Below are 72,089 nucleotides of genomic sequence, written 5' to 3'. Positions count from 1 at the left end.
TCAACCCACTTTGATACATAATCAACCGTGACCAGAATATATTGATGACCTTCTGAAGGTGAAAATGGGCCCATAAAGTCGATTCCTCATACATCAAACAATTCAATTTCCAAGATCGAAGTCAGAGGCATTTCATCCCTTCTGGACATGTTCCCTATTCTCTGGCATCTGTCGCATTGCACAATATGGGCATGGGCGTCCTTAGATAGTGTTGGCCAAAAATAGCCACTCTGAAGGACTTTTGCGGCAGTCCGCTGCCCCCCAAAATGTCCTCCATAAGGGGACTCATGACAAAGTTCCAAGATATGTTTAGTTTCATGCTCAGGAACGCATCGATGCAAAATATGATCAAGTCCAAGCCGATAAAAGAAGGGATCATCCCAGAAATAAAATTTGACTTCGTGTCTCAGCTTCTTCTTCTGCTGGTATGAGTAGTCTTCTGGTACTTGGCCGCAAACTATGAAGTTTACAATGTCCGCATACCATGGAACATTAACGTATACCGATATAAGTTGCTCGTCAGGGAACCTTTCTTCAATTTCTTTCTCTTTCTTCTGAACCTCGCAATTTTTTAACCGTGATAAATGATCTGCGACTTGGTTCTCAGTGCACTTCCAATCTTTAATCTCTAGGTCAAATTCTTGCAGGAATAGTACCCACCTTATCAATCTTGGTTTCGCATCCTTCTTCGTCATAAGGTATTTGATCGCAGAATGATCAGTATACACCACTACATTTGATCCAATTAAGTACTGTCGAAATTTCTCCAGCACAAACACCACTACGAGCATTTCTTTTGCTGTGGTTGTATAATTTTCCTGTGAATCATTCAACGTCTTGCTGGCATAATATATAGGATCCAAAATCTTGTCTTTGGGCTAACTCAAGACTGCGCCCACTGCATATCCACTGGCATCACACATCAACGCAAACGGTTGCGTCCAATCTGGCATAATCAGAATAGGTGCGGTGATGAGCGCATTTTTTAGCGTGTGGAATGCTTCAGCGCATGCGTCATTTAAATCATATTCGTGATCAATCTCGAGGAGCGCGCTTAGGGGTCTTACGATCTGAGAAAATTTGCAGATGAATCTTCGATAGAACCCCACATGTCCCAGAAAACTCCTAAGTGTTTTCACATTGACTGGTGGTGGTAACTTGGATATTGCATCAATTTTTGCTTGATCAACTTCCAATCCTGCCTTTGATATCTTGTGACCTCGCACGATTCCTTCTTCAACCATAAAATGGCATTTCTCCCAAGTCAAAACAAGATTTGTTTCAACGCATCTATTCAAGACTTTTTCCAGATTTGATAAACAGGAGTCATAGGTGTTGCCAAAAACTGAAAAGTCATCCATAAACATCTCGACTGACTCCTCCAAGAAATCTGAAAATATGGCCATCATACACCTTTGGAAGGTACCTAGTGTATTACAGAGTCCAAATGGCATGCGACAAAATGCAAATGTGCCGAATGGGCACTTGAATGTTGTTTTATATTGATCTTCCGGCGCAATCGTAATTTAGTTATACCCTGAATAGCTGTCAAGAAAGCAAAAGAATTCATTCCTCGCAAGCCGATCTAACATTTAATCAATAAACGGTAGTGGAAAGTGGTCCTTTTTTATGGCCAGATTTAACTTGCGGTAATCCATACATATTCTCCACCCCGTGGTTGTCCTTGTAGGAATTAACTCATTTTTACGGTTGGTGACGACTATCATACCTCCTTTCTTTGGAACATATTGCACTGGGCTTACCCAGCTGCTATCAGATATGAGGTAAATGACGCCTACATCAAGCCATTTCACTATCTCTTTCTTCACAACCTCCCTTATGGCAGGGTTCAAACGGCACTACCTCTCTATAGATCCTGTTCTTCCTTCTTCAAGACAAATCTTATGCATGCAATATGAAGGACTGATCCCTCGAATGTCCACTAAGGTCTATCCCAAGGCTTTTGCGTTGTTCTTAAGGATTTGAATAAGTGCTTCCTCCTTTTCTTTACTCAGTGGGGCAAAGATTATAACTGGTAAAGTGTTATTGCCTCCTAAATAAACATATTTGAGGTGCACTGGTAACGCCTTCAACTCTAACATGGGTGGTTCTTCTAAAGATGGCTTAATACATTGCGTTGTTCATTCAGATAACTTGATTGTTTCAAAATCTGACTCAGTTTGTATTGCGGCGCAATTTTTCCTCTCACATTGTGCCAATCCCAAAGTCCTCTTCCTCCGATTATTGAGACTCGTGCCAATATTCTTCCTGCAATTCTCCAACATATTGACAATTTTCCATATCACCAGGTATTTCAACGTATTGAGAACGTTGAACTTAACTTGTTAATCGTCGACCGTTATGGTAAGTTCTCCTTTCTGTACATCGATCAGTGCTCGCCCTGTTGCAAGAAATGGGCGACCCAAGATGATAGACACCTCAATGTCAGCTTCATAATCCAATATGATGAAGTCAGCAGGGAAAATGAACTTATCCACTTGCACAAGTACATCCTCTTTTTTGCCCTCTAGATGTGTTATTGATCTATCGGCCAACTGCAATGTAACTGTGGTGGGTCTTGCATTGCCGCTATTTAACTTTTTGAAGATTGACAAGGGCATCAGGTTTATAGTCACATAGCGCATTTCCGACTTCTTTTCCCCTATTGAGAATGGCAATCTGAAACTCCCTGGATCTTTCATTTTAGTGGGGATGTTGTTCTGAAAGAGAGCACTACACTCATATGTTAATGCGACCGTTTCATTCTCCCCAATCTTTCTCTTGTTGACAAGTATGTCCTTGAGGAATTTCACATAGCTCGACATTTGTTCCAACACTTCTATTAAGGGAATATTGATATGTAATTGTCGGAGAACATCCAGGAACCTCTTGAATTGTTTGCTGTCATCTTTCTTTCTTAGCCTGGATGGGAAAGGTGGAGGATCCTGCCGTACTTCCTGTTCAATTGGCTATTCATTGAGGTCCTTTTCTTGTTGTGTTTTAGGAGTTAGAGGTTGCGGTGACTTTGAATTTGAGTCTTGCTGAGATTCATTCTTTGTAGAGGTATTGTCTTCCGAACTGGTAGTTCTGTTGTTTGCGGTTGCGTGGTCATCATTGATGATTGAGTCTACTGGCCTTTTCACTGAATCCGATATTGGTGGCACGGGGACCGTTGTCTTGCCACTTCTCAATGTCACTGCTTGACATTGTTCTTTACCTCGTGGTCCCAGTGTTCCCGAGCTGCTGGGCAATGTACCAGGCACTCTATTCTTAAGTTCGATCATAAGCTATTCGATCTGTACCTCCAAATTTCTAAGGGAGGAAGCTTGCGATTTCTTGATTGCCTCGTTCTTCTCAATATATTGTTTCAATAATGTTTCCAAAGACAGGTACTATAAGAGGTGTCAGAAGAGGACGGATAGTCGTATGGTTGTATACTTTGAAAATTATCTTGGTTGTGATTCTAATTATTGAAAATCGGAGGATTACCTCGATTCCTAGGATGACTGCTCTGATGATTACTTTGGCCCCCTGGTTGTGATTCCCTCCCCAACTGAAAGTTGGGTGATTCCGCCAACAAGGGTTGTAGGTGTTGCCGAATGATTCATTGTGAATAGAGTATACGGATTGTTGATTCAACGAGCAGACTTCCACTGAGTGCCCCTCTCGGCATTTAACGCAATTTATTGCGGCCACTTGCGTCAGCGCATTGGCTTGCCTGAATTTTGAGAGAGATGTCCTTGCTGAATAGCCATGGTCTGAAGGAGCGAGGTTACTATGGCCATCTGGATAGCCAGGGTGTTCATTGGATCAGCTGGTATAATGGCGCTTTTTGCTATTCTTTGTTCCGAGCCTCTTTCCTCATACTCGTTATCTATCCACTCATCTTTATTTTGCAAAATGCGATCTAAGATGATCTTTGCTTTCGTATATGTCTTGTCCATTAACCCTCCTGCCGCGAAGGCATCAGCAACTGCTTGCGTTGATCGATCCAAGCCGTTATAAAAAGTCTCCATCAGAACGCAATCGGGAATCTCGATGTGCGGACAGTTCTTCCCTAATTGTTTGAATCGCACCCAGGCGGTGCTCAAAGTTTCATATCCCCTCTGTTCGAAATTCAACACATCCCTCTGTCTTCTTGCATTGACGGCTGAAGGGAAGAATTTATTCATAAACCTCTCGACCAACTGGTCCCATGCGTTGATTTCATTTGGCTCTAGTGACTAAGCCTACCTCCTTGTCTTATCCCGCAGTGTATACGGGAAGAGATACAATTAATTCCTTCAGGAGTCACACCAGGTATGGAGAATGTGTTGCACATTTCTTCGAAGCTGGTCAAATGAGCATGCAGGTCTTCTCCTTGTAGACGTCCAAATTGTCCCGCATTTTGGATCATTTGGAGCATGACCGACCTTATTTCAAACCTTGCATTCTTCGCAACCGTGGGTCTTGAAATTTCGGGCGAGAAGTTATAAAGATTCGGTGCCGCATAGTTCCTAATAGGGATGTTGCGGTCGGCAGCAAGAAAAGTAGGGTCTTACGCTAGCCAATTTACCCCTTAATTCCCATCGGGCCTCTCATTATTATTTGCCATGTTTCTTCTTCACCTAATTTGGTTATGATGTGCTCTGGCGTGAAAAATACACTTGATCTCTGGGTCAGCTTAGAATTTTTTGAGCAATTCCAATACTCATAAACCGTCAGCCTGCTCTTCGGGATAAACAAACAGTACAACAGAGATCTGTCCTACAAAATATCACAAAAGTATTCAACACTAACCGTTACCAATCTTCGGCAACAGCGCTATAAACTTGTAACGGTGAAAATTAGTCTTTAAGCATATGGACAATGTGAATATGAATCATAAAAGCTCATGTCCCCAGCAACGGCGCCATAAACTTGTAAGGGTACAAATGGAGTGTTATGCTATGTTGTGCTTTGTAGCGTTTATACACACTACTGATGGATGAATATAATACAAGCTCATGTTGCCATAAACTTGTTGACTGTAAAAATGGAATGTTATCTTTATCTATTGCGCTGATGAATGAATGAATGATGCTCTATATGTGCTCACGTGATTTGCGATAAAGACATTTTATGCGACACTACATTCTAAGTGTATACGTTGATAGTGATATGCTTGTAGTATGCGATGAAGTAGTGCGTGTCACAAGTTTCCTTGCGCTGAAACCAAGTATAATTCCAACGCAAGTTTCTCAGAGTGATCCGAGGTCGAACATGGAGATTGTTGTCATCAAATGCGATACTTATGTGATACATGCGACCGGTTGTAATAATGAATAAAGAATTTTAGTTTGTACAGAAATATAAATAGCACTAAAAGTAAAAATGCGTTGATAAAGTAAAATGAGTTGATAAAGTAAATTCCTAAACTACTATGATACATGATACATGATACAGGGGTCAAGGACTGGTTGTGAAGTTGTACAAAATAATCTATGGATGCAATGGAAAGTCTTATGAATGAGGCAGAAAGAGAAAGCGTAAAGAGTAAAAACATCGCAAGTCCGTCAATCGTGTTAAGGACGCAACTAAGGTTCTGCTTTCCCTTGGCGTACACCTTTCAGTGATCGGCCGCGTTCCCATAAATCTATGGTGAAACAGAGATGAACGTGATGAATGCAAGATTGTTTCCATCTCTGGAAATACTTATCGCTTTAGTTAACACATTCTTCCAACCATCTCTCGATAGGTGGAATAACATCTTCACTTCTGCTCTCACAGGTGAAGATGTCGTCGAGCATGCTTTAGCTAAACTTAATTGATTCCTTGACATAGATTAACTCATTTGCTTAATTCTCGCTATTTACCTCGGGGATTAAGAACACATCACGGAGAAAATGGATGATAAATGTATGGAAAGAGACAGATGATAACGATGACGATGATAACATTTAATTCTAAAATTAAGCGTTTGATACATGTTTGTGAATGAGAGATGAATTAGAGAATAGAAACAAATACGGAAAGAGTGTCAACGTCTTGACACAGATCCTGATCGGAGACTTGTGCTTGCCGGCGTATGGATGTGGTGGAGAGGAAAGCTTCCCTCTCAGGCTTGCTTTCTCGGTAGAATTGACCAGTTGCACAAAGCTTCAACTTCGGGAATCGGAAGAATTCTTTGCTCGGAGACTCACCTTTCAGCCTTGTCTCGTAGTTCTCTCAGATTTACTCTGTAAATCTCTTTAGACCAGCCTCTCTCTCCCCCCCTTCAATATCAGTATATGTATCTCTATTCGTATCAGTATTAGTCCATTTTTCAGCAAATTTGAGGAAGCTATTTATAGGCAAGACCTTGGCTCTTTGAAATTGTGGTCCCCATTGTCTAATTATGGTAATTCCTACAATGGCGTAATGAAAAATTCCTTTTTGTTCCACGGTCAATCCGTCAGAATTGCACAACAAAAGTTGTACACTTGTCAGAATCGTTCGCGAATGCGTTGCTCTTCACATCTTCGATCTATCGCCGTATGCGGTGTTGCTTTTTATTACCGCATGCGGTTGAAATGCGTTGATCGTTAAAGCTCTTGATCGATTGTCGCATGCGTCGTCATTGTATTGATCATCTCTTCGTTCTTGATTGATGGGCGCATGCGATGTAGATGCGTTGTACATTTTGCCTTCGAGCCATTAACGCATGTGGTGATCTATTTCCTGCAAAACAGAAACTAAAACACTCTATTTCGCCATCGCAATGGTGTTAGTGGGTGCGTTTACGACATTTCATAATTTTCGTATTTCTTAACCAATTCTTATACTATCGATGCAACTTCCCTTTCTTTTTACCGCAATATCTAAATAAAAAAGCATAAACAACTTGTATTTCTATGAGTTATCAATGGACTCGAAGGCGGCTTTGGGTCGGCAGCTCACATAGAGGTAGCGACGGACGACTGTGAGGCAGCCGACGGTTTGAGCAGACGACTCGCGCAAAGGCGGCGATGGACAACTAGCTTCGCGTCTGACTGGCGGCTAGGGCTGAACGAAAACGCCAGCGACAAAATAGTTGGAACAAAGGGTCCGACGACGCGGCTTCAAATGCTCAAGAGAACGACGGTAGCGGCGAACGGAGGGGAGGTACGATCGACGGTGGGTTACGACGAAGACAGAAGGAGAGCGGCGTGAAAGAGGGGATGCTGGACGGCGAGGGTTTCAAGAGGGGGGGTTGCATGAGTTGGCGAGAAAAGAAAGGGGAAGACTCTTCGATTTTCGTGCCAGGGGAAAGAGAAGAGATAAATAATCAATTAAATAAATAAACAAATAAAACTTTCTTTATTTTATTTTAAACTATTTTATTTTATACTAAATTATTTTTATCTTATCATTTTCTTTCATATATATATATATATATGAATATATATATTCTTAAAACTCTTTCCTTTTTCTCTTCAAATTTCAAAAATCAAAACAATTTTCTCCGGATTTAAATTCCATTCTCGATATTAACTTAAATTAAATTAATGTGATATAGATCCAAATCTTTCCTTTAAACAAAACTGAATTTCAAAAATTAACAAAATTGTCCTCAAATTTTACAAAAATACAAAATTTGAATTATGAAAAATTCGGGATGCTACACTTAAGGAACAAAAGGTAATTTTGGGGGTAAAACAGAGATTTGACCCAGCCGTTATTACGAACAACCTATGAAGGGTTAACTTTCTAATCATGGATATATCGAGTGGACATAATATATTTACCGTGAGAAGAGTTCAACTATGGGCTTTAGTGGAATAACCCATTAGTTAACAAATGAGTAGCCGATTAATCTTGGATCGTTGGAGCCCATGATCTGTAGGTCCATGAGGTCCCCCTACTAGTTCGAAAATGGATTAGCTCTAGAGTAGCGTGATAAGTTAATTTGAAACGTTCAAATTAAAATCAAACGAAATTGGATAAAATATATTTAAATATATGAAAATGAATTTGTGTAAAAATTAATTTAATATTGGATGTTAAATTAATTAGAATTATTTAAATTGTTTAAATAATTATTTATTAATTTTATTAGAAAATTAATTTATGAAATTAATTTTTAAAATTAATAAAATTTGATTTTAGAAATAAAATATGATTTTAAAATCAAAATGGATTTTGGAAATTGAAAATTACACAAAATTTGAAAGTGGGTTTTTCAAGTTCATCTTCAAGTAGCTTACTAAGAATCCACCACCTTCTCCTTTGCTTTACTCCAAGCAGAAGCTACATCCCATGCAAGACTTCTCTTTGCATGATAATCTGCAATATATTGAAGAGATTAGAGTGAAGAAAGGCATGAGAATCGACTAAATTTTTACTGAAAAATTCAGATGAAGAAGGTGTTCTTCAATGGGCTCTGTTCAGTGATTTTTCTCCATATTCCCTTTGATTCCAGCTTATTTTGAGTCTCACAACTCAATCTAGAGCACCAAAAGGATAGTAGGGAAGATCTTGTGGTGGTCTACACAAGGATTCGGAGGATTTTGCAGCTGGAAATGGAGATTTCGTTGGTTCGGCCAAGGTATGTTCATGAAACCCATTAAACTCTGTTTTTAACATGTTTCTTTTCAACCAAAATTAATGAACTAGAGTGCTTATGAATCATGATTTCTTTCGCTGCATGATGGTGTTGATCCAATAGTGCGACCTAGGTTTATGATACCATGCTCAATTGGAGGGGTCTACATCGGTCAAGCACTATGTGATCTTGAGGCGAGTATAAATTTAATGCCTCTCAATTTTCAAACAATTGAATGTGAGAAAACTAACACCCACGACGGAGATTCTCCTGCTAGCAAACAGATCTCGAATACACCCTGAGGGAGAGTTAAAGGATGTCTTGGTCTCAATTGATAAATTCATTCTACCGGCAACTTCGTCATTCTAGATCATGAAGGGAACGAAGATGTGCCCATCATATTAGGACGACCATTTCTATCGACTGGTGATGCTCGAATTGATGTGCACAATGGAGAGATCATGATGTGCATTAACGGGAAGAAGCTCCGGATTGAGGTGATGAAGATCCCAGAGGATCAAGAAAAGGAAAGAAAACCTCCATGGAATTGAAAAATCCAAATTGAAGAATAAACAAGCAGTCCCTACGTTGATAGTCGACATAAACTCATCAAGGACGCATTTTTTTTAGTATTCTTTTTATATCTTTCTTTCATGAACTTACATTACCCTTTTTGTACAAATACTATTCTTTGGAATTTCCAACTCTGTCTTTCACACTTTTTTACCCTCTTAATTTTAGCAACGATCGTAGTAAATGAATGCGGTGGAGCTACGCGATAACCTAAAAATATGCGCCAGTTAGACCAGTCCATCGAAATCGAGAAATAAAATCGCCGCAAAGAAGGATGAGATCAAAGATGATGTGGGTAACAGAGCAAATTTGGGGGTTGTATCTCTCTTTGATTTTTTTTATTCCAAATTTTGCACTCTCGCATCTCATTTTCACATACTAATTCTATCATCGCATCCTCTTTAGTTTAGCGCAATCATTGAATGTTGATTACTTTATTCACTCACCACATTCTTTTGTACCAATTATGATTTCAATGATGAAACGCATGCCTTTATTTCTAATCGCCTGTACTAGAATCAATTTAATTTCAAGACAGTCAATTCATGAAATATTTCTAGAAGTTAGTGGTCCACCAGCTTTCTTTCAAAATGATTTTTACGAAACTTCCTAAGAGCATCGCATGAATCATTTCAATCTATCAGGAATGAGGACATTGCTGCGTATAAATTTGGGGGTGCCAGTATTTATTTATAACCTTGCTACTTTTAGACATTCAAAAAAAATCATAACGTTGAGATTGGATCCTACTCGTAGTTGGATGTCCGCATGACACCCGTGGGGGCAAGCTAAAATGAAGGTCGGAATCGTGATCAACGCATAAATCAAGTGATCGCAACTCACTGCCAAATAGGCATGAGTTTAGACTTAAAAAGAGTGCCTTGCTCGTAGTTGGATGCTCGCATGACACCTATGGGGGCAAGCCAAAACAAAGGCTAGGCACTTGGATCAGCGCAAGGTTACAAAAAGAATATCTAAACCGCGCAAGGATAAAAATCATTTGGAAACACCCCGGTTGGAAAAAGTTTTGAAATAAATCATGCGACATCCTGGAAACAAGTAAAGCCTTTTTTAAGGTTAAACTTACAGTCCCTAAGTATTAGAAATATTTTAGGAAGAGACCAAGACAGAAATTAGGAAGATTTTGCTCATAAAATTTGAATAAGGCACCTTGAGAAATCTATATAAGAAAAAAGTGGTTGACTCTATAAAGAAAATTTTTAGTTTATGCTTAAGGACAAGCATTGTTTTAAATTTGGGGGTGTGATAACGGGTAGAAATACACGTTATTACAGCATAAATAAGTAAAACAATGAGGGAATGTGACGGTAAAAATATACAAAATCATGTCCAAAAGCGCTAAACTGAAGAAATTGCAATCGCATGCGCCCATCGCATAAGAGTAGCTCATTTACTTATTTTGTGCAAGAAAAATGCATTGGCGCAAGTTAAATTGCAATCCAAGGAATTAGGCGTCCGCAAGCATTGAAAGATTGCGATCGAAAATTCATGCGATCGTATGCGATCGCGAGAAGTTGCTTAAGAAGGTGGTTGCATAAAGACGGTGCATCAAGGTGAAAGCATAATAAATCATGATGGGACGGAAAGCTGATGATGGTCGAATCCGAATTTAGTTGACAAGTTGTTAACGACAAACTGTAGCAAGTACACTCAACTTTTGGTGACCATTAATCGGCGCATCAGAGCAGGAGATTTAATAACCGCCCACCATTGCAATCATTAGAGAGAAAAGCTTCTTCACCTTGAGCCCTATAAATACCGAAGGCCACCATCGTTAAAAAAAGTTCTCAATATAGAAGTTAGATCATATAGAAGATAGATAGTCGTTAGTTTGTTCACACTTATACTTAGAAGACGGAGTTGAGCTAAGAGAAGCGCTACAAACGGAGAGAAGGCCGACACTTGCGAGAGCAAGGATATTCTTCTAGGCAGAGTTAGAGTGAAAAGACAGTGTAAAAGGCCACGGGAAGCAAGACATTGCTACCGAGCTTCTTATCTCTACTTTATATAGTTATTCCGTATTCTGCACTTAATCTATAGACAATGGAAATCTCATTTCAACTTATGTTCAATCTCTCCATACTTCGCATGAGTAGCTAAATTTCCGAATGGGTTGAGAAGTACTTAGCTAGCATGACCTAAGATCTTCATTTTATGCGATCATCATGTCTTATGTATGCGTCATTCACCCTTTAGAGATGCTCGGAAGAGTGGTCTAAAGATAGAATCTTGGCTTGGGAGTGTCAAATTACAATCTAATCTTGGGAAAGTTAGATTAGAACCACATAAGCAAGAGATAGAAACTTAGGAATAAGTTCTGTTGCTATTAACACATCGCATGCACCCTAGAGATAGGATATGATAGTATGTGGTCACCTTGTGTATGTGTGCATCATTCATCATCGCATAGACAAGAATAGAGGCTTAGACATAAGTCCTATCGACTTTTTCGTATACATCGCATGCATCCTAGAAATAGGAATTATGGAATTTGCATTGGAAGATGGCATGTTGTTTTTTGTGTGTAGCTGATAACGGACAGAAATGCACGTTATCATAGTACTAAGTTCTTAAAAAATATTGGATTTCGTTGATGAAATATGTTAAATTGCGTCCATTAAGCATAAATTTTATAATATTACGGTCACATGTGTCCAACGCATTAGAGCAGTTGATCTTTACATTTTTGTGCAGAATATGCGTTAACACAATGCAGAGATTGCGATCATAGGAACACTTGGTCGAGCGCAACTTCACTGCAAGACTTTGCATTGATCGTGCTCGCAAATATTCGCCGAAGAAGAATCACCACAACTTGGTCAGCGCAACATGGTGGACGCATCCGGGTGAAAGGATAATTAAGAGCGATGGGACAGAAAGCTTATGACAGTCGGATACAAATTAAGTTGACAGCCATTAACGGTCACAAAGTACATTCGGCTTTATCGATAACAATCATCCAGTGCGTCAATCAGGAATTAAAGCTATCCCATATGTACAAACGGGAGAGAGAATCCGCCTTTCACCATTGATGCCCTATAAATACCAAATGTAATCTTCAGAAAATGAGTTGATTAGTTGACGAGTTCACCAGTGCTTCTGTTCATAGTTTTCTTTTCCATTCTACGACAGAGCAAGAGAAGAGTGGTGGCACCGAAGATCGCTCAGAGAAACTCGAGAGAGAACCTTGGGGCATAAGAGCAAAGATTGGGCCGACTCTCACGAGAGCGAGAATATATTTAGAGCACAAGTAGAAACAGTGTAAACGTCTGGCAGCAAGACATTGCTTCCAGGCTCTTTACTATCCTTGCATTGTTATTTTGTACTTCATCTCATATCTATTCAATGGAAGTTTTATTTCTACATCTTCTCACTCTCTTAATGTGCATGAGTAGCTAAAATAGTTGAATGGGTTGAGAAGAACTAACCTAACATGACCTAGGAAGTTCATTACTTGCGATCGTCTTGTTTTATACTGTACAAAATACCCTTTAGAGTTACTCGAGAGAGTTAGGTTAGAATCTGGACTCGAAAGAGCAAGATTAAGCTTGCATAAACAAGAGATAGAGACTTAGAGATAAGCTCTGTTCGTCAACTTGCATCGCATGCATCCTAGGAATGGAAATGATATTATGTGGTCGCATATTTGTGTGAATGTCATGTGTCATCGCATAAATAGAGATAGAGGTTTATGTGTAAACCCTGTAAACTTATCGCATATTTATCGCATGAGTTCTAGACTTAGAAGCCATAGCATTCACGCCGAGAGGTGGTTTACTATTGTATGCATGTTGCATGAACACATTCTAGGCAGTGTTAGCCGAAACCTTTCTCAACCCGTTCACCGCATATTCATCGTATTTCTCGTTTATAAACTCTTTTCAAACCCTGCCACATTCATTATTTATTTTCATCAACGCGAACAACAAACCCAACGATTTATTTATTTAACTAGTTACCGCAAATCTTCATAAAAATCACCAACGCAACTATTTTCACAAGTTCCTGTGTTCGACCCTGGACTTTCTAGAAAACTCAGAGAAATTTACACTTGAATTCCGCTGGGGAAACTTGAGTGCACAACGCAATTCCATCAACGCATACCATCCATATTTCCATTCATAAAACAACGCATCAGTAGCATGATCGCATAACTTGAACTCAATCTTAAAAAGTGTTAACTAAATCCCTTCTCAACCCGTTCATCGCATACTCATTGTAATTCTCGATTTCATCAACTCTTTACTCGAATCTGTCGCATAGGAAATATACTCAAACAAAACACCATCCAACTTATTTGTTTTTGCCACCGAAGGGAATAAAATTTACTGTCGCACAGTAACTCAGTAGTCCCTGTGTTCGACCCTGGGCTTACCAGGAAACCTAGTGAGATTTCTACTTGGATCTTATTAGAAAAACTTGTATGTGCAACGCATTACAAATCACCGCAATTTCATACCATTATTGCATCACATTTACAACGCATCAGGAAGTAGGCGAGTAATTAAGGTTGTTGGTGGGGTGCCTCTCGCGCGTGCCCATCACATGCCCCGTGCCACTAGGCGAGCAATCATACCCATCGCCCAGCCAAACAGCTGCCCATCGCCTAGTCTGTGTGCACTCTGACGCTTAAAAGGCCTGTGTTACTGCTAAGCACACCACTCATTCGAGCACCTGTGTGCATGGTTACCGCCATGAGGGGCCACCCGATTGCCTTGTGCACACGCCTGAAGGCCAGTGTATGTGTTCTAGCACCCACACCCAATGTCTATGTGTGTGAACCCTATGCCATCTGGCCCATTGGTGTGCCTAGGTTTTCGTAAGCTTGGCATTGGCCTAGTCTTGGAATTTTAGTGTTGGTAATGCATTGTTGAGCTCATTAAGAAGTATTATGAATATTAAGCTATAAGAAGGCATAAGTGTGGCCTCTAGAAAGAAAATAAGACTTAACTTAAGATAAAGGAAAAAGGACCCAAAAGGCTAAGTTAGTTAAAGATATTTAAGCTCAAAAGTGAGCAAGTATCATTGATCAAGGGTTATTCCTTTATCTTACAGGCCAAACGGAGATTGGAAGGGCCATAACCCTTTTGGGAGCTAGCTAATAACAGTGCGTGACAAAGTTTTTAAAAATGCTATTCTTAATATGCTTTCTATGCATATGCGTTATGAATATTTTACCTTAAATGATTTCAAAGCTTAATTTAGCCAAAGCATGATTTATGTTGAATGAATGAATTATCCACTACGAAATAAAGTTTCAAAAGTGTGTTAAAACATGAGTTTTCCCTTAAATAGCTCCAATGTTGCAAAATCATGAGTTTTTTCTAAAGGAAAGTTATATGTTATATTTCTATATGATGTTTCAAGTATGATTTCAATGATGCAAAGCATTCCTAATGTGTTCATTAGACTTTATACCATGTTACCTATTTTTAATGCTATGTTTTCTAAGGAATATTAAATGAGTTTAAGTATAATGAATGTTTTACTTAAAGCATGATTTCAACACCCTAGTTATGAATTCCCGGTACTGAAGGAGATGAAGGTATCTAGGACACTAATACTAAAGGAGATGAAGGTATCCAGAGGTTGTATTAAGTTTATGGTCTTTGGAACCCACTTTAGCATACTTGTAGGTTTTGGTCATGTGTTAGAGTGTTATTAGCCTTTGGAACATATTTACATGCACGTATGAGTATTATCGATGCTGATGGTGATGTACTGATTCCACCACAGCTAAGGCCATTGACGTTGGGAGTATAAGAAAAAGGGCTCTATCTTAATTAAGGCATAAGGGTACAAAGTTAAGTATGAATTTTTTATGTGATTTGCCAAAGATATGATATGTTCAGGGTTTTTCAATGACTTTATAAACATTCTAATGTTTTAAAGTTTATAAGTTTAAGCAAAGCAAGTTATAACCCTGAATTTATGAAAGCGTTTCCAATTATCAGTTATTTTCTAAATCCTTCGGTATGTTGATGTTTATGAAGTCTATTTTAAAATAGTCATTCACTTGGTATCCCATCTCACTTTTTCAAATGTTTTCCCTCCCAAAGTAGCGGTCAAAGTCCTAAAGTCTAGCTTATAGCTGCCAGTCTGCTACAAGATAGTAGATTCCTTGATAGAATCAAAAGTTGGCTTAAGTCTTTGTTTTGTCTTAGATGGGTTTGAACTCATGTACATGTAGGGGGGAAAAGGTAGAACTCAAGTTTGTAATTTACTTTTTGGAACTTGTGATGCGAACTCTGGTTGTAAATATGTATATAAGTAGGTGATGTGTTAACCCCTTTTATTTGAAAAGTTCTAGTTACTTTAGGGGTTTGAGATGGAATACATGAACAATAGAAATATTTATACTTGTTTATCAAGTGATACAAAAACGAGGAAACAGGTTACATGTCTCAGTTGTGCTATAGGTGTCTTAAGAGGTTTGGCATCTATTGTCTTGACGTCTCTTACCAGGTTAAGAGGGTAGCCTAGGAGGGGGTGTGACATGAGACCTGCACAAAAAACACAAATAGTGTGAACCCCTATAAGGTTTTGAGATGTGGGTATCGGGTCTTGGAAGATTCTCCAGCAAGAGATTTTCACTTTTGGAAGCACCCTCGCCCTCCAAATATTCTTCCAACATTTAGATGGCTCCTTCGAATTAGAAGTCGAATGCAAAGAAACCTTTCTCGAATAAACCCCTAACTGGTATGCACTTTTGACGAAAAAATGCCCCTTTCTTAGTATGACTCTAGAAAATCTCATCCTTGATCGAAGCCCACCCCAGAGGGATCTTAATAATATCATCTGCATCATAGGGAAGGAAAATCTTTCTGATTAACTCCCCATTCCAAAGACCACCAGAATCAATCAAGTTAGCCACCTTCAACTCTTTCGCCCAATCTTGAACCCAACTTGGTTTGAAGTCTCCATCATTTGGGATCAAGGATCTTTAGTGATAGAGATGCTCCTCTCGTTTACCACCCTCTATCTGATATCTTGAGAGAAAAATTCTTTTCCCCATAATATACTTTTCCAAGTATACGAAGGGTTATGCCCCAACTTTCTGCCAAAAATTCTACATTAGTAAAATATCTTCCCTTAAGAAATATTTCCATAAGGCTCTGAAGCTTAAAAATTCTCCAATTATGTTTAGCAAGCATTGATTGATTGAAGCTTTTTAAATCTCAAAAACCTATACCACCAAGCTCTTTTTTGCCACATGTTTTTCCAACTACACCAATGGATTTTTCTCTGGTCCTTCAAAGAACCTCACCAGAAACGATCGCACATTTTGTCCAGATCCTTCAATAGGCCACCAAAAAGCTTGATCTTTACACTTTAAGTCAAAAATATCCCTGAACTTTCAAAAGTTTTAAAAATACCCTTAAACTTTCAAAAATAGTTCAAAATACCCTTATCATTAGTATTATGTTTCAAAAATATCTTTGAGCTTTCAAAAATTTTAAAAATGCCCTTAAACGTAAAGAAAATGTTAAAAAAATACTCTTATTATTAATAGATATGAATAGAAACCATTAATACCTTGTTGTGAAAATACTTCTAAACTTTCAAAAGTTGCATTACTACCATTACTTTAAAGAAAAAAAAAGTTAAAAACGCTCTTACTGTTCATTTACACCATCATCACCTCCCTATTTCGTTTGCTCGCTCTTCCCTACTTCAATCTATGACTTAACACTTCTCTATTTTCTCTGTTTTTTTTTCCTCTCCTCTTACTCTCTTCTTGTTAACTGTTTAACCTTTGTTTATCTCATAAAAAAATCACCCCTTCTGTTAAGGTATATAGATTATAACAAAAAGAAAGAGAATAATGAAATAACTAAGGGGATCTTAGGACTTATATGGTTTAATGAGGTTGTACATTAGTAGTTGAGTGTGCCAATTAGTATTAGTGATTTGTGTTCTTAAACTAACAGTAAGGGTAATTTTGAATTTTTTTTCAAAAAAAAAAGTTAAGCGTATTTTTGAAACTTGAAAGTTTAGAGGTATTTTGTAAACAAAACACTAACAGTTTCCATCCAAAACTAACCGGAAGAGTATTTTCGAATTTTATTTGAAAGTTTAAAGCTATCTTTGAAACTGTTGAATGTTCAAGGGTATTTTGTTGGGATTGGTATCCTAATTCACCCGGAGTCTCGTAGTTTGTAATCTGTACACATTGTTATGGATAAAATAAGAGTTATTTTATCTATTATTTACTCATATCCAATAAACAAAGCTCCATGGTTATTGTATGTAAACTTAAGCATGTATATGAGATATACAAGTGGATCATGCCTTAAGTGATAACTTAAATAGGTCTATAGTATAAGGACTAAGGAGGGATACCTGATCCTGGTGACACTACGGATACGGCCCACTTTGTAAAGGTTTCCAAATATTGTGAACTACTACAGATGGTAGATCCTGACCATTCATGTGGAGACATGCGAGCGGGGGTGTCCTATACAAAGAGTTTGTATAAGACCGGACCACGAGATGACTAGTCTCTGTATATAATGCCATTGATACTGGAGACTTATCTCACCTAAACGAGCATAGGTGACATGACCTCAAGCCTGAGTGTTTTAGGAACTCCTGCCTTTAAGGGTGGTCCTTTGATTAGTATGGGTGAGAGTGGCAAGATTGTCAACTCAACATGCCTACCTTTTTTAGGACTTGTCTAATTTAGGAGTTGGGCACTCAGTTAAACAAAATGGAATTCACTCCTTCCTCGAAGTAGGGGTAAGCAGATAGATTGCTCCCTTAAGGGCTAATTTCGGGTCTTGAACATAGTGGTCACAACTTCTCTTTGGAAGAGAGGACTCAGTCATAGTAGGACTATGACTTATGTTCATTAGAGTGATCAGTGGTACTTAAGAAGTTAGATGTAACTACAGAGGCATAACGGTTATTGGCCCAATTGTACTTACGAGCGATCTGTGAAGGGTTATCGCACTGTTGATTGGTTGATATAGACACATAATATATCTTTGTAAGGAGAGTTCAATTGTCGGTCTTTAGTGGTGTGTCTGGCAGTTAACAGATGGTGGATCCTGTGACTAAAGAGTTTATTCAGTTATTCACGTATCGTTGGAGCTTTGAGCTACAGGTTCATAAGGTTCTCTTGGTAGCTCAATGGATTCAAGTTGAGAATTAGTCCTTGGTGTTGATTTGAAATGTTCAAATTGACATGAGGAAATTCGATTATATATGATATGATCGGTGTGATGTATGAGATACATCAAGTGGAGGATTAATGTAAATGATATTTACATTAAGTACCATAAAATGGAAAAAGAACTATGGTCTACATATTTCATGAGATGAAATATTAAAACTATAGGTTATAAATATAATATGGTAAGTTGGTTATCATATATATCTATAATAATATTAATTATTGGATAATTATATCTTTTTCTCTAATAACCAATTGAGTAGGAGGTTATTGGCAGTTTCATGGTAACCGTGAGATAAAAGGAAAAATGTTTTCCTAAATTTAATATATTTGCTAAAGTAGTTGAAGTGAGAGTTTCAATTCTCAGCAAGTTTTCACGGAAAGGCTGTCAAGTGGATTAGATTCACTAAATGATAGCTGAAGAAAGACTAAACGATCGTGGAGTGACACTACATGATAGTTCACCTAACTAGCCGATAGCTAAACGATCGTGGAGCTTTTGTTAAACGATCGCATAGCATTTGTTAAACGATTGGGCATTCATATATACGATAGACCTTGTCATCCCCTACTTGCTCAAATGCTTACATGATTGTTCTTCCTCTAGTCTCTTCCTCTAACCAAGTCCACACAGAGCACACACTTCTGGATTCTCACACTGCGAATACCAAAGTAGCCATTGTGGTAGTGTCGTACTCAACTTGACATAGCTCAAGGTTTTTGAAGGCCGTTCATTGAGTTCGTGGTGTCGTATGGTGGTCATTGTGATCGTGCTGTGTTGCAGTCGTAGTGTTCGAGCGTTCATGATTGTTGTATTGCTGATTGTTCGTGATTTCTGTATTGTTGATTGTTTGAAGATGAGTCTTCAAAGGTATGTGAATTCCTCCCTTGATCTTATGTAAAGCATGTTGTAATTTCGTATGTTGCATGACCAGTTAGTTTTCATTTCTTGATTGTGACCATTATACCCCTATAGTTACATCTAACTCCTTAAGTACCACTAATCCCTCTAATGTACATAAGTCAGTCCTACTATGATTGAGTCCTCTCTTCCAAAGAGAAGTTGTGGTCATTATGTTTAAGACCCGAAATCAGCCCTTAAAAGAGCAATCTATCCACTTACCCCTACTTTGGGGAAGGAGTGAATTTCATCTTGTGTAACTGAGTTCCTAGCTCCCAAATCAAACAAGTCCCCAAAAAGGTAGTCATGTTGAATTGGCAATCTGGCCACTCTCATCCATACTAATCAAAGAACCGCCCTCAAAGGCAGGAGTTCCCAAAACACTCAAGATTGAGGTCATGTCACCTATGGTCGTTTAGGTGAGATGTAAGTCTCCAGTATCAACGGCATTATATACAGAGACTAGTCATCTCGTGGTCCGGTCTTATACAAACTCTTTGTATAGGACACCATCGCTCGCATGTCTCCACATGAATGGTCAGAATCTACCATCTGTAGTAGTTCATAACACTTGCAAACCTCTACAAAGCGGGTCGTATCGGTAGTATCACCAGGATTAAGTATCCCTCCTTAATCCTTATACTACATACCTATTTAGGTTATCACTTAAGGCATGATCCACTTGTATCTCTTATATACATACTTAAGTTTACATACAATAACCATGGAGCTTTTTTTATTGGATATGAGTAAAAGCTAGATAAAATAACTCTTATTTTATTCATAACAACGTGTACATATTACAAACTACGAGACTCGGGGAGAATTAGGACAGCAATCCCAACAATCTCCCACTTGTCCTAATGCCTCGGGAGACTAATGTACAATACAAGATAAATACACGTATAATATACAATAAACTAGGGCAGACCCCTGTATCATTTTTGACACAAAGTACAAAGTTTAGGGGTACTTTGTATAATTTAGGCTAATCATTTTAGTACAAGCAATGAGATTTGAACCTCCAAATTCAAGAAAATGAGTGTAGATTACCTTTTTTTTTTTAAGAGAGCTTCATTAAGAATCAAACACCAGTAGAAACAGGTACCAATAACTTCCTAATTAAAGCATGCAACAACAAACAAGGAAAATTAAAAACCCAGAAGACTCCACCATCTTGTTCTCAAAGCCACCAGCAACACGAGCAATGCAATGAGCACCACAATTCCCATCCCTATGGCAAAACGTAAAAGACAGCAAAGAGGGACCCAATGAAAGCACTAGATCTTCGATTTTAGTGAGTTCTATTATAATTTGGTCAATTTGGTCCACAATGCTTTTTGCGTTGGATTCAACTATAATGGGTGGGGAAGTTCACGATTGAGGGCAGGAGAGCTCTAAGGCTTTCAGCGATTGCTTGAACTTCCAGCACCCAAATTGGCCACTTATGTGAGACTTGAAATCAGTGCAAATCGAAGATCCAAGAGAGTGACGAACTAGAGGCCCCTGCCTAATGTAAGTTGTTGAGGTTGATGCCCTAAAGTCTCGTGTCCTGTAGTTTATAAACAGTTTGTACAAGTGCTTATGTTGTAAAATATATGATATTTACTTCACATCTTTTTTTTTTTTTGCTCAGTTGCATGTTTTATTTGCTTTACCACAAACCAATAAACATAAAATCTCTGGTTATCTGTACGTAACTTAAGCATGTATGCGGTGACATACAAGTGGATCATGTCTTGAGTGATAACCAAAATAGTCTGTAGTATATGGATAAAGGAGGGAAACCTTATCCTGGTAACGCTACAGATGCAGCCCGCTTTATGGAATGGTCGCAAGTGTTATGACTTGTCACAAATGGTCTGATCCTGATCATTCATGTTGGGGACATGCGAGCGGGAGTATTCTATACAAAGCGTTTGTATAAGACATGACCATGAAGTGTTAACGTCTCGTTATATAACACCGTTCATGACAGAGACTTCACTTCACTAGGATGACCATAGATAACATGACCTCAATCCTGAGTGATTTGGGAACTCCTGTCATTAAGGGCGGTCCTTTGATTTGTATGGGTGTGAATGGCCAAGTCGTCGATTCAAACCTACCATGGGGATTCGTCTAATTTGGGAGTTGGGAACTCAGCTACACAAGATGGAATTCACTCCTTCCCCGAAGTAGGGGTAAGTAGATAGATAGCTCCCTTAAGGGCTGATTCTAGGACTTGAACGATGTGGCGCCACACGCCTTCTCTTGGCCCGAAAGGTGTTCATACATAATTGGACTATGTTGTATTGTTCATTAGAGGAATCAGTGGTAGTTAAGGAGTGAGATGTAACTACATGGGCAAAACGGTAAATTGGCCCAGCTGTACTTACGAGCATCTATGAAGGGTCATCGTACTCATGATTGGTTATATCCGATGGACATAAAAATATATATGTGGTAAGAAAAGTTCAACTGTTAGTCTTTAGTGGAATGCCTGATAGTTAATGGATGGTGAATCTCGTGGCTAAAGAGTTTGGTCAGCTATTCACGTACCGTTGGAACTTCGAGCCACAAGTCCATTAGGTCTCCTGGGTAGCTTGGATAAAGTTGAGAATCAGTGTTTGGGTCAGTTTGAAATGTCCAAATTGACAAGAAGGAGTTCGATTATATATGATATAATTGGACTGGTTAATTATATATGATATAATTGACTAGATGTATGAGATACATTATTTTGGAGGAATTTAGATATAAATATGATTTATATCAAGTAGAGGATAAATTACTATAGTAGATATGTGATATCAAACTAGGGTAAGAATATAATATGATTATATTCTTTAATTATTAAATTGGTTAATTATATGATAATTGGCCTAAAATTTCTTTCGAACGTGCGTTAGTGGGAGCAATCGCTTCGGTTATGGTAACTGAAGAATAAAATGAAAATTAGTTTCATTTTACAAAAGGTTCGGAAAAATTGGCATCGGTATGGAAATGTAAACAATCACATAGTCAAAAGCCTATACGATAGTCACTCAGCGCCTAAACGATCTCACACCTCGCATCTAAACGATCACATGCTAGTCCCTAAACGATCGCATAGTGTGCCGTGTTTTCTAAACGATCGCCTACCATTTACTAAACAATCGCTTAGTAAAACCTACACAATCGTGTAGCTTCTTCTAAATGATAAGCATTTAGCTATACGTTAGCTTCCTTTTCTTCCCACTTACTTATCGTCTACACGATTAGTTTTTTCTCCAACCTCTACCAAACTCACCAAAGACCACACTTTGTATTCTCACTCCGAGAATACCAAGGGCTCCATTTTGGTGGTGTCGTCCCTGCTGCTGTTCACTTATTCGTAATAGTTCGTGCTGCTGTAGATGACTTGTTTGTTGAGCGATAGAGATTCCCTAGAGGTCTTCCGCTGCATCAGAGTTCATCACTTAAAGAGGGTCTTCAACTGGTATGAGAACTCTTTCCCTTCGTATTTTTATTGTTCAAAGATCCGAATGCACTCATGGATGCTCTTCATTAAGAGATCCTTCATAAGTTACTATTGAGATATGATGAATACAATAATTTAGCAAACATATAAAAGAAGAATCTTAAATTCAACCTCAATGATGATTATGTCTCCTAGAATCATTCTAAAGTTAGAAATAAAATTATAATCAAATATATCTCCCACCTAATTTCTAAAACCCGAACCCTACTTTTCCTACTTAAATATATTATTTGTTGAGATTAATAAAATGAGGGGTTTAATATTTGAGTTAATGTGGAATTGTTGGGAAATGGGTAAAGGATAAGAAAATGAAGGAAAATGCTTAAGTATTGGAGACTTGGCTCTAGGGTGTTTTTAAGTTAGCCTAGCAAGAAGAAAATTTTGGCTAAGTGTTGGCCATGAAAATGGTGGGTGAGCATCGAGTAATAACCATGCATGAGAGAGGAAAAGATCGTGCATCGAGTATGCATGAGTGAGGGATCATACATCGAGTATGCATGAGCGAGGAAATGATTGTGCATCAAGTATGCATGAGTGAGGGATCGTGCATCGAGTATCATCGAATTATTACCATCGAGTAAATGCTATCGAGCATCAAGTATGCCATCGAGCATCCAGTTTACATGAATGATCAGCTTTAAACACTGTTTAGGACAGCCAACTGTGTTGGTTTAGTGGAGTCAGCCCACTAAGTGGTTGTTGTGACAGCCTATTAAGGATCAATGGCTGGTAGATTCAAGTACAGAAAGGGAAAGCTAAATTCAAAAAGTTGTTTTGGACAAACCACTCGAGCATTTAAAGAGATTACAAATTCATCTGAAAGCTAAAGAGGTCTAGTTGATGGTGGAGGGCTTCTGAAAGAAGAAACCATCAAGAACTTGCTGAAATTTTGAAGAAAGTACAAGAAGGTCAAGCTCTCAAGTAATCAAGGGCCAGTGCTAGAATTTTGAAGAGCCCGACCAAACTACGATGAGCTCAAATTTTGATATAAACATCTTAAGACATTTTTTAGCAATTTTGTAGAAGGAAGTTTCTTGAGAAAAGCTTTGGAAAATAAGTTATTAAACGAGTCAGTTGAATTTAGAATTATATGAACAAGTAGGTAGCTGCTTGAGTTGAACAAGGTAGCAGCTCGAGGTTGAACGCATGCATGCGGGCTGAAGAAAGCTTTGACGTGCGTTGGGGCTATGCGTTGGGCAGTGTAAGCAACCATAAGTATCATTGACGCTCAAGGGAAGGTCTAGGCGTTAGAGTACAGCAAGTAGACGCCAAAGACAAGGAAGGGCAAGCGTTGACACTAGTGTTGCCACCTAGCCAAGCCTGACTTCTAAAGTTATTCTAGGTGTTCAACGCCTAGGAGGGTTGGCATTGTAAGGTAAGGTCATTATGTGAGAAATATTATGAGTTTAAGTATGAAAGTTAGTCTCAAAAGGGAGACCATAGCTAGTAGCTAAAATACGTTGTTATGTTCTCAGGGTTGACATCAATAGGAAAAGCTAATCAACCCTAGGAGGATTGACCAAGGCTGTGATTGACTATAAACGTTTTATAAATGTTTTGAATGTTTTAGTTAAAGTTTATTCTCATGCTAGCTTATTCTAAAGCAAGTTTTCCAAGCAAACTAAGTTTAGGAAGAATGCTAACGCATGCTAGTTTTAAAAATAGAGTTTCTAACATATGTTTAAAGTAATAATGTATTAGGTGATATGAGGCATGTGTTAGTTATTATGTGTTATGATACATGACTTCAGTAACCTTGTTAATGAAGTTATTTACTTAAAAGTTATGAAGAGCTCGATGCATGCTAGGTTGTAAAGTTTTAAAGTATGTATTCAGTTAATGAGTTTTTAATGTTTATGAGCATGCGTTAGGAAAAAAGTTCTCATGAATGCTATTTCTATGACACCATGTTTTAGTAAGTCTCTCTATGGAAGTATTTTCTTAAGATAAATTAACAGCTCAATACTGAAGTACTAAGAGAAGGTATCTAAGCTTAGTTTTAATCATGATCCTTGATGTCAGGATCCAGGTTAGCTATATGTGCATGTATGTCAAATATAAAAGAAGTTTAGAATAAAGTGTTGAGCTAAAGGGTCTTTTCCTCAAAAGAAGATTCGTATGAAGGGCTCAGCAAAAGGGTCTCCCCCTCACATGAAGATCAATGATAAGGTGATGGCAAAAGGGTCTACACCTTTGCATGAAGGTCAGTGATAAGGTGATGGCAGAAGGGCCCGAAGGGCCCACACCTTAGCCTAGGTTATAATGAGAGTTGAACAAAAGAGTTCCCTCTCTCAACTTAGTATCAGTTCAGTTATGTTTTCAGGTATGATATGTTTAAAAAAAGTTTTATGTAAAAGCCAGGTTTATGGTTGGGAACCAAACAAAAGGGTTCTTTCTCAACTAAGGATCAGACCAGCTATGTTCCAAAAATATTATGTTTTTATAAGATATGCACAGATGTTAGCTTGGTTAGTTTTTAGTTTCCAATTACCAGTTTCTAGTTTAGCGTGAGATTTATGTTTTAAATTTAGTCACTCACTGAGCTAGTAGCTCCCCCCATTTTAAATGTTTTCTTTTCTAGGTAGCGGTTATCTCCCCAGAAGTCAACTGTGTTGCTACTCTGCCACTTAAAAATTAGCTAAAGGAAAATTTAGGTGGCTATGTTGTAAATATTTGTACACATGTGTCGCATATTAGGGACTAGTTTTGAGTCTGTGAGACCCACTAAACCTTACTTCTATATGTACATATTGTAAATTACTATGAATGGTTCCCTAAGGTTGTCTTAAAGTTCGAAGTTCAGTTATGTCACACCCCTCCCCGAGCCCGCACTCTTGAGCCCGAGGAGAGGCGTGAGGGACCACAGATACCACCTTTTGTGATATCCACTGTCATCTGAACCTCTTTACTACACTCAGTAAACTTTAAGTCAAGAAGATAACAACAACTGATTAAGTAGGCCCATTTTATTTCACAACAATGTAAAGTTTATACAACCCCGAGACTTAGTTACAAAGTTTACAACAACCACTCTTAAAACCTTCTGGAAGTGCGACTGTGGCATATGGCAGACCTTGACCTTAGCAGCACCCTGGAACTCCTCACCTTTCGCTATCTGGGAAGAAAAATATGAAAGAAAAGAATGAGCTTCACAAAGCTCAGTGAGTGGTAAGCAACATCTAAATCTAATTCAACTCATAAATAACAAGCATATCATAAATACGAGGTTACATTCAAACCTCAGCCTTGAATGAGACTGTTCTCAACTCTATCTACACACACGGTAGATAGCTAAACTGATAACTACTTAGAATGAGTCTGTTACCTACCTACACACACACGGTAGATAGTTAACTGTTACTAAACATAAACGCTTACTCTTTTGCGCTCCCTTTTGTTCCCAATGTCTCCTATGTGCACATAGCTCCCTACTCATGGGCTCAGAAGCCAGGCCCGATGGCCCTCTGACCATCCCATACGAGGATCCTCCCACAGGCTCAGGAACTAGACCACTCAGTCCCCTGACCATCCCGTGAGGTTAACTTTCGGGCTCAGGAACTAGGTCTATTGACCCTCTGACCATCCCGATCACATAATCTCATTCTCATGCTAGATACTCATTCATAATATAAGCATATACAACTTACTCTAAAATATATTCTTAAGACTTAAAGGAAAGTACCACTTATCTTGGTAAGGATAGGAATCTTTCTCTTAGAAGTTCCTTGATCTTCCTAGGCTCCTCTTTTGGACCTTAAATTCCAGATTCAATTTACAGCTCAGATTACTCATAGTTCTAGACTTTATCTCGAGTTACTTCCTTCTAAAAATATGCTCTAAAATGTCTCCAGAAGCTTACTTCAAAATCTTAGCTCAGAACTTCTCGTGGTTTGGCCGAAATCTTCAAAAAATCAAGGCTCGCTCAAGCTTACCTGACAGCTCGACCCTTCTGTCATGTCCTCATTCTCCAGTCCAATTCCTTAGAGCTTCTTCTCCGGCAGCCCTACCCTAAAAAATAGACTCTCAGAGCTTTAAGGTGGCTTTAGAATCACTCCAAATGCACGAGTATTCTGAGAGAACTCCTCGTCCCAACTTGAAGCTACTTCCAGACTTTCCTGTCCGACAGCATCTCCTTCTCTTGGAATTTCTTGACCAATGCATGCGTGCCTTCATCAACGCATAGTCTCCTCCCAATTAGCCTTCATACACTCTTCTTAATTTCCTTTTAAGAGAATCTGAGTTCTCATCTGAAGTCTTTGGCCCTATTTATAGGCATCCAAGATCTCTCTAAGGCCGACACCTCCTACTTGGCCGCATGTCTAAGTGTCTTTTCCTTACACTATTACCGCAATCTTTACGTCATCGCAACCCAAGGTGTCTTCCTCTTCCTTTAGCCAACACATAGCCCTCAAATTTCCATGTCTTCTTGTGCATCCACCTCATTGCTTAAGGCCTAAGATTTCTTCCCAACAAGCCATATGTCCGGATGACGACTTTGAGTGTGTCCATCCAATCCCATATGCGTCCATCCGACTGGCACAACACACTTATGTCCGGACACCACCCATTGGCACATGCGTCCATCCAATCTTTGCGCCCTTACGATGTCTTTTACCCTCAACATAAAATCCTTCAAGCCATTGAAGCCTAGCATCTTTTCCCATATGCGACCTACCAACCTCGATTGTGCCATCCCTAATTAACGCAACTTGGTCGCATATGCTTAGATGCTCGCAAGGCTCATCCATGGTTGCATGCCTTCTACCGCATGGCTTACCTTTTCCCTATGTGCTCAACTAGGATTATGACCAATCCTCTTCCACCGCATACTATTTGCTCACGCCTTGTCCTATGCGTCCACATGCCTCGGATGTCCTTGGCACATAGCACATCACCAACGCATAACAACCTTTGGGTCAACCTAGTTCTCAACTCAACACCTCATGGTATAGCTTACCATCGCCTAGGCTCTTACTAACGCATCCCTTATGACCAACGCCTGTATGTCCTTGTTGCTTGTCAACGTCCATAGTCTCTTGCTCAAGACCAACGCAACCAACCTCATAAACTTTATTACCGCAAGCCTTAGCAATGCAAAGACAATTCACCATGCGTTCACCATGTCTTGTCTCCTCGCCTAGCTCATCGTTTAGCAAGGCCGCCGCATAGCACCATTGTATAGCATCGCCGCATACATCGCGTAATATCGCCGCATCTATCGTGTAGCATCGCCACATACCATCATGTAGCATCACCGCATACACGATCAACCCGCGCACACATCTCCAGCGCCTTGCGCCTATGTCCGCACAACTTGAGGCTACCGCATGCTCTACTAACCTCTCAAACATAAGCTGCCGCATGCTTGTCCCCGTATAGCCTTTCCTCTCGGCCATACTGCAGCCTCTTTCAATACCCAAATAACCTCTCAAATTCTAATGGCCAACGCATGGCACAACACCAACGCTTAACACAAGGCCAACACATTATCAAATACTTTTCCTTAGCCTCCAACGCATAGTTCTTTTTTGGATTCATACTTAACCAAATTTTCACTAGTTAAGGATTATCTCAAAGCTACCAAACAATCTTATTTAAACCCTTAGAATTTTCCTACTCTTTAACATAGGATTTAACTTCCACTTAGTTAATTCCCTTAATCACTTGCTTAAGTAGGAAAAATGGAAATCCGGGTTTCACAAGTTAGTTCTTGAATGACATTTGTGATGTCCAGGGTTCTTAAACAGGTCAGCTAGGCGGTAAGTGCCACATAAGGGTTGGTAACTGTTGTAATCACATTTAATTCTACATTCAGAGGGTAAATTGGGAGGGGGTGTAACATAATTAACATCATTAACCAAGTGAATACCAACATTTTCTAGGCTAATGCACATCTAGTCAATAGTGAATGCATTTAAGGGGTCTTTTTAAATATTAAAAAAATATTTTAAAATATTTACACTTTATAGAAAAAAGTTCCAAAAATACAAAGCATTTTTTGAACTTTTTATTATAAAGTGTAAATGCTTTTTGAGATTTTTCTATTTATAAGAATTTTCCAATAAAAAAATTGTCGATTTAAATTCATTTTGGTTTCATTTTCTTGATTTCTTAACTCTTAAATTTCTATTAAAAAAAACTCTTAATTTTTCTTTTAATTTTTTTTAGTTCAATATTATGCATAATAGAATATTTGAATTTCTTAACTCTCGGTCAAAATTACATACTTATGTTGGCAAATTTTTTTCAAATTTAATTCTTGAATTTTAAAAAATAATCATTTCAACTACTATCTTTATTTATTTTAACGAAATTAATGACATAATTTTGAGTAATTGTTAGCATGTTAATATGAGAGTGATTTCAAGTCATAATAAATTTATCCTTAACTCATTAACTCAAACTTTTGAGTTGATTAATAATTTAACATAGTGTGAAAGTAGGAAGTCTTAAGTTCAAATCCTTGTAAAGTTATTTCCTCCTCGCTTAATATTGATTTCATTTGTTGGTCTTTCAAATTTTCAAACCACGGGCGAGGCAAGTGGTAGATGTTTAAGAAGAAACTAAATCAAACTAAATTACTTGATCGTCCAATTTTTAAATCTACTAAATTAATACGATCTTCAAACTTCAAGGACCAAAAAGTTTATTTATCCAATTAAATTTATATGCTTATATTATAAATACTATAATAATAGGTGTCCATTAGATGTTTATGTTTAGTGCCCATTAACCATGTGTCATGCCCTAATTTCCCAAAGTGTTATTCGTGTGTCTCAACATTACACATTATTGGTGTCCATGTAATTCATCTCCTACTTGTCAAATTAACTATAAATAGTGGCATTTTGTGGATTTTGGAAGATACACGTATTGGGCAAAATTCCATGAAAATTGGAGAAAGTGAAGAATTAGAAAATTTTCTTATTTTATATTTTACTAATTTATTTTATTTTATATTATGTTTAATTTATTTTAATATTATTTATTTTATTATTATATTTTATTATATTTATTTTAATATTATATTTTATTGGTATTCATCCGTTGTGCTCCTCAAGTTCAACGAGCTCCTATCGTTTTTCTCGCTAAAGGTAGGTCCTAAAGGTATGTTACTTTTCCCCTCTTCGTTATAATTAATAGATTTAACATTAATTTGCATATTTAATATCTATTAAAGTTCTAATATAAATATAATATTTTGTAATAGTGTTACTATGAAAATTATTATAAAATTAGAATTTGTAGCATTTCATATTAATGGTAATAATTATTTTTCACTAGTGCTTGATGCCAAAATACACCGGATGCCATAAAAATGTGATCATGAGAGAACAATTTTTATTCCTAAAGCTCGTTGCAAATGGATGCACTTAAGGCTCCAAAATTTTAAATCAATATGTTAGAGGACATTTTTCTACATTTTGGATATGCTTCTGCATTAGCAATATCGAGATAAATATTTTCAAAGTATTTTTCACTCATCTGATATATCTCGTGGCTGGATGAAATAACGAGTTATTGATTAAAAAAATATGAATCTCAGCTAACTAGAGCAACAACATTCCCTGAAGTGAACACTATAAATTTTAATTGTAATCGTGGTCAAGGTCGTGATCATGGTTGAGGTCATGACTGTGGCAGAGGAAGAAATAGTTATTATTTTCGTGGTAGTCATTCTAATCATTCAAATTTCAAAAGAACCACACAAAATGATGATCACAAAGGAAAAGATCAACAAGATAAGAGTTCAAAAGGTGTTGAAAATAAATGTTTCCGTTGTGGAATGACTGGGCATTAGTCACGTACCTGTCGCACGTCCCTAAAGGAAAATAAAACACTTTGTTGATCTCTATCAAGCATCCTTAAAGGAAAAAGAGAAAAATATGGAATCAAATTTTGCATACCATGTTAATGACATATTTGACCCATCTCATATGATAAATTTAGATGTGGCGGACTTCTTTGAATCTTCTGAAGAGAAAATCGACAGAATTAATGGAACATCAAGTGTTTCTTTTGATTTTGAAAATATATAGACTTAATGTTTTTTTTTTTCATCTCCATGTTTTTTCCCTTTTAGTAGATATTAACCTTTGTATATTCCAAATGTTGTTTTTCTTATTTTAATTATTTTATTTTAATGAAGAAACCTGGAACATTTTCATATGTTGGGTGACTCAAAAATGAGAAGAAAAAAAATCTATGTCTGGCAGACAGTGCAACTACATAAACAATACTTACAAGTAGAAAATATTTTTCCAAACTGACAATGCTGGAAGCAAAAGTCAATACAACATCAGGTTCTACAAATATAATTGAAGGGTTAGTAAAAGAAAAATATTATTTTGCCTAGAGGAACAAAATTTACAATTGACAATGTATTGTTCTGTAGTCAATCAAAGAGAAATCTACTTAGTTTTAAATATATATGTTGCAATGGTTATCATATTAAGACTGATAGAAAGAATAATATGGAGTATTTTTATATCATATCTATTGTCTCATATGAAAAACGTATATTGAAAGAGTTGCTTGCTTTATCTTCTAGATTATGTTATATTCATATACGAGTAATTGAAACATATACAACAATAAACCTGAAGTTCATGAATTCAGACATATTTATAATTTGGCATTACAGATTAGGTCATTCAGGGTCTATAATGATGAGAAGAATTATTGAGAATTCAAAGGACATCCATTGAAGAGCCAAAAGATTCTTCAATCTAATGAATTATCATGTGATACTTGCTCTCAAGGCCAATTAATCGTTAGACCATCACCATTCAATTTGATAATACTGGTGAATTTAAATCCCAAGCTTTTGATAATTATTGTATGTCAATTGGGATCAGTGTTGAATATCTTGTAGCTTATGTTCATACACAAAATGGTTTAGCAGAATCATTCATTACAGTTAATTGCTAAACCATCGCTTATGAGAGCTAAGTTTTTTGCATCTGTATGGGGACATGCTATTTTGCATACAGCATCGCTTGTACGTATTAGGTCAGTATCTTATCATAAGTACTCGCCATTACAATTAGTTTATGGTCACGAGCCAAATATTTTTCATCAGAGAATTTTTGGGTATGCAGTATATGTTCCAATTGCTCCACCACAACGTACTAAGATGAGTCCTCAAAGAAGATTAGGAATATAGATTGGATATGATTTCCCATTGATTATCAAATATCTTGAACCCTTGACTGGTAATGTGTAAACCTCTAAACTTGTTTTACTAGTTAATTGTATTTAAGTTCTCTTAATTATGTGTTTAAGATGTTTATTAATATTAATGTAAATGTAAGCCAAGTTATATGTAATGTATAATGTGTATGTATATGTTAAGAAGAAGGAAAAGTCTTAAGTGTTTGGAAATGATGCTCCTGGGTAGATTGATGAGCAGCCAACACTTGGTGAATTTTTTAGAGTTTGAGGTAAGGAAAAGTTGGGCGTAAAGCCAAGTTAAAAGATGAGAAAAAATATTGTAAGTGTTAAAAGTTTAAGCTCTTTAGTACTTTGAGGGTAGAAAAACATACCAACTATGGATTTCTGGGCCCTCGGGTGGAATGGAGAGGAACTAATGCTTAGAAGAAAAATAGAAAGCTTGATGCGATGAAGTCATCAAACTATGTGCCCAAAAGTTCAAGAAGGGGAATTATGACTAAATATGGCCCATGATAAACGCGGAAGGCCATAAAAGAAGTTAAGTTTGTTACCGAGCAAGTAAGTGTTGGCGAGAGGCTTAAAAGTTAGTGAACGAGGCTGTCGTGGATTGATGCGATAATGGTGTTGTTCAATTAAGTTAAATTTGTTATCGAGCGAGTAAGTGTTGGTCGAGAGGCTTAAAAGTTAGTGAACGAGACTGTCGTGGATTGATGCGATGATGGTGCCGTTCAATTGATGCAATGATGGATAAGAGTATGTGATGACCAGGAGAAGGCTTAAATGATTGCAAGCCCTATGTGATGAAGTTAAGTTGAAAAGTTCAGCTTAATCATTTAGTAAGTGGACCTATTAACCCACCAAGTGTACCATTTAGATCTTTTATGGTATTAATAAACACATCCAGTAGATGGTCATACATGTGCTTATTATCAAGTCGAATTCTTGCATTTGCAAGATAACTTGATCAAATAATTAAGTTAATAGTACAACTTTAAGACAATTCGCCTTGATAATGCTGGTGAATTTACATCTCAAGCTTTTGATAATTATTGTATGTCAATTGGGATAACTGTTGAATATCCCGTAGTTCATATTCATATACAAAATGGTTTAGCAAAATCATTCATAAAACGTTTGCAATTAATTGCTAAACCATTACTTATAAGAGTTAAGCTTCTTACATCTGTATGGGGACATGCTATTTTTCATGCAGCATCACTTGTACGCATTAGGCCAGTATCTTATCATAACTACTCGCCATAACAATTAGCTTATGGCCATGAGCCAAATATTTCCCATCTAAGAAATTTTGGATGTGCAGTATATGTTCTACTTGCTCCACCACAACGTACTAAGATGGGTCCTCAAAGGAGGTTAGAAATATATATTGGATATGATTCCCCATCAATTATTAAATATCTTGAACCCTTGACGGGTGATGTATTTACTGGACGATTTGCTGATTGTCATTTTAATTACACAAATTTTTCAACATTAGAGAAAAGAATTAAAAAGTTAGAAAAAGAAATTACATGGAATGCATCTTTATTGTCTCATCTAGATCCCATCAATGTGAACTTGAAGTTCAGAAGATAATTCATTTGCAAAATATAACAAATCAATTATCAGATGTATTTGTAGATGCAAAGAAAGTAACTAAATCACATATACCAACTGAAATTGTTCCATCGAAATTTGATATCTCAACACAGCAAGTTTTCACTGATAAGTCTGGAACACGCCAGAAGCATGGTAGACCAGTGAGTTCCAAAGATAGAAATCCTTGAAAAAAAAATATAACTAATAGTCAGGAAGACTTGGTTAAGGATATAAATACCCATGAAGAAATCCTTAACATGACTAGTAAGGTGAAATACCTAAAGATAATAATGAGATTTCAATAAACCATGTTATGACAAGAAAAAGATTGAACCGAACTCATATAGTTATTGACAATATTTTTACGTATAATGTTGCTCTTGATATATTTGAAATGAGGATTCTGAACCAAAATCTATTGAAGAATGTCGACATAAAAAAGATTAGCTTCAGTGGATAGAAGTAATCGAGGAAAAAATAAACTCACTTTCAAAACGTCAGTTTTTGGATCAGTAGTCCAAACACTAGAATGTATCAAACATGTGGGATACAAATGGGCATTTGTGAGGAAAAGAAATGAAAATAATGAGGTCACAAGATATAAAGCAAGACTAGTTGCACATGGTTTCTCACAAAGACCTAGTATTGATTATAAGGAGACATATTCTCCGGTGATAGATGTAATTATACTAAGATATTTAATTGGTCTGGCTGTGTATGAAAATCTCAACATGCATCTTATAAATGTAGTCACATCATATTTATATGGATCTCTTAATATGATATTTACATGAGAATCCCAGAATGATTTAAGATACCTAAAACATATAAATCAAATTCCCAAGAATTGTATTTAATAAAGTTACAGAGATCACTATATGGAGTGATACAATCAAGACGAATGTGGTACAATCGCCTGAGTAGATATTTGTTGAAGAAATGATATCAAAACAATCCAATATGTCTATGTACTTTTTATAAAGAAATCACGATCATGATTTGCTATTATAACTATATATGTTGATTACTTAAATATAATTGAAACTTCTGAAGAGCTTTCAAAAGCAATGGAATATCATAAAAAAAAAATTGAGAAGAGATCTCGAAAAAAAACAATTTTTCTTCTTAGCTTGCAAATTGAGCATTTAGCAAATGGGATATTTGTTCATCAATCAAATTATACAAGAAAAGTTATGAAAAATTTTATATGGACAAAACACATCCATTGAACATATCAATGAAAGTTCGTTCACTAGATGTGAAGAAAGATATACTTCAACTGAAATACCATATCTTAGTACAACTTAGAGATCTAGAGTGATGTTTCCATGAAGATACTTTTTAGGGGTATAAATTATTGGGAATTATTAAAAATATATACTTTTTTCCATTCACAAAGATTTTTTCCCATTTGGTTTTTTCTTAGTAAAATTTTAACAAGACATATTTCATACAAATAATGGGCATCTAAGGAGTATTCGAAATATTATGATAATAGATAGATGTTCGTACTTAGTGTCCATTAATCATGTGTCATGCCCCCATTTCCCGAAGTATTATTCACGTGTCTCAACATTACACATTATTAGTGTCCTGTAATCCACCTCCTACTTGCCAAATTATCTTAAAGTAGTTTCATTTAGTAGGTTTTGGAAAACACACACATTAGACAAATTCCATGAAAATTAGAGAAAGTGAAGAATTTAGAGAAATTTCTTATTTTACATTTTGCTAATTTATTTTATTTTGTTTATCTATATATTATGTTTAATTTATTTTATTATTATATTATGTTTAATTTATTTTATTATTATATTATATTATATTTATTTTAATATTATATTTGATTGGTATCTATATTTACATTGTGCTCCTCAAAGTCACAATAGTTTGCCTAAATTAGTGGCACAATTAACCTTGTGTGATAATTATAAGCTATATACTTATACTATATTATTATTACCTATAGGAAAAATGGAAAAACAAATATCTTTTAGAAAAGGAAAAAAAATACTTTTCTATACAATTGCAATGATATGTCAGAGACAACATGGCATTATGCTACATACTAAAAGAAAGCAACACCAACATTGCATCTGAAACTTGGAATGTAATGTAATGCTTATGCACTCTCTCTCCCTCATATTATTTTTATATTTTTCAGATACTGTATGAAAAACATCATATATTCATATTGCCTTTCAGAAGATACATACGGATTAATCAAAGAATTTGCTGCCTGGAATTGCATGGTAACTAGTAAATGGTAGCTTGAAGACAAATCCCTGCACGTAATTAAATCAAGACAAGTCAAATTAAACGTTTTTTTTTTTTTTTTTTTTTTTTTGAGTGAGATTCTTTATTGTGATGATGAAAAGAGACTAAATAAGACGATAAATTTTTTTACAACAAAACATAAGATCTACGTAGAAAACTGAAACAAACCAAATAAAACAACAGAAGATTAATATCATTCATTAAATAAGCTTTCTTTACGTGTTTTTTGAAAAGGAAATTTTGAGTGAAATGCTCATTACATGAGCATTTTTGGAAGAAAATTTGTTCCACATTCAGATACTTCCTCTAAAATGAACTTTAAATACTTTTATCAGTTTTGTCGAGTTATCAAACGCTTGTGAGAAAGGAAATATTTTGAAAAGCTTAATATTGTTGTAACTTTTAAAATAATTATTTTGTGAAAAAATAGAATAAAATATGAATTTGAAAAGTTAGCCAAAAGAACCCTTTGATTTTTTAGGAAGTCAATTCCAAAAGCTGCCACCACATTTTGTAATAATTTTGTTTTTAGTTTTCATTTTTGAAATTTATGTTTGCCTTCTCCTAAATTTCATACTATGTATTTCACATTCCTCGAACAAACACTTGAATTAGTCAAATTTTAAAAACAAAAACTAACTTTAGAGAATTTTTTTGCTTGATTTTTTAAAACATTGGTGAAAAGTAGACAACAAAATAAAAGAACTATTAGTTATCATAAGCTTAATTTTCAAAAACCAATTCTCATGGTATCCATTTAGTCTTTTTATTTTTAGTTTTATAAAATTAAGCTTGTAAAGACTCATTCCACCTCTAAATTTCTTGCTTTGTTCTCTACTTTCTACCAATGTTTTCAAAAAGCAAATCACGTTTTGAAAACTAAAAAAGAATAATTTTTAAAAACTTGTTTTTGTTTTTAGAATTGGCCAAGAACTCAACTTTCATACTTGAGAGAGATGGAAATTATAAGAGATTGAGAGAAAATAGACTTGATTTTCAAAATACAATAACTAAAAACCAAATGATTACCAAATAATCTTACCGAACGGAGACCTGGTCTCCTTCACAAGATTCTATCTACGAAATTGAATAAGTAATTTTCTTTGAATTAATTAATAATTGGTTTAGCTAAACACTAAAAGCAGTTAAATTTCTCCCGGACTCCAAAATCAATCAAAATCCCAAATGGAGCCTAAATGTAAGATAAGTTGAAATTGCATACCTTTATCGAGAGGATAATAATGTTGTGTATATATGCCACATCAAGAAGTAAATGCAAAAAGCCGATCCGCAATGTTTGTACGGCAGATTGGACACTCGGAACAAGCAAGAGAACAAGATTTACACACTGCAATAAGGGAAGAGCTTAATTGTATGATCTAGAGAATTGAAATGCAAAACGAAAGAAAAAGTTTCAAAAGAGTTCTTACAGCAGAAGTGCCGACAGGGAAGAAGAATTGCTGCAGTTGGCGATTCAAAACATACTTTACATGTATTGGAGGAATTCACATCGGCATTTGTCATGCTTTTTAGCTCTTTTTCTTTCATCTCCTGCATCTTTGCCTGAAACCCACCGAACAACAGAGTTAATGTTTGTTGAAGCACCACCTTTCGGCTTAAAATAGAAGAGGAAATAACTTTGAACAAGTTTGAACACAACCTCCTGTTCTGATACCATATTAAATCACCCAATGTTTAAGATGATAGGTGAAGGCGAATTTTGTTGAAATAAAAGTAACACTAACTACTCTAAAAGCTTCTTGAAGTATCCATACAATTAACTTAGTGTAAGTATTCGACATTACTAGAATTATGTTCATGTAAATACATATCTAAAAAAACAACTAGAATTATTCTAGGCTTTCTTTATGTTTAAGAAATTATGAGAATTCCTTTAGATAAGGATAAAGTCGTAGAAATATCTAGGTCACTTTAGAATCCAGGAAGGGTCTAGAAAGATCCTTATACTTGGCCCCAAGGATTTTGCACCTATAGATAAGAGTTACGTCCTCATTTGTAAAGCAAGCGAAGAAAGGAAGAAAGAAGCAAAGCTAGAGAGTTGAACCTTGGAGTAAAGAAAAGTGAGTGTGTATTGAGAGAGTGAAAAAGTATTCATTTAAAAGTGTCCATCTTTGTACATTCTAAATAAAAGTTTCTTTCTTCCAAGCCGTCTTTCATCCTTTTGTACCAATTTCTTCAACAAATTTAATATTATATAATCTTAACAATATTTTCTCCTAGAAGTTACAAAGTCGTGAGGAAATTGGTCAAGTTAATAGATTTTCAAATTGCTTCCATCACCAAGGGTCTATTTGGTTTAACTTTTCAAGTGTTTAATTTTAAGCCATTTTGGAAAAAAAATTGAAGTGTATTTCAAGACTTTCAAAGTATGTTTTAAACATTTTTTTATCAAAAAAGGTCAAGTAAACTGACTTTTTTCAAAAACATTTTTTTTTCTAGTTAATCCAAATTGACCTGAGTTTGCATACCTTGAGGCGGAGAACCAGTGGTTCTTCCTTCGGTACTTCCGCTCCTGCTGGTTTTAATATATCCAGCATTCCTCTATCCGTAATGCTAGAATCAGTTCTAGTTTTGAATTTTTTATCATCAGCAAAACATTCTACTGCTACTTCACCATTATGCCTATCGTCACTGGGTAAATCCGGCACAGTTCCTCCTCCCTCTTTCTTCAACTTAGCAACAAGCACCCACATGTTAGCCAAATCATTTTCCAGAGCCTCCTCTTTCTTCTTTGCCTCTTCAATCTTTTTCCTGTATTGATCTTCTATGAATTCCTTTTCGGCTAAAGCAGCCTCAAGGGCAGCTTCACGTTGTTTCCTTGCCTGAAGTTCAAATTTTAAATCATCAGAATCAAGACTCCAAGAATCAAATTCATCGTTAATTGCCCCGGCCCTTTCATTAAGACGCCCAGACAGCCTCCCTTTCCTCCCAGGTCTTAAGCTTTCATTATATTTGCGATTAACACCATTTGCATTTTGCATGTTTCTAGGGTGGACTATTTCTCGAGCAGATGACAGTTCCTTCTCTAATTTTGCATTCTGCACTGAGAGTTTAGTCACTTCACCAGCTAAATTTTTTAACTCAACAGCAGCAGCAGAGGCTAGTTCTTTTGCATAAGAAGCTTCTTCAGCCAATTTCTGATTCTGAACACGCAATCCACTGTTTTCCTCTGAAAGTTGAACGTGCTCCAGCTTTAATTTCTCGTTTTCAATCTCCTGATGGAAAGAATGTACAACATATAAAACAGTACAAGAAAAAATTTAAATAAAAAGTGCATTGACTTATCCCATAAGTTCAAACAACCTACGGAACTTCTGCTATTCAGGCATAAATTTCAAGTATGCTTAAAAAGTGTTATTGCTGCAGTTGGATACACAAATTTAAGCATGTTAAAATCACCTGTGACTGAATTTTCTTTTTCAGTTCATCAACACTTTCTCCAGGTACGGGCTGTTCAAATATCAATGATGACCGATCACCAGTAAACGATGTCAACTGCTGCTCCAAGAGACGTAATTTATCTTGTAGTTCCTTGTTCTCTGCACTCTGTAAATAACCAGGTTCGTACAGTTAAAAACTCCGAGCATCAAATGGACGGGGTGGAAATAAACATCTTGAATGAGCAAAGGGGTAGCAGAAACACAGGTATAAAAAAAGAATATTCTATAACAAGATGGTAAACCTTGTTCTGCAACTGTTCCTGGAGGATTCGGTTGTCAGCTGACTTGATCTGATCATTCATCAAAAGACTCTTCAGTTAAATTATGAACAAAGAGTTCAACATAAAGATTAAATGGTAATCCACCACCAAAGTAGCTTGCTAACTTGAAAGTGCAAAACCAACATCACAATTATTTGATGGATGGGCTTATTCAACTGCTAGTGGACACATAGGGTGCCAACTCGTTGACCTAGAAAGGCTAAAAACACAATACAATAACTCACCTCCAGTTCAAACCCCTTTTCGTTGCACTGGGCCATCAATCTGGTAACCGTCTGATGACAAACAAATTCTAAGTTAAGATTTGGTTAAGATCGACAAATAACTAGCTAAAACCCAATGTTGTTAACCACGAAAGAGATTGCACCTGTTGCATTTCAGCCACTGAAGCATTGGCAACTGATGCCTCACGACTCTCAGTTATTCGTTGCTCTAAAACCCTCATTTGCTTCTTTTTCTCTTGAATCTCATGCTCCAAGCTCTGAATCTGTATCAGTCAGTACGAATGCTTAAGTTTAACAATAGCAGACAATATTAAGGTATCGGATATCTTTGGGCAATACATAGAACAGCTTTCTGAATGTTAATTAAATTTAAGAAAACCAGTATATTAAGATGGTATAATGCGATTAGTGCTTAGTTCTAATACAACTCAAGCAAAAGCTTGCAGAACAAAAATAGGATGGTGCACAACAGCTCTGGAACACGTATAAACTGGTCACAGATTAAGATATCGTTAAAATTCACTCACAATAATTTAAGCAAATTAAAAAGAATCCGAGCAAAAACAAAAACAAAAAAAAAAACAAACAAACAAACAAAAAAACAGTAGGTAATCTAACTAGAAGACAAATCTCCACGGTTAAGTAAAATATAATTGTTAGGGTAGGGAGTCTAACCGATAGGCATACAAGTGCATGTGAATCAATTAGCAGAAAGCAATTGACGAAGCAACAATGTCATATTTTAACAGTTTCCAACGAGAATGGACATAAACAAGAAAAGCACGGATGGCATTTACTTGAGTTTTAGAGCTCTCTGGATCAGTCACCGACTGCTCCACCAAGCGCTTAAGGGTGCTAGTACTAAATGCAATCTCTCCAGAAAGCATCTTAACTTGCTCAACCAGAAGATCCATCTGATCTGACATTGTCATCCCACCCTACCATCCAAAACGAAGTCATTGCAAGACCAGGATTTTACATCAACAAGAACAACTAACCAAAATATTAAAAATATTAAAAAATAAAGTTTAAGAATCAAAGACAAAAACTCTTATATGAGTCCAATTATAGTTATCACATCCCCAAGCCACCTAATGTTTCTTCAGACTGCATGATAATGAATCCCCTCGATTTCAACAGAATTCATGACAAATAGTAATACATACTTTTACACACAATTGAATCAAAGATCACTCACTTGATTTGATTCAGTAACTGTACTACTGGCAGAAGAGAGCTCCTCATTCGCATTCCATTTGCTTGAAGAGCTTCTTTGTTTGAAATCATAGGAAGGGTTCGATTGAACTTCTGAGACTGAAGAGGGGGATCCCTTAAGGTTTTCACTCTCAGTAGGCAATGACACATCTCTCAAGACGTCAAAATTCTGGCAAGATTCAATATGAAATATCAATAAATAAGCAAGGAACTAGCCAATCAATCCTGAAAGTAAACTTTTAGTTATTAAATGTTATGGAGCGATTTAAAATGTAAAGGGTGATGTGTTTTTCTAATTAGTAAATTGATGTTTCCTTTTTAGTTTTGCTCGAAGATATGGATGGTTGTCGGATTTGTCGAAAAAATTATCAATCATTATTCAAATATCTCCACCAGAAATGACATGCCAACTAATTTAATTGTAATGTTCATCATGTCAATTGTCGATAATCTTCAGGAATATTTCTACACAGTCAAATTCAGGAAGAGAACTCACATCGTCGTCACCAAGAGAACGATTCCTTGGCTGGCTGGGAATGTCACTCAAAGGGATTGAATTCTTTGAGGAGACAAGTATGAGTTTAGTCAGCCTCTGAATTCTACTCGTAAGAGCAACCTTAGCTTCTTCTTCTTCCTCCAACCTCGATTGCATTTTCACTTGTCCTTCTTCCAACTATTGGATAAATATAACAAACAATTAGAAGGTTCTACCCGAATAAAAATTTTAAAACCTGTCTACATTTTTTGTGAGGTAGGAGCAATGGAAAGAAACCTGTTGCCTTAAGTTCATAATCTCTTCATGATTGACACCAACAAGCATGCCCTTCTTCAGCAAATCGAGTTCTTGTTTCAGGCTAGAGATTTCTCTTTGATACTTTTTAATCAAAGATTTTTCATCTATAATCTGGAACACATTTAAGAATAGGCAATAATTTTCCAATATGAACCACATAAAGATCATAACATTGCAATATTAGCAACAAACCTTATTACGTGAAGCATAAATTTCTACTCGTTTTGCCCTGTTTGCAAACTTCAACGTGTTGTGAGTTTCTTCCATGTTACTGGATGCAGGGGTAACAGTGCATATAAGCTGAGATAACAAATAGCAGAATGTCACAGGCAAAATTCACATGGATTATGCACGAGCAGCCTCAACAACAAAGAAGAGCTATAATTGCAACTTATACTATACTCACAGAAACATGTCCACGCCCACTTAGTGAAGATTGCAAAAGACGTGTAAGCTTAGAATCTCGATATGGAACATGGGATGCTTTCCCCTCGCTCAGCTTTCCAATAACCTTCACATTGTAATCACTGATTCATGTTATTTCATTAATTCTGATCTAAAATCAACATAAGGGAAATTAGCAGAAATTGTCTAGAACTTCAAATCAAATCAATTAACTCGAAGTTAAAGAAAATGAAATTTTAATGTTAGAACATGAAATGATCAGCAAACCAATATCATATCTTTAGGCAGATTCAGACTAATGTACAACCAAGCATTCACGTCTGACTATAGTAGTCTCTAAGATAAAAGAAGATATAAGACACAAGTCCATGCATCGTCATACAATCCAAATATCATGCCATCAACGGTGAGAATAACTAAGAAAAACTTACAGTTCCAAGAGTTAAAAGACTTTTATTTATGTAAGACCCTTCCTTTCTCCGTAACCCAGTCGTTTCAGTCTTTGAGCTCTCAGATCCAGCTAAATCAATCAAATTCTAATGAAAATGATGATAGAAAGGGAGAAATTAGCAACAAAATATGGTCACCAGCATGACTTGATATAACTATATAAAGGATATTTCTATCTCACAAGCTGTGAAAAGATCACTCCATCATACTCGTCCCCATGAGCACTACTTTCGATCATCTGAAAACAGACAAACAAAAAAGAGAGAATGAAGTGGGGATTGAAACAACTAACATTATAACAGAGGAAAATTGTCATGAACTTCACTAGTGCTTGTTCGTATAATAGTGAAACACAGCCCAACATGATTTACTGTCCATGAAATATTTGATCTAGAATCAGAGACTAACAAAAGAATAGAGAGGCAATCGTGACATATTTAATATATATATATATATATATATATATATATATCAGCTTTGTAGAAGAAAACTAGATTCAGTTAACTGCTGTGCACACACCAATGCCATAGGAATATATTTAAATGTTATCAGCAAAAGCATTGAGTTAATGAAGCTTGGATTTTATACAAGTACAAAACATTCAATATTTGTACCAGAACTTCCACTCTCCTCTCCCTCCCCCAACCTCGGTACTACCACACCACTATGAGTTCATTTTGAAATATGTAAATAGAATAATCCCTCATGAATCCAATGATGCTATAAGAATGCAGACCAAAACAGAGTAAACCTGGGCATAGTAACAAGCAATAAAACTAAATGGCCCTTCACAAGACAAAAAAACTAAACCCAGACCCATAAATTTAAGCTAATATGTCACATCACACGCTTAGGTAATATCATTTTACAGGACCAAACACCAACTATCAAGGATAGAAATATTACCAATGTAAATATTGTATGACTTCGGCTACTGAACAGATTAAAATTATTTGATCCAACATGACGATGTTCTGCCATAATAAAGTCAATCATAATAATGATAATCATAGAAAACAAAATATCAGTGTCAAACATGCAAAAGTAGTAAAAAAGAATTAATGCAAGGGGAATAATGAGGACTTGTGAATATGAAGTACCTTCTCCAGCAGCAATGAATGAAAGTGCATGCCCCGGAGACAAAACAACTTCTTCTTTTATACCCTCGACATAAGTACCCTGCAACAAAATCCATGCATTTATTCTTGTGTTAACGGTGGAAGATGGAAGATTCCATTCACAAGGCCAGAAAATTTCAACAGAAAACTCTAGGGACAAACCTGTGCATCTTCTCTAACACGCAAATTCTGACCTGTGGGATCTAATAAGTCGTTTATGACCTGGTTCAGAAGAATAAATTGCACAAATATCAAATAGGATTACAATTTTCCAACATCCTAGATTTCCAGTATCAAGAAATTCAATCCTTGTAGCACCCACTCAAATGAAGTTGTATTACAAAGAGGTTACCACAAAACTCCAATATAGAAGGATGTACCATTAATTCCAAAAAAGATTGAAACTGAAAAACAAACAAAATGGATTTAGTGCAGATGATGTATTACCTCATTGTAGATTTCAATATATGACACACGAAGCAAGAACTCTCGCCCTGGAGTCTGAGTATTAGGAAATTTTTAATCAACCAAACCAGTATTGAAATGAGATCATGAAAATCTTGAAAATAAGGTACAGCATGTTACATCAAGTAAGAAAAAGTAGCACATTAATCGTATTCGAAAAATAAAAACAATAGGAAGGCCCCCAGCTGATGGAAGGATGAAACAAGACTATATGATGATAAAAGAATACTCGCATTGCTATGGTTTTTGGATAGATTTTTTAAGAAAGAAACCAAAGGGTCTTCAAGGATAAAGATCTCTCCCTTAATAGATTTAGTTAGTTTATCTTGGTGTAAGTATTCTCTTATTTCAACACTATAGCTTTTCTTCTCTTATACCCAATTGATGAGGCCTTTTGTAATTAACTTGGATTCAGGACTCTCCCCTCTTTTGTAATTCCATATTGTCAATGACATTGTTTCTTAAAAAGAAATAATTAGATTTTTCTTTATTAAGGAAAAAAATTCACATTGCAGGGCACTGCATACAGAAGGAATATTTCACATGAATTTCATTAACCAAATCAGATCTTTTGTGACAAAAGATAAGATCTCCCTAAGAAAGCAGCTAATTGCAAACACGTTACACAGTAAACAGCTGCTGAAATGCAATTCACTGGCATGCATCAAAGGATCATAGAAAATCCTATAAGTCTTGAAAATGCCTCATCAGACAAAGAAAAAAGTGTATCGGCACCAAAAGTGATAGACATGATAAAATCAAGAATAATAAATTAATAACATCAGAAAAGGCAGCCAGTAACTGGTAATAACAGATTTCACAGTGCTATATCCTAAAAGTTCCTTACATCTTGGATAATACTGAACACGTCCCTTATAGCCAATGGTATGATACCTGGACAACTCTGATCTCCCTGTACAAATGAAAATGGAAAGCAAAGAAAAAATGAGAAGACGATCACCAACTGTTTGGCACAGGAAATATGGTTAAAATGCTAGCTACAATGCGAGAAAAGATAAGGATGATGAATAGAATCAAGATTAAGTTATCACTGTTAGTAAAACTGTAAAAGCTATTACTGAGCTAATGGGATTTACACTGAAAATAGCAAAATAGACAAAAGAATATTTTACTCCAAAATTTATTCAAACATCATCAGGTACAAATATAGGTTTGGGAAGGGAAAAAATAAATAAATATTTAAAAAGAGAGAGAGAGAGAGAGAGAGAGAGAGATGACTACAAAGTTTGTCAATTATGGATTAGTGATAGAAACAGAAATGAAAGAGAAACAATACCAAGCCCCACGCATACAAATAAATATGCAGATACAGGATTCTGGATGCTGATCCATGGCCTAAGGATCTGTACATATTTGTACGCCCAACAAACTTACACCCTTAGTTGATGACCAATAAAATTAGCCCAGGCCGTTTACCAATTTAACTAAAGGCTAAGTTATTGTTAACTAGTTTTGTTATTAAAGAGTAAAAGCAAAGAAAAGAATAAATCAAACTACTGAGATCTGAACACTATCACCCATTAGCAGTGCTTAAAATTCATTCAGCGAATCAGCACAGAGTGCCCCGTAATTGGTACTATTCACTTGGTTAGACTGAACCAATTGAGTAATACTGCTAACTTCTCGTCATTAGCTCATTCAAATATAATTATCATTTCAGGAATAAAAGGCACAAATCAAGGACGTTAACTCATAAGTTTAAATTTCTTTAAAAAAATCATTAAGAAAAAAAAGAAAGACAGGATTGGATTGTCAAACGATCGAACTTACATGCATAGTGTGTGTCTTCCCACTACTTGTGACACCGTATGCAAATACAGTTCCTGCATTGTCACGGACTTAGTAATAATATAATGATTGAAGTCGGAAATCTAGTATTATATACGAAAAAAATTAACGAAGTTCAATGTCTTCATTTGTGAGCTTGAAGAGAAAGAGTCACAGACCATTGACACCTTCCATCGCAGCTTTGATGACAGGCTTGGCTGCTACTTCATACACCTCCGGAGTAGAAGTCTGAGACCCAAAAACCCTGTCTGCAACAAGAAAACGCCAAGAGATCAACTTCACGGATAAATAAAAATAGTAAACACACACGCACACAAATATCTGCATCTTCCTTCATATTAACAGTGAAGAACTAACGACCATTGTAATTACTAATTTCAAATTAAGAAGCCCAGGAGACGATACCGAATGCATATGCAGTTGCTGGATTATACTCATTCCGCACAATTTTATCCCCATCCGCGTACCAAGCAATCTCGTCGCCTCTCTGAAACTCCCTCTCGCTACAACCACAAATTTCAAAGTCAAACGAATCCACCGCATTACTAACAACGACTCCGCCACCAATAAAGTCCATAGATCTGATTCACTACACTGAGATCTAACATTACCTCAACGGCCGAAACCGAATCGTCACCGAAATGCTCTCTCCACACCTCGATGTATCCACTGGTTCACATATCAACTCCTCAGACGCGAAACCGACAGGAGTACGACTACTAGAACCATGTGGACTATGGTACATTGAATCAGAACGGCCTCGATTGGGAGTCATGGATCGAGAACCAAGTCCGCCGCCGGAATTGAAGTAAGACGACGCCGAAGTCGAACATGACCGCGGAATCAACTTACCATTGGTAAACGAAGAGGACGAAGAAGTTGAAGAATACGGACTGGAAGACTTCCGATACGAAAACGGCGAACTACTCCGTGCTCGGGACGACGAAGCCATTAAGTCGTCCCGGCGAGCAGTAAGTACGGCGACCGGAGAAGAATCCAAGATAGAATAGAAAGAAGAAGAAGAATCACAAACAACAATAACAACAACAAGAAGCTCTCACCTGAATCCGTGAGGGAAAACGAAAGAAATGGAAGCTTTCTCTCTCCTCTAGTTCATCATGTGAGAGAAACTTTTTAGAGAGAGAGAGGTCCCAGTAATCGGAGGACGAGAGAGCGACGGTAGTGTCTGTTTGTATAATTTCAAACTTCAAATTTATTTTTTTAATTAGTAATTTATTTATATTTAAACAATTTTGGTGTTTAAGTTTTTACGCAACGGGTGATGACGTGGAGAAATTGGGTGACGTGGCAACGTCTTAACGATGGGAGGTTTTTGTTTTTTAAATTTGACGGACATGTCCTCCCCGCGTTTAATAATGATAATAATTGGATTTTTTGAAAGTTAAACCGTCCATTGAGCGGGAAGAATGACAGCGGCCGTCAATTACAAACGATTAGGAAATTTATTTCTACAAAAAGGACACTTATTTATTTTTTAAATTCATGTATTACCTTTTTGTCTCATTTTGAATAATAGGAAAAAAATTAATTATTGATCCTAAACTTGTTGAGTTGTATTAATTTTTATCATAAACTTTTAATTCTACCAAATTATACCTCAAATTTAGATAATTATTGCAATGTCAATTTTAAATTTTGAAAACTGTTGCAATTTTAACCCTCTAATAATTTATCACTCTAAATTTCGTGAAAAAATTTTCTCTGTGTACATTAAATAAACTATACACACATGTGTACAATGTGAAGTTATAAAATTTTAGAAGAAACGAGCATTAAAGTTTTTTTTTTTTTTTTGGTTAAGGTTTATAAATTTTGGTAAAATTATTCAATGATTAGGGCATTAGACACGCTTATTTTTGTATAAATCTTTATTTTATTGGAATTGATGAGTTGTTGAAGAATTTTATATTGTTTTTAATTAAAATTAGTAGATGAACTAGAAAAAAAGGGTTGGTGAAAATTGCAGAACTTTGTTAAGTCTATACAAACTTAAAGTCTACAATTTTTTTAAAAAAAAAATGGAATAGAGTCTACATTGATTTTTTTTTCATTGAATATTCGTATTCTAATTTTGATATTGTTGTTGCTTAATGTGTAGGGGTTTTCCTTTTAAAAAAATGTGTAAAGGATTTTATATGGGCTTATTTGGAAGTTTTTCTTTCTTTTAAGAAATTAAAATCATACCATGATTATCAAATCGTAAAAAAAAATTATTGATGGATCAATCGTAAAAAATCTGAATTATAAATATAACTGGAATGTTTTTTATCGTGTTTACTTAAAATTGTGAATTTTGGCATATTTACTACTGTCGTTACCTTTAAGTGTTAAACCGTAATGATAACAGTAAATGTGTCCAAATTCACAACTATTTATCTGAAACAATAATAATAATGGTAAGCATAATGGTAAACGTAACATTAGCGATAACAATATGACGTAATTTCCAAATGAAATTGGATTGAGCACGCTCCACTCGTCAATCAGTTTACATTTTTTTATTACATATTTGGAAGTGAGCCCCATATCTAAGTACTTATGCCAAAAACAAATAAACAACACATATAATGAGATGGGATCCACTTTTCATATTACCTTTGAACTATTTAAAAATACTAACAAAAATACAGTGTCGATGAGATAAATATGGTTGAATTGACATCAAATATGTATTATCAACTTTGAGATTAAATATTCAACCTCCAATTTTATACACATATATAGTGGGCATAACTTGATCCACTTCATACTTGTTGAACTAAACAAAGCCAAACATAAACTTATAAAAGTTTAAGGAATAGTGCTAAAAATCATTGTTCAATTTACTTTTTTTTTTTGTTTTTTAATTGTTCAGCTTCAGATGTTGGATTGTCAGGATAGTTTTAACCATTTTTAATATATCAAATATATATTAGACACGAATTTGAAAGCTTACGAATTTATTAGACAATTATAAAATTTAACCACCTATACAATACAAAAATAGTAGTTTAAAACTTCTTAGACATTTTAAAAGGTAATTAACTAAATAAATTCAAACTTAAAAGTTTAAAAACTAAGCTCGAAATTTTTCGACAAATTAAATTTGTATGTTTCCCTTTCTAGAATGACTAAGCTCGTAAAAACTCAATAGAAGATATTCAATAATTTATTTATTTATATAATATACAGGTTGATCAACCAAATGTTTATGAACAATAAAAATGAGAATAAATATGGTATAAATGCAAGCATACACCTTCAATGAAGTAATAAACCTTGAATTATTCCAAGAGTCGAACTCATAATACTATTTATGCAATTCAATCTTTATAAGGAGTTTTTCGATGCAACCCAAAGGATAACCAATAAATAAGTGATTTTGAGGTTTAATGGTGATAAAAACAGTAAAGAAGAATGTTGAACAAGAATACAGTTATGTTCCAACCTTTCGGGTTCTATCCTATAAGTGATACAACCACATCGTACCAAGACGTTGAAATGTGCATGAACAAAAAACTACTCCTAATCGGTTTGGTGTCCAACTCCTTTAGGAGATCTAAGCAACTACTACCAAATGTCCCCATAGGTAGTTGAATCTTATATTAATTCGAGCTTAGATTCTTTATCCTACAGTGTCTCTTATTCCTAAGGGCCTAAGGCGATTGACCCTCCTATTCGTAGGCTCCTAATCTTATATTCCTTTGTGACATTAGTTTATATCCTAACTTTATAAACATTAGGACTCCACTAAATTGCCAAATTAAGCGATCAGTTTAACTTAACAATATTTATGCATAAACTCAACGAAAAAATGCAAAAGTCAAGGAGGTATTAAACATTGTTCAAGTCATAAAACCCCAGGGTATTCACATGACTGAACCCCTTAGAGAATTTAGCTCATGGTAAATAAAAATATTGAACTTTATTAAAGTAAGAATCGTATCTACAATATGATGTTCAATGGGTAATAAAAGAAAAGAGAGAATTACAAGAAAGTAAATTAAATAAATACAACTCAAAGATGTCTTGGGACAATTTCTCAAATTCTTAGTTTTTCCTTAGGATTCCTCTCACCATATGCATCGCCTGGCGCATCGAAGCAAATCCTCCAGAAATAGCCAAAAACCTCAACAAAAGCTTATATAATCAATATAAATCACTTTAAATCGACTTTAGATAATTCAAATGTATATATTTGCTCATTTTATCTAATTTAGGGCATCTCGAGGTCAAAATATCACATGAAGTATCTATTTACTATATATAAAAAAACTAAAATAGACGGTAAAAACATATACTTTTTGACATCTATCACGGGTCAATAAATGAGGTAATGGTTGCCATTATTATTTGATTTTAATTATAAAAAAACAAACAAAACAAAACAATTGCCAAACAATAATTTATGAATTTCTAAAAAGGAAAAAAAACAATAATTTGTAAAAACAGGGAACAGTTTCTTGGTTTTTAGAAAGTTCCATTCTTTTATCTTTTTTCTACTGACTTATTTATTTAAGTCTTGTTTAATAATTATTGTATTTTTTTGTTTTTTTATTTTTATTTTTTAAAATTAAGTCCTTCACATTTCTTATAATGATTTACATTTTTCTTAAGTATGATGGTTGAATTCTTAGCCAAATTTCGATTAAAAAAAATTAACTATTTTTTTAGTTTCAAAATTTATCTTAATTTTTTAAATCATTAGTAAAATGTTATAATAAAAGAAGAAATTTAAAAATAAAAATAAGGTTTATAAACTTAATTTCCAAAATATTAAAAAAAAAAAAAAAAAAAAAAAAAAAAAAAAAAACCAACCGGCCATTGATTATTTGTTTTTCAATAAAACTCTTTTTCTTCGATGGGAGAAAGATAAAGCACGTCCAAAGTGTACTAATTCCTAATAAATTGTAAAAATCAAAATAAAATTTAAAATAAATAAATAAATCGACGAGACGACGAGGTTAATACGTGGCAGCCCAATTTAATTGAAGCAGTTTTAAATTTTGAATTGTTTGAAATATTTCTTTTTGTCGTTTTCAATTTGACAAATTATAATTATTTTTTAAAAGTTATTAAAATTTCATACCAAGAATTTTGTCATTGTATATAGTCTGTATGGTGAGACCTCACGAACAACTTTTTTTTTTTTCCTCCTTTTAAGCTTTTTAGAATTGTGTTTTCCTCTTCGGTAATCATTTCATTTTTATTTTTTATTTTTAAAATTTAAGTATATTTTTTCTCACAAAGATGTGCCTATTTCTTAATTACAATGATTGAATTTTTGGTCAAATTTTAAAAACAAAAATAAATTTTTAAAAGTTACTTTTTTTAATTTTCAAATTTTGGTTTAGTTTTTTAAATCATTGATAAAAAAGTGGATAACAAATGAAGAATTTTGAAGGTGGGAATAGTGTTTATAGATTTAATTTTTGAAAATAAAAAAAAAAACCAAATGATTGTCAAACGGATCTAAAATTTTCAATTCTAACTCTAAATTTAAGTAGGATTTAAAGAATCGTGTGCGAAGATTTAAATTCTCTATTCATTCTCGTAATTATTGATATGCATAGTTTTGTCCTTATTTTAAGAAGTCTCATTTGGTTTTGAAGTTACGAAGAAAAAAAATCATTGTGACTTTTGTCACCTAATATTTCAACATCGACTCAAACTAATATAAGTAGTCTATATACATGCTTACTTGATGGGTATGTTATTTTATACGTACTTTATTGGTATATTATTCCGTACATACTTGAAGCAACATTTTCATTCTATAAAATAGTTAAAATTAGGATAACAACATGAAGGAAAAATCTTATAAATAGAAAATTTTCACAAATATTTACACTTTGTAGTAAAAAGTTTTAAAAGCATTTTGTACTTTTGGAACTTTTTGCTATAAAGTGTGAATACTTTTAAATAATTTTTTTTTATATTCAACTTGTCACATTCCCTTCCAGATTACCTTTTTAACTTAAGAGAATGTGTGAAGACAGCAGATGCAACCCTTTATGACATTTATCGCCAACTGAACCTATCAACCTCACATCTTATGAGCATGTACTATTGTGAACTTAACTTTGTGAATCTACTCATCAGTAATTCTATCACATAACACAACTTAACTCATCATTACAATATTCTAATTACAACCTTGTCATTCAGGAGATGTCTTGTTACAGACCAAACCCTGACTCTAACTCTGTAGGGACTATTCAATTATCGACCACTTCTATACTAACACCTGACTAACAATCACTTTACGACGGTGGTAGACTAGACCTTCCTTGTCAAGCAACCTGCAATCCTTGAATCTTGAAACTCTTTTGTTACCTAGGGATACAAAATTATTGGAAAACGTGAATTGGGGAGCCCAATGAGTGGCATGTTTAAAAGAAGACATAAGCTTTTACTATGGAAATCCATTTTTTTTTTCAAACAACTCTCTAAATCATTAGTATGTTAAGCTCTTTGAAACGTATAGCAAATATAAACATCATACTCTCAAATAATTTAGTGAAAACCAGAGTTCACTTAAATCATAAACTTATAGACTTAGAACATAATATGCTAAATTGGAAGATTCATAATTCAAATACCTCATAGTTCCAGGGTTTAAAACAAGCATTTCATTAAGCTCGTCAAAAAATAAAACATCAACTTATAATAATAACAACTCCGAAACCCTAAGGGCACCTTATGAAGCCATCATATAAAATATTTGTTCCACTAATTAAATAATGAAAATTGACTCTAAGTTTATTAAAAGAGTCAATGTCCTTGGTTTTCAGTCATCCTAATTAGAAACACTTTAAGACTAAAAAGATCTCAACGATCAATTTGTTTAGTTCAAATGCTACACTAGACTTCTCAAAAGGTAAATGGTCGAAATAAAATTTAAACAGGGAAAAATGAAAATTAAATCTATTAGGATATATATATATATTAGAGTATGAGATTCGAACCTCTAATAGGCTTGTGATAAATGTTTATGTCACTGTGATATATGTTTTTTAAGTTTCAACGAAATGTAGAATATGAGATTCGAACCTCTAACAGGCTTGTGATATATGTTTATGTCAATTGAATTATGCTCGTGTTGGCGGAAGATCTTGTATGGATATTAAAAACCAAACTATTTTAGCGCAAGCTTAATTTTTTCAACCCTACATGTAACGCTTCGACCCAAGATTTGGAATTCAGATTCAACATCCAATGGCCTTGACATTCTTCTACATTCTTTGTGGCATGGCAACATCATCCTTGCTTATCTCAAATGCTTCAAAGAGTAAAGACTATCCCTACAGACCAATATGAGTTCTTTCAATTTGTTTTGTCCTCACTCGTGCTTAATTTTGAAATTCTCATGATTGAGCCATCGAAAATGAAAGTGTACATTGTTGGTATAAGTTGTAGATTTCATTTTTAAACTTTTATTGACCATACTTTCATATCCTTATAATCTCTCTCATTCAAATGTGAACTCGATTCATTCACATCCTTATTCTAAATTCGGGGCATTACATTAAATTTAGATGGTCGAGTTTATTTTAAATTTTATCAACTTGAATGTCAAATTGGTTAAAGAGTAAAAACAAAACAACTTTTTTTGGTTAAAGTACAAATTTTAATATTTGAACTTTCAAATTCGTGTGTTGGTATGTGAACTTTATAAAGTACATAATTGATCTTTTTAACTTTTAATTTTGTGTCAGTAGGTCCTAAACTCTATTTTTTTTTTTTTTTTTATCTAATAGATTATTGCATGTAATCAGAATTTTAATAAATTAATCGACGTTGATACTAATGGTTCTCTAGTGAATTCAGAAAAGTTTTAAATAGATCATAGATCTATTAGGCACAAAATTGATACAACATTTAGGACCCGTTTGATAACGTTTGAATTTCTTGTTCTTATTTCTCGTTTCCTTGTCTTGCTTCTTGTTTCCCATTCCCTGTTTCTTGTTTCCCATTTCCTTTTTTAGAACAAGAAATAGAAATATGTTTTGATAACTATTATTGTTTTTTGTTTCTAGAAAAAAAAAAAAAACAATAACAAAAATTTGTTTGATAACTATTTTTTGGTTTTTGTTTCTTGTATTTTTTTCTCCTACATTTTTTCTCCATATTTCATAATTTAAATATCATGTAATTATATATATATATATATATACACACACCTCGCATGCATTAAAATATAAAATATAATTATCAAATATTTAAACTATCGAATACACATAAGTCCCAATGTAAAATTAATATCAATAATACGATTGTTTCTATCATTCATATGCTGCTCAAATTTGATTTACAATATTATTTCTCACTCAAGTCATTTGTTTTAACTTTTAAATGATGTAGACTCAAATCTAACTCAATTATATTATTATGTAAATGTCGCGATTGTAAAAATATTAAAATGAATCTAAATGAATATCTTAGTAAATAAAATTTATATTATTTTAAAATTATAATTGGTTTCATATATAAGAAAAATAAAAAATATATAAAATGTATATTGCAAAATTTAAAATTTAAAATTCAAAAAGTATTTATATATACATATCAAAAAGTAAAATTATTTTAAATGACAAAACTACTGAAAATATTGACAACCAATATATTTTGGTTAATTTTCCTATATATGAAAACAATCATATTGAAAAATTTTAAATTTGAAAATTAAAATAATATATAAATCTAAATATTTAAAAATTTAAAATTCAAAATTAAATTTGCTATATTTGTAAATATTTTGATTCATTTTCCTATATTTGAAAACAACCCTATTGAAAATTTGAAATTTGAAAATCAATATAATATATAAATCTTAATATTTGAAGATTCAAAATTCAAAATTAAATTTTCTATATGTATATATTTTGGTTCATTTTCCTATATTTGAAATATATAAATATAAATATTTAAAAATTCAAAATTCAAAATTAAATTTGCCATATTTGTAAATATTTTAGTTCATTTTCTTATATTTAAAAGTAACCTTATTGGAAATTTGAAATTTGAAAATCAAAATAATATATAAATCTAAATATTTAAAAATTCAAAATTCAAAATCAAATTTGCTATATTTGTATATATTTTAGTTCATTTTCTTATATTTGAAAATAATTATATTGAAAATTTAAAATTTAAAACTCAAAATAATATATAAATCTAAATATTTGAAAATTCAAAATTCAAAATTCAATTAACATATAGATATAAAAAAACAATAAAGAAAATAATTATAAATAAAATAAATAATTAATTATATAAAAATATATAAAAGTAGAGAAAAAGAAAATACAAAAGAAAGAAGAAAATAAATATAAAGAAAAGAAACATAGAAAATATAGAAAAAAAGAAATATAAAAAAAAAAAAGAAAAACAAAATAAAAAAGTCTCAAGTGAGATTTTATCCGAAGATCATGAAATTGAGAAATGATTTAGACATACTTTCTCACCAATTAATCAAACTTCCATTTTGACACATTTTAGAAACAATTTTAAATAAAATAGAAATAAAATATAAGGAACTACGTAGTTCCTCCATTTTGATCCATCTTTAGAAATGTTTTTCAAATATTAGGAAAAAAAACAATATCAAACAGAACTTTAAAGTCGAGAGATTTAGTAAACACCTTTTAACACTTATAAACAAAATAAATACTAAATTGAAAGTTTTGGGAACTTTCCATTGATTTTTTTTTTTTTTTTTTTAATTCCACAATATTAACTATGCAAGATGACCAGACCACTTCATAGCTTGAAAAAAAGTACCCTTTTGAACCACCCATTTTTAAAAGACGAAAATGGTGTCATTGTTTCGTGTATGTGGTAAATGGCACCTGTAAAAGTTGCGTAAAATGAGATCCCACGAGGGGTATTTTGGTCTTTAGGTAGATGGCGGTGGAATTTCCATATTCGCCACTCGTTTTTGTGTGTTAAAAAAACTTAAAACAATAGCCAAACGGTCAAGCAATTCTCTCTAATCTCAACAATATCTCCAATTTTTTAATAAATTTATGCATTATGATAACTGTGTTTCTTTTAAAAAAAATCAACTTTTTATTTGTATAATATTTTTTTACCATGTCAAAGAAAGAGATTGGTTGAGCTTGCAAACTTTATTTATTTTATTTTGATCAGAAAAGAAAAGGAACATTACACAGTACCAAACTAATGAGTGTAATAATTCAATAACCTGTTTTGAGACACTGATGACTCCAAGTATGAAAATCTTCCAACCTATTGAATTTTGACAGTATATTAAAAATGCAGTTTATTCCACCATCGATTAAATTAAATAATGAGAATGGACTCTAAGTCTATAAAAAGAGTCGATGCTTTTGGTTTTCGGTCATCTTAATTAGAAACACTTTAAGTTAGGGTTGTTAAAAAAACTCAATGACCTGAAAAAACCGATCAATCCAACCCAACTAGTGCGGTTTGGGTTGAGTTATCAACTCATTTGGATTGGATTAGGTATTCTCAAAGAATTAAAAAAAAAAAAAAAATTTGATTTGGATTGGATTAGGTACAAATAAAAATTTTATGAGTTGTCAACAAGAACGTAACTCAACTGACATAATGTTTATATTATCAATCTTGTGGTTTTAGGTTTGATTCCTCCACTCCACACTTTAATTATAATACCACTTGAGTTGGATTTCTTCATGGGATCACCTAATATGACCCAAACTAACTCAAGCCTATTATTAACTTCAATATATATATTACTTATAATACGATTATTCATGCACTTTTATTAAATTTCATTATTTTTTTTGAATAATTTATTCTCTAACAACTCTTAAAAATAGTTTCTTAGTACTTAATTTTTTTTTAATTATATAAATTGAAATTGAGTTGTTAATCTTAATTCAATATATGAAAATAATTAAAAAAACACTTTTACATATTTACATTTTACTTCATTTTAGAACAAAATTTTAAATAAATTACCCGAATAACTCGAACGAATCAAACCCAAATATTTCATGGTTGGGTTGGGTTCACTTTTTTAATAAAAGGTTATTTGAGTTGAAGAAATTTACAACTAGAATAATTGGGTTGGATCTAAAAGGTCTTTTGACCCAACTCAAGCTTACCCACGAAGACCCTTGCTTTAAGCTTTGAGTGTGCTAACCCTAGTTAAATTCCATTTATGTATTCTTTAGTTTAAGAGTGGAAAAAAGTATGAGTAGTATAGAAACTTTGAGAGAATGCTCTTGTATTTGGGATTGGGAGAGAGCATTGTTCGATGTGATTGTAACAATTTTTCATATAATGGATTTCTTTTTTGTTACGAAAACGACAATTAAAGAACACAAAAAAAACGTAGAGATAGAGAAGATCGACACACAGATATACGTGGTTCACTAATAGTGTATTAGCTACATTCACGAGCAGGGGGAGAACAATATTATTTGAGAGAATGTTTTCAGAAATTACATCAAAATGGCGCTTCTAGGGTTAGAGAGTTTATATAGCGTACTACTCTAAATCCTAGGGTCAAAATCGTAAATAACTATAAATAAATATGCTGAATACGAAATCTGAATAGGTTTCAGAGGCGTTGCCCCCGAACCCCCATCAAGGCGCGTCGCCCCTAGACCCCGGTTCACTGACCGGACAGCGAGACCCCCGTATTTGGTTGTTTGAAGTGCCAACAAACAGATTCAAGGCATTTCAACATTTCTGGTAGACCGTGGTTTTTCTCCAAGTTAGGAATTTTCCAGGTAAATTGTTGGGTTCTCAGATTTTTATGTTTTCTTTTAATTTCTCTGCTATTTTCTTCTTATTCCTACGGTAGAATTGAGATGTTTTTCTCAACAAGTGGTATCAAAGCGTAAGATTTATAGTTTCTTGAATGTCTGAGTATGCTTTATATTTGTAGTTTTGTCTGAGCTTCCACATTAGAAAATAATTCTTGAAATGGGCCACAACGTTTTGCAAATATACAGTTTGAGTTGTTCGCTATTTGCAGATTTGCTAGGAGTGAAGTAGATGTGAGTCAAGTTTTATGAGTCCAATAAAGATTGATGTGGAGAAGTTTTATGGAAGGATCAACTTCGGTTTGTGGCAATTACAAGTCAAGGATGTATTGATATAATATGGGTTACATAAGTGCAAGTTAAGCGATGATGGTACTTTAGTGCAGTTCCAAAGTGATTCTAGCAGAAGTTCAAAGAAGATAGTCTTCAAGTAGAAGATAGGTTACTGGGGATGCAAACAGTATGAGGACGCGAAAAAATAGAGTAGGTTTATCAAATGGCTATGGATCGGATGCTGACATTGTCTTTCACGTCGAGGGAGACGGTAACTTCCTTTGAAGAAGATGGAAATCATCCTTGTGATATATATGCTTTACCATGATAGAGGATGTGATGTTAGCGGTTCCACAAATTTGCACACAGACATTGATTTGGCATTTATGCAAGGTGTGTGGGGAAAATTGTGTCGGTGGTTGAAGGACTTCTAGGTAAGTCAAGTAGGTGGAAATTGCACCATAAATATCAACAAGGTATATTGACACGTGACAAAAAAAACAAAATCTTGGGAGGTGGTATTCCAAGTGGTCTACTTTCTATGATGGAGTAGGTTATAGTTTTCTAACTTGAGAATTATGATTTTCAGTGAAGAAAATGGATGTTGTAGAAGTTGTGAATTCTTCAAATATCTTGCCAAGGTGGAATTTGTTGGGCTTTTGGCAAAATATTAAAAGTGCATTTTGTGCCACATGAGTTAAATTAAAGAATGTGGATGGACTCCAAGCTTAAAAAGGAGTCAATGTCCTTGATTTTCAATCGTCCTAATTAGAAACACTTTAAACTTGAGTGTGTTAATTTTAGTTAAATTCTCCTTATGTATTCTCTAGTTGAAGAGTGGGAAAAGGGTGTAAATAGTATAAAAGCTTTGAGAGAATGCTATTGTAATCGGGATTGTGAGAGTGAATTGTTCTGTGTGATTATAATAATTTTTCATATAGTCAGTTTCTTTATGGTGGGTCATGGTTTTTCTCCAAGTTGGAAGTTTTCTACATAAATTCTTGTTTTCTCAAATTTTTGTGTTTCCTTTTAATTTTTATGTTATTTTTTTGCGGTAGAATTGAGATGTTTTTTCAATCCAACCAAATCTAAGAATATACCTCAATGATAACTCACAATACCAAACGATCTGCTACTTGATTTTGTATTCAACGGATATGTTGAAATTGTTGCACATCGAGGCCGACCCCAACTTCAAAGAATCTCCTTCACAAGAGATATAACAATAGCCATATTGAACTTCTCCTTGGAACTTTAGTTATATTTATTTATGAGAAATATTTGTTGCATAATATTCCATTTTCTTTTATTATTATAATTGTTAATATCAGTACAGTTCAATTAGCCTAACTTATATATTATCTATTTAGAAGTTAGTCCATCAAATTTCTTACCAAACACATATCTAATTCAATTAATAACTTTTTTTTTTAAAAAAATAATAATTAAAGTTTTTGTCGTCATTTTGCCACTTATGTCTTTATAAGCTATGCTTTATTATTATTCTAATGCGTACCCAAATCAGAGAGTAAATACACATTCAGAGAGCACTAATTTATATTTTTTGGTATAATAAATGTAGAGGTAAAATTTTGAAGCTCCAACTTTAAGCGACAGCTATTATTGTATAAGCAAATGTTTGGATACTTTATCAAACTACCTAAAAGAAGAATAAGTCAAGATTTATATATTTATAAAAAATAATATAATATAAAAATGTTAAAACATAGAGGATTCAATTTAACCTTCTTAAATTATAGGTACGAAATAGAAAAAATTGTATTAAAGATTAAAGTTTAAAATATATTTTTGATCCCTAAACTTTCATGAAAGTAACAATTTTGTCAATTAACTTTGGTTGCAACGATTTAGTCTATGTACCTTTAATTTTGTAAAAATTTAGTCTATGAACGTCAAGTATGTAACAATTTAGTCTTTATTTTTTTTAATTTACAACATTTTAGTCCCTAAAGTAAATAAATTCATCAAAATTAGATGTCAATTTTTATTTTTTTACGATGTAGACTTTGTATTTTACAAAACTCTTGAGTCTCTAATTAGTTTATCCATTTATTTAGGAAAGAAATCTAATTAAATCTTAATACTAATTTTTTCGTTAGAGACTAAATTGTTACCAATTTTAAAGTACAAAAAATTATATTGTTATATATTAAAGTTTAGGGACTAAATTATTACAAAATTAAAAATTTAGGGATAAATTTGTTACAAATCGAAATTCAAAGACTAAATTGTTATTTTTATGAAAGTTTGAGGATTAAAAGTTTTTAATCCAAATATTTATTAACCTTCTTAAATTATTGGTAGCATTAATTTTTACTTTAGAATTTTTTTTTTTCTCATTCCACGATGGATAATTTTAAAATATAAAAGCATGTAAATTAAATAAATGTCGGAAGGTACATAGCAATAAATGCAAGTTTTAGCATAATGTGATGGTTGTCAATTATAAACGAGACATTCATAATTCAAACCCTAAATTTAAAAAATCATGTCATGCCAACTTTAGGACACCGACGACACTAGGAGTTAGATTTAGTCTGCCAATCGTAGGCCAAATTATTATTTATTCCATCAATCATTACATTATCTTGAATCTAAATAGTAGAGATTTTGGTCTTCTATGAAAAACCGTTACCAAAATAGTATATTGATTTATTTATAAGTTCAATTATTATATACTTTTTCTTGTGAAAAACAAAATCATTATATGTTTTGAGGTAGGAGATTAGAACTACAAATATTTTAATCATTGACACATATGTATGTGAGTTGAATTTGAAGTGATAATAATAAATATTTTTTATGAATATTTTTTTTAAATGTGACAATTGAGCATTAATGATAATTTTTTTTTTTATCATAATGATAAATACTTTATTATCTTCATAATAGTGGACTGTTCAATATTTCACACGATAGTTATTGAGCTAAACGGACTTTTAATGTAATGTAGAGATTTAATATATGTACATTGAAATAATAATTTATAATTTCTTTTTAGAGATGCTTATAAATAATTATATAAAAAATTATTAATGAAACACTATAATGTGATTGTCTCATAATAATTGTTAGAACAAGTTAATATGTCTCAAAATAATTACAAGATATACACTCAAGATATGTGAACAATTTTTCTCTTATGTATTTAACGGTATAAAACGGTTAATTATAATATTGCCCTTGTTTATTCGAATAGTTTTTTTGTAGAGAATTTTTTTCTAGTCCACAAATCTCAAAATAAATAAATAAAATAATAATAATAATAATAATTTATATTTTCTCCATTAAATGCACACCAATCTCAAGAGTTTTTGGGCTCTATTCAATTGACTATCAAGTCGATCCGGATAAAATAGTGACAATATGGTATGTAGTTTATATTTAATATACATACACATATACTCTCAATTATTAAAAAGATTTTAACAAGGCTGCATTAATGGGTCAAACTCAATGCGAGCATTTAAAACTCGTTTCCAAATTTTTTAATATAATTTTGTGTAGGTTAGTGTAATTAAACGATAGAGGATTATTTGATGAACAAAAGAATTTGCAGAATATAAATTTAAAAGATATTTCGTCAAATCCTTCTATTAGTAATTTACATCTCTTTGGTAATCATTTTATTTTTTAAAATTATGTTTATGGACACTACTTATACCTTCAAATTTTTACCTCAAATTTTTCCTTTCATATATATTTTTCACCAATTGTTTAAAAAATCAAGCCAAATTATAGAAATTAAAAAAAGTAACTTTCAAAAAGTTATTTTTGCTTTTAAAATTTGTGATAAGCAAATAATTGACATTAATTAGAAACTGAAACATTACAATGTTTACTTCGAAGTTAAGTTTCTAAATATGAAGAGTTGCAATCCTTTGAGAATCAAAGCTACCAAGAGACACAATAAATCTGGAATTTTAGATTCATCCACATAATTAATCTTACATGTATTTATTTAATTTTGTGTATTTATGAGAGTAGTTGAAAGGGTATTAGATGAATATAACCAATATAGGTGAAAGGTTCCATCCTAGAAGTTGTCCAAGTAGCCAAGAAAGAGTTCCTTTCACAAGTAAGAAACTTATGCATTTCCACGAGTCACCCTCTCCTTTCAATTAGTTTGATCAATTAGATTGTGAAAAGTTCGAAATCTTGAAGTTAGGAACAAGTTCTCATTTCTTCTTGATCATCGATCAATCTTCCAAACCCAAATTTGTTGAGGTTTCTTGGGGTTGCTTACCAATTAGTTAATCAGGATTATTCTTACTGTTGCGGGGGTTCACTTTTGTTTAGGGGAGAGTTCTCAAACGTGATTGAGGTAGTTCTCTTTATCAATTTGGCCAAGAACTCAACCATTGTACTTAAGAAAGATGCAAATCATTATAAGAAATGTGGATGGATATACTTAATTTTTAAAATAAAAATAAAAAACCAAATAGTTGCCAAACAGGGCCTTAGTTATTTTAGTCTATTTTATTTATTCTTGATTTCAGGTTAGTTATGGTAAATTCAAAATTTTCAACATATTTGGTTTTGATTAAATTCTATAGATTTTTCCATTTTTTATACGAATCCTCATTATGCTCTTTAAGATGGAAAAAATTATAGTACTAATAAGAATATGAAAAACTCTCCATTTATTATGTATTACGTCAACATACTTATAAAAATATATTGAGATCACTAATATTAATGTGAGTTCCACTAATATTTATGTAGGCAAATTTATAGTGTAAACAAATAGAGTATAATATTCCTATAGTGTTAGAAAATTTGTCCTTAAGACGGTGTCTCTCTTTGTGTTCATTATTCATGGGTTCTGATACCATATTAGATAAATATGACATTTCATCTAAAACGAAATGACTCTGAAGTGAATGATCCATATATCTTATAAATTTGTGAAGTCTCTCAAGTTTTCTAATGTTATATTTCAACATGCTCCTAAAGAATGGGCCTATTAGAGTTCACCATTCTTAGATTTTTTTTATTTAAAAAAGAAAAAAAAACATCATACACATTTGGGCTTGAGTTCTAGTACCATATCGGATAAAACATGAGGTTCCATCTTAAACCTAATCGACACTAGGAGAAATAACTTATTTATTTTATAAGGATTGTGATGTCTACTCATTTTTTCAATATAGGATCCACATACATTATACATATATTATCGATAAATTAGGTCAATAATTCATTTGCTATTAAATTTATCATCAATTTAACATCTTAACAAATTAAGACTGATAAATGTGTGATATTTGACTTTCATAATTTAAGCGTTATTGTTTGCATACATAAACTCAAGGCGCTACATTCTTAAAACTATGACACACATCTTCTATTTTCTTTCTATATTTTTCAATTAAATTGCTACACCTAACACTTAACAGAAACAATAACCAATGAGATTATTGTACTAAGAAAACAATGAAATTGTTGTTAAAAAAAACCAATGAAGTTATTCAATAAATTACCTTTTATTAAATATGTTAAATTAGGTCTAATATCCATTATTAGTGTCTATTGGCTATATGTATCACTTATCTATTACCCCATGTGTTGTCCATGTGTCTCAAGATTACACACGATTAGTGTCCATATAATTCACCTCCTACTTGCTAAATTGCCTATAACTAGTGGCATTTGGTTTTGAAAGACACACATATCCAAAAAGATTGGAGAAAGTGTAGAAATCCATTATTTGTTATTTTTATTTACTTTTTGATATTTATTTATTTTATATTTTTATATATTATATTATATTTATATATATATTATTATTATATCATTTCTCCATATCCTCTCATTGTACGTCGTTGTGCTCCTTAAATTCACAATACGTTATTAGCACGAGTTCCTATCGTTTTCCTCGCTAAAGGTAGGTCCTAAAGGTATGTAATTTTTTCCTATAATTAATAAACTTAACGTTATTTTGCATATTTAATATCAATTAAATTTCTAACACAAATACAATATTTTACAATAGTGCTGCCATGACAAATCTCACAAAATTAGAATTTGTTGCCCTTGATAGTAACGACAATAATTATTTGTCATGTGTACTTGATGCCGAAATCCACCTGGATGTTATGAATCTTGGAGAGACTATTAAAGATGGACATACAATATCCAGTCAGGACAAAACAAAAGCTATGATTTTTCTTCATCATCATCTCCAATGGATTGAAAATGGAGTATCTTACAATGAAAGAATCCCATATTTTGTGGAAAATTTTGAAAGAGAGATATGATCATAAAAAAACAATTATTCTTCCTCAAGCTCATTATGAGTAAATGCACTTGAAACTACAAGATTTCAAATCAGTAAGTGATTAAAACTCCGCATTAGTTAAAATAAGTTCAAAACTGTCGTTATGCGGAGAGAAAATTACTGATACTGATATGTTAGAGAAGACATTTTCTACATTTCATGTTTTGAATATGCTCATGGAGCAGCAATATCGAGAGAAAGGTTTTAAACAATATTCTGAACTAATTTCATGTCTTCTCGTAATTGAAGAAAATAACAAGTTATTAATGAAAAAAACATAAATCTCAACCAACTGGGACGACACCATTCTCTGAAGTGAATGCTATCAATTTTAATAATAATCGTGGTGAGGTCATGGTCGTGCTTTTGACAGAGGAAGAAATTGTTGGGAATATCCTAGAACTCGCAGTTCGTAAATTTTGTGTTAAACATTCTATTTATCAATAAAATATTGTTGAGTATATTATTCAATAAAGTTGTTGAATTTGCAATCTATCATGAAAATCCAATAAACATATCCATGGCTATAGTATGAATACTTTAACTTTATGTGGTAACATAAACAGGATCAAGTTAATAGTATATAACATAAATGGTCTATAAATATATGGATGAAATTGAGTATCTCATCCTGGTAACACTAATAGATGCAACCCATTTTGTATAGGTAATACAAATGATGTGATCTACATATCATTCATGTAGAGACATGTGAGTGGGGCATCCTATGCAATGAGTTTGCATATAGATTGGACCATGAAATAGTCACTTTTCATTATAACGACCGTTTACTATTAAAACTAACTATTTTATACTTAAGTAACCTAGGATAACTCAATCTTAATCCTGAGCTAGCTATGAACTCCTGTTTATTCGGGATTATCCTTTGATCCGCATAGGTGAGAGTGGTCCAACAATACTGCTCAATCAGCCTTCCATTTTGGGGATAAGACCGGATGGATAGCTGGGGACATAGCCTTGCAAGATGGAATTCACTCCTATCCTTTTTGGGGTTAGCAGATAGGTTTTTATTTTAAGTGCTGATTCTAGGTCTTGAACAATCAGGGCCCTACCTTCTCGTGATAGAGAAGGACATGATTCATAAATAGTATTATGAACCAAATTGTTCATTAGAGGGTCAGTGAGAACTTAAGGAACAAGATGTATTTACAAGGGTAAACCAATAATTTTGACCCAACTGTAATTACGAACGACCTGTGAATGATCAACTTACTGATTATGGTTTATATGGACAGATATATATGTACAGTGAGGAGAGTGCAACTATCGAGCTATAGTGGTATGTCTTGATAGTTAACGAATAGTAATCAATTCGATTAAAGAGTTTTAACGAATTAATTATAGATCATTGGAGCTAATGATCTATAGGTTCATTAGGTCCCTCTACTAGCTTTTAAATTGGAATAACAAATAGAGTATTGATGTACGAAATTAGGGTTATGAATTTGAAATGTTCAAATTCAATTTTAGGGTCTTTGATTGATTGTATATGATACAATAAAAAACGTTTAGTTTAATCGAAACTAAACGAAATTGGAAAATCAATTAATATTTAAATTATGATTTAAATATAAAATTGATTTATTGGTGAAATTGATATTTTATTGATTTAATATTAAAATATTAAAATAATATTATTTTGATTAAAAAGTTTAATTTAAAAAATTAATTAATTAAAATTAGTTTTTATTTAAGTTAATTATATATGAATTAATTTTATAAAACTAATTTAAATACAAGAATAAAATGATTTTTGAAATCATTTTAAGTTAATGGGGTTTTCCATTTTTGGGAAAAATCCACTAACATAGTTGATGGATTATCACAAAATTCCAATGTCATTTTGTGAGGAACTTCAAGCTGGAGCTATCCACCATGCAACCCTGTATAATTGCATGAATTCTACTTATATAAAGAAGCTCCATGCATGAAGATAATTAAGCATTCTGAGTTTTACTTGCTGAAGCAAAAACCTGAAAACCCTACACATTCCTCACTTGTTTTTCATCAATTCAATTTGATTTAAGTGTTACCTGAAGGATTTCTTACGGAAGAGTTCCATGAGCGCGTTTGGATCACTCCAACTTCACAGTGACCGAAATACACAATATACATTCAAACGCACAGTTATGCAAACGAACAATCAAGTAAAGGCATGCTTTGAACAAAAATAAACGAGGGAGAGAGTTGCCATACCAGTTGAAGACGTTCTTCAAACTTCGGAACTCAATGCAGCGAAAATCTCTACCCGATCAACCAACGGCCGAACAACCGTACGAACACGAATGCCGCGTGGATGACACCACCAGAAAAGAGCCCTAGGTATTCTTGGAGTGAGAACCCAAAGCGTGGTCTTTGCTGAATTTGATAGAGGAAGGAGGATGAATAGATCGTGTAGGCGATAAGCAAGTGGGAGGAAAAAAGACTCTATCGTATAGCACGATGTTTATCGTTTAGGAGAAACTACACGATCGTGTAGATTTTACTGAATGATCGTTTAGGAAAAGGTATACGATCATTTAGCTAATAAGGCACACTATACGATCGTTTAGGGAAGCTATCCGATCGTTTAGGACTTAGTGAGCGATCGTTTAGGCGTGAGGTGGATAATCGTTTAGGCGCAGAGCGACTATCGTATAGGCTCTCAATTTTAAGCGATCGATTACGTTTTCACCAAGCGACTATCTTATAGGCTCTCGATTTTAAGTGATCAATTACGTTTTCAACAACACGCTTCTTCTATTTCTTTTCGGACGAACGGTTCAAAATGGAAACTAATTTCATTTTAATTCATCGGTTACAATAACCGACGCCTTCCCACTAAAGCACGCCCGAACGTGATTTTTGGCTTAATTATCATATAATTAACCAATTAAAATATTAATAAATATAATCATATTATATTTTTAACCTATAGTTTGATATCACATATCTACTATAGTATTTTCTCCTCTACTTGATATAAATCATATTTATATCTAGTTTCCTCTAAAATAATGTATCTCATACATTTAGCCAATTATATTATATATAATTAACTAGTCTAATTATATCATATATAATCGAACTTCCTCTTGTCAATTTGAACATTTCAAATTAACCCAAACACTGATTCTCGACTTTATCCAAGCTACCCAAGGGACCTAATGGACCTGTGGCTCGAAGCTCCAACGGTTCATGAATATCTGACTAAACTCTTTAGCCACGAGATCCACCATCCATTAATTGCCAGACATTCCACTAAAGACCAACAGCTGAACTCTTCTTACCACATATATATTTTTTTGTCCATCAGATATAACCAATCATGAATATGATGACCCTTCACAGATGCTCGTAAGTACAGTTGGGCCAAATTACCATTTTGCCCTTGTAGTTGCATCTCACTCCTTAAGTACCATTGATTCCTTTAATGAACAATACAACATAGTCCAACTATGTGTGAACACCTCTCGGGCCAAGAGAAGGTGTGTGGCGTCACATCGTTCAAGCCTTGGAATCAGCCCTTAAGGGAGCTATCTATCTACTTACCCATGTCTCAAGGAAGGAGTGAATTTCATCTTGTGTAGTTGAGTTCCTAACTCCCAAATCAGACGAATCCCCAAAATGGTAGGTTTGAATCGGCGACCTGGCCACTCACACCCATACAAACCAAAGGACCTCCCTCAATGGCAGGAGTTCCCAAATCACTCAAGATTGAGGTCATGTTACCTATGGTCATCCTAGTGAAGTGAAGTCTCTGCCATGAACGGTGTTATATAACGAGACGTTAACATTTCGTGGTCAGGTCTTATACAAACTCTTTGTATAGGACGCCCCCGCTCGCATGTCCCTAATACGAATGATCAGGATCAGACCATCTGTGAAAAGTCACAACACTTGTGACCATTCCACAAAGCGGGCCGCATCCGTAGCATTACCAGGACAAGGTTTCCTTCCTATATCCATATACTACAGACCATTTTGGTTATCACTCAAGACATGATCCACTTGTATGTCACCATATACATGCTTGAGTCACATACAGATAACCAGGGATTTTATGTTTATTGGTTTGTGGTAAAGTAAATAAAACAAACAACTGAGCAAAATACAAGATGTGAAGTAAATATCATATATTATACAACATAAGCGTTCGTATAAACTGTTTACAAACTACATGACATGAGACTTTAGGGCATCGACCTCAACATTTCCACCATACATTCCAGATTGAGCATAGTGGAGAAGATCTCGATGGTAGTTCTCTTGGAGATTCAAGCTCTATCTTGGTGGATTTCAACTGAATTCATGGAAGAAATCTTCAAAGGTAATATGTGTTTCAAATCCTTTTATAAGTATCATATGAACAACATGCTTAAAACTCAAATTAAATGTAGTTTAAGTGTTTAGTGATTCTGAAGTCTTCCGTTGCGTGATGTATCATTCCTTCAATTGGTATCAGACCATGATTTAAGCGCTTAACTATTGTTAATTTGAATTTGGTGGGTGTTTTTTCATGAACTGCATGAAATAGTATACTGATACGGTTTTTCCAGTGTTTTGGCATTTGAATCCTTTTAATTATGTTGTTTCTCTTGTAATTGGCTCTTGTTTGATAGGCCTTAATGTGTGTTTAAGAGTCTGTAATTCACATGGAGTCATTAGAAGTTGAAATTAGGATGTAATTGAAGAAAGAAGTGAAGAAGGCCTAGCTACAGATTTCCAGTTCTTTAGCTACTATTTGAATTTCCAACGAGATTAGACCATGTTTGAGGGAGATTTCGAGTTCAAGCGAGATTTTGAATCAAGTTTGAGCAAGATTTCTAGTTCGAGCGAGATTCTGTTGGAATTTTGAGCGAGATTTCGAGTTCTAGTGAGATTTTGAATCAAGTTTGAGCGAGATTATGATGAAATTCCACAAGTGAGATTTTGAATCAAGTTCGAGCGAGATTTCAAGCAAGGAGCGAGTTTCTGATAGTTTGAGCGAGATTTCAATGAGCTAGCGAAAGATTAAGTTTTAAGCGAGATTTCAACCAGCAGCGAGAGATCAAATTTGAGCGAAATTTCAACATAGAGCGAGATCCTGTTCAAATCAAGCGAGATCTTGGTCCATCAGTGAGATCCGATTTATCCAAATGAGATTCTTGAACCAGTTTGTTGAGGATTGACCGGTTATCTTCAAACTTGACCCGGTTCACTTTCAAAATTGTTTTGATTGGCCTAGTTCAGGTGGTTCACATTTGGTTCAAGCATTTTTGGGCCCGATTTGGAACTGTTCGAGCGGTTCGGAAGCTATTTGGAGATATTACATATTTTTTGTAATACATTGGCTTTTGTTTACTTAAAAATGCCAAAATAAAAATTGTATCAGTATGTGCTTAATTGTTTATGCATGTGATGTATGTTATAATTAAATAAATCTTGTATATACATATAGTATGCCATATAGATTTCAAATCTCACCATAGGAAACATGTTACATGCATTGTAAGTATGTTATAAATTGTTATAATATATAATCTGCATGTATAGGGTTTCTATTAATATAAATGTTATATTGAATGCATTTGATGAATGTTGTGGATGTTTAACATGTCTAATTTTTGTAAGTTGTTATAAAAAGAAATTTGACTTTAAAATCCATAACAAAGATACACAACATGCTCACTTAGGTTAACAAACTAGTTTCAACTGTTAAAATAGATTGTTACCTTATAAAATTTGGTTACAAACTCAAATCGGTTCATAAACCTGTCCAAGGCTGGGGGTACTTAAGTTGATGGTTTACGTAACACATCTTACCTGGGGATTATGACCGAAATATTGAGTGCTGTAAATTGATTTTATGAGCTTGCGTGAGTGGTGTGAGGTTTAAAACTGGTTTAAACACTTAGACATTGTAGGGCTATATCCAAATATAAATGTTATACTTGGATAAAAATGTTATAGACTTAGGTTGTGTAAAAGTTAGCCGTTTTTAACCTAAGTAAATAGATACCCAAACATTTAGAATACTTTAGTGGGAGATCAACAATATATTCAATATATAGTTATTAGCTCTCATGTCCTCAAGAGTTCACACTGTGAGATCCATACTCGGCTTTGTGTCACTTTTACCACGACTACTCCATTCGGAAAGTGTTTACATGGGTCAATAACGCGGTGAATGAGAGAAGTAGTTCATAGTAAGTGGGTGAAGGAAATGTGTCAATATTATCCTACGGTCTCCTCAATTAGTTTGAACCGTGAGATTTCTATGTTGTGCCTGCTGTCGTTTTTAGGTAGCACTAGCTAGTCGTTAACCACGACGATCCCCATAGAGGGTTGTAACATAGGATTCGGAACAACCCAAGCTTCAGTAATGAATATGGTCTTATAGTTCCGTCTTGGGTATTGTCTTCCATATCGGGGGCATATTCATACCGTTCTATAAAATCTAAAAATGGCGGGTCATACTTACAAGAATTACTAATTATTAGTAAAGATCTTGACCGAAAACGATAACCAAAAGAACTATAGGAGTAAAGAGTTATTATGATACAGTATTTGGTCAAGAATTGTCTTGCTTCAGTGAAGGAATTGTTGGCTGCCCCACGATAGCAACTGTTCTAAATCACTAAAGTATCGTTGCAAGTAAATAAAGATTTATTGGGTACTTTATTATTTTTTTTTTTGCTAAAATTGGATTTAGATGCATAAAGTTTACTAGAATTTGTTTAAATTTTTCAGCAATGTCGAATTCAATTATACAACTGCTTGCTTCTGATAAATTTAACGGTGAAGGATATTCGAATTGGAAATCCAACATCAATACGATATTGGTTGTGGGTGATTTGAGGTTTGTGTTGATGGAGGAATGTACTCCAGTTCTCTGTACAACAACGATCGAAATGTTTGGGACATCTATGATCAGTGGGTTAGAGCTAATGAAAAAGCTCGAGCCTACATCTTAGCAAGTATATCTGATGTACTTAATAAGAAACATGAGGTAATGCCCACCGCCCGTGAGATAATGGCGTTGCTCCAGGAAATGTTCGGGAAACCGTCATCCTCTATTCGACATGAAGCCATTAAGTATGTTGACAGTACTCGTATGAAAGATTGGTCCAACATTAGAGAACATGTTCTCGATATGATGGTCCATTTTAATATTGCCGAGGCTCATGGGGCGATGATAGATGAGATAAGTCAAGTAAGTATGATATTGGAATCTCTCCCGGAGAGTTATCTGCCTTTCAAAACTAATGCTGTTATGAAAAAAATTACTTATAATTTGACCATGTTGTTGAACGAGTTATAGATATATTAGTCAATGATGAAACTTAAAAAAAAAAAGAAGTAAATGTTATTTCTCGATCTAAAAAGTTTTATAAGTGGTCAACGTCTGGAACAAAACTCACCGATAACAAGAAGTCTATTTCCTCTTCTTCGAAAGATAAATCTATACAATGAGGAAGAAGGGTAAAGGGAATAAGAAAACCATTACTAAGAAAAAAACAAGACTCCCAAAGGAAAATGTTTTTATTGTGGAGATGATGAGCACTAGAAGCGTAACTGCCCAAAGTATTTGGCGGAAAAGAAAGCGAAAAAGGAGAAACAAGGTAAATTAGATTTACTAGTAGTTGAAACATGTCTAGTGGAGAATACTCACCTAACCTGGATATTAGATTCAGACGCCACTAATCATGTTTGCACTTTTCTACAGGAAACTAGTTTTTGGAGAGAACTTTCTGAATAGGAAATGACTTTCAAGGTAGGAATGGGTGAA

General features: G+C 34.1%; 1 protein-coding gene across 1 annotated transcript; it reads right to left on the bottom strand.

Annotated features, from left to right (window-relative positions):
• Nucleotides 1-35,457: 35,457 nt before the first annotated feature.
• On the bottom strand, nt 35,458-47,174 carry LOC120088308 (kinesin-like protein KIN-7D, mitochondrial). The gene is made up of 25 exons (XM_039045511.2): nt 46,576-47,174; nt 46,370-46,467; nt 46,123-46,212; nt 45,947-45,999; nt 45,003-45,068; nt 44,138-44,191; nt 43,853-43,912; nt 43,673-43,751; nt 43,479-43,546; nt 42,754-42,810; nt 42,554-42,658; nt 42,124-42,228; nt 41,910-42,017; nt 41,697-41,828; nt 41,421-41,597; nt 40,908-41,093; nt 40,507-40,647; nt 39,853-39,972; nt 39,710-39,760; nt 39,447-39,494; nt 39,164-39,310; nt 38,233-38,979; nt 37,174-37,306; nt 36,966-37,091; nt 35,458-35,751 (listed from the first exon to the last, which is right to left on the bottom strand). Exons 1-24 carry the CDS (start codon nt 46,914-46,916, stop codon nt 37,006-37,008), a joined length of 3,252 nt encoding a protein of 1,083 aa, XP_038901439.1. The 5' UTR covers nt 46,917-47,174; the 3' UTR covers nt 35,458-35,751; nt 36,966-37,005.
• Nucleotides 47,175-72,089: the final 24,915 nt, after the last annotated feature.

The sequence above is a fragment of the Benincasa hispida genome, chromosome 10 (genome assembly GCF_027475165.1).
Source record: "Benincasa hispida cultivar pf3 chromosome 10, pf3_genome.v1.1, whole genome shotgun sequence".
Taxonomy (NCBI): domain Eukaryota; kingdom Viridiplantae; phylum Streptophyta; class Magnoliopsida; order Cucurbitales; family Cucurbitaceae; genus Benincasa; species Benincasa hispida.
This window is presented reverse-complemented; position numbering and strand designations above follow the sequence as displayed.

Excerpts from the sequence above, each read along its gene's own strand:
- LOC120088308 (XM_039045511.2), bottom strand. The coding sequence starts at position 46,916 with ATGGCTTCGTCGTCCCGAGCACGGAGTAGTTCGCCGTTTTCGTATCGG. Across the intron at positions 43,913-44,137 it reads ATATTGAAATCTACAATGAG|GTCATAAACGACTTATTAGA; the intron begins GTAATACATCAT and ends CTTCTGAACCAG. Across the intron at positions 39,761-39,852 it reads CAGTGGCTGAAATGCAACAG|ACGGTTACCAGATTGATGGC; the intron begins GTGCAATCTCTT and ends GTTTGTCATCAG.